This window comes from Lethenteron reissneri, chromosome 69 (genome assembly GCF_015708825.2).
Source record: "Lethenteron reissneri isolate LAM-NWPU_2019-01 chromosome 69, ASM1570882v1, whole genome shotgun sequence".
NCBI classification, from domain to species: Eukaryota; Metazoa; Chordata; class Hyperoartia; order Petromyzontiformes; family Petromyzontidae; genus Lethenteron; species Lethenteron reissneri.
In genome coordinates this window covers 9,040,577-9,111,572 of record NC_083847.1, presented here as the reverse complement: position 1 = coordinate 9,111,572, position 70,996 = coordinate 9,040,577, and the positions used below count along the sequence as shown (strand labels likewise).

Here is a 70,996-nt window from a genome sequence, read left to right as displayed (position 1 = left end):
GAGAACATCCACTGCCAGCGCGACAGGCTGAGGGGGGGGCTGAGTCGGTCCACACCTATGCGTCCCCGACGCACACGCACAAGGGGATTGTTGCGGCAACCTGGACAGTGCGTCCGCGTTAGCGTGACGCACACCCTTCCGATGGTGAATTTGGAAGGAGAATTCTTGCAACGTGTCCAGCCATCTCGCCAATTGTCCGGATGGCTGGTCCATCTTAAGAGCGTACTGCAAGGCCGCATGGTCCGTGCGGACAATAAACGACCGACCGTACAGATACGGTCGAAATTGTCGGAGAAAAAACACAATAGCCAAAAGTTCCCTGCGAGTGACGCAGTAACGGGTTTCCGCGGGAGACAAAACCCGACTCCCATACGCCACCACACGCTCAACACCACCTTTTGACTGGGACAACACCGCCCCAATACCAGTGTCACTCGCATCAGTATCCAGAATGAAGGGATGTTCAAAATCCGGATAATCCAACGTCGGCGCAGTAGCCAGTAAATCGCGCAGGCTCCGAAACGCCGCCTCCTCCGGCGGTCCCCACACAAATTTATGCCCCTTCCCAGTAAGGAGATGCAAAGGCCTGGCGATAGTAGCGAAATTCGGAACAAACCTCCGATAATATGAGGCGAACCCCAAAAACCGACGCACATCACCCACCGTGGCCGGGGTTGCCCAATCCCGGACACACGCAGTTTTCTCTGGATCCGTGGCCACCCCGTCCGCACTAACAATATGTCCCAAGTATCGAACGGAGCGTTGCAGTAGATGACATTTCTTAGGCTTGAATTTCAAATTAGCAGAACGCATTCTGGCAAATACAGCCTCCAACCGCAATAAATGCTCATCAAATGTGCGGCTGAAGACAATAATATCATCTAAATAAATGAGACATGTCTCCCACTGCAACCCCGTCAATACCAACTCCATCAATCTCTGAAAAGTGGCAGGGGCTGCATTCAACCCCATCGGCAGACAGTTAAATTGGAACAACCCCTGCGGCGTACGGAAAGCTGTCTTTTCCCGCGAGGGCTCGTCAAGGGGGAGCTGCCAGAAGCCCGAAGAGAGATCTAGCGTTGAAAAAAACTTAGCCCCTGACAAGGCGTCGAGAGAATCGTCCATACGCGGCAGGGGATACGCATCTGCCACCGACACTTTATTCAACTTCCGAAAATCCACACAAAATCGTAATTTACCATCCTTTTTTTTAACCAACACAACAGGCGCGCCCCACGGGCTATTAGACGGAGATATAATATCCGCTTTCAACATGTCTTCCACTGCCCCTCGAATATGCTCACGCTCAGCCGGACTCATCCGACGCGAGTTCAAGCGGATAGGAGCAGCGTCCCCCGTGTAGATATGATGAGAGAGCAGCGAGGTGCGTCCCAAGTCCAAATCGTCCGAGCTAAACACATCGGAATAGCTCGATAATAATTTATGAATCGTACAACGCTGCTCGGCGGAAAGGGCCGAATTTTCCCCACATAATTCGGCGATCCAACGATCATCCACCCCTCCATCGTGTGAAACACCACCCACCAGCCCCCCGTCCGGCAGGTCACTCTGAGCCGTAAACGCCGTAGTGGCGTGTGCCACAACGGTACCAGCCGGCACACACACACTTTCAGTACTCGCATTTAACACCTGCAAAAACGGGCGCTGATCCGGACGGACAATCGTTTGCGCCCCCACCAGTGCCAATCCGCCCGTAACAGCGGCGGACGGCGACAGCAAAATCCCAAAAGCACCCTGCCGACCCGGAACCGGCTTCCGGTATCGTAGGGGAATGAGCATCTGCGAGCCAGGTGGAATATCAACCGAAACTTCTGATAACGCCTGCACCTGGGCGACCGGAGCCGGTCGCCCCCAGGTGGACTGTAAGAACGCCAATTTGCGGCCCCCTGGTAGTTCAATGCAATTTTCATTGATTCTAATTAGAATGGGCATCTTAGCCAAAAAATCCGTACCCAACAGGCAAGGAACCGCCAGGGACCTCGAAATTAACACAACGCCCGAGGCCGAGACACCCCCGATTGAAATGTTAGCGTCCACCTGTCCCACGATGCCCATACTACCCCCGTTCGCAGCGATGCAGGAAGCGTAAGCCGGCCTCACGGCCCCCGGTGGGATGTTCAAAAGATGGAATATCACATCCGAAATAATGGTCGCGGACGCCCCGGAATCCACCAAAATACGTACGTCCACCCCTTGGATCGACCCCGGTACAGTGGACGAACCGGTAGCGGCCGCGACAACCCGCCGAGCCAGCTTACGCCACTGCGTTATCGAGCGACAAGGCGCAGATACTGGCCTCCCGTATTTTACAACATCCGCGTCGCATAACAACGGCGATGAGTGAGGTGTCAGGCCTTGCCGGGTGTCTGGTGCGCACCGACTTGCCTGTGCCGGAGGGTCTTTCTTTGGGGCGTCCGCTGTCGAGGCCTCCTGCTGGGGCGGCCCCGGAACCCGGGCCCAGCAGTCCCTGGCATAGTGGCCCCGACAGCCGCAGCGGAAGCAGTCGACGTCGGGGCGGCGCGCAGCGGGCACCCCGTCCCGACGCGGCCGCGCCGGCGGCGGAGCCCGCGGCCCTGGCCCGCTTCGAGCCGGCCACGGAGTGGAGGCGGCCGACAACTCCTTTGGGCCGGTCGCATCCGGCACGTACACGGCCTTTGTAGGGTCCCACCCTACGGCCCCCCCATCGACGACAGGACCGCCCGTCCACGCCGTGACTTGTTTCCAGCGGCGGAGATTGAACTGGGCGTCCAAACACTTGGCCGCGGCCCGGGACGTGAGTTTTTCGTGACCGCACGCCGGCATAGGAATGCCCAGATCCCGGGATAACTCCAACATCTTCCCCAAGATGAGAGGTTCCAGCAGGTCAGGCTCCGTCTCCGGGTAAGCGGCCATAGCGAGTTCCAACACGGCGCCCCTGTACGCTACAGGCGACTCCTCCGGTGCGCGTTGCCGCTGCACGAAGCGGCGATGGGCGTCATCCGGTGGCTCGTACGCGTCCGCCATTTCATCGAACACCCCACGCAGAGTTTTCTTCTTCGCAGCTTTTATAGAGCGAAAAAAACGAACGGACTCATCATCAAGAAGAGTCGGAAGCACCTCCAGTGCCTCAGCGTCCGTCCACCTTGCCGTACGTACCGCCGCCAAAAATCTACAGGCGAACGCACTCCAATCGCCCCCGATGGAGAACTCTTTGACGGTTGTAAGGTGACGACTGCGGCCCCTTGGCCTGCTTCCGTCCGTCGCTGACTCTTCCGGCGGTAAGTTCAGCAAGGCGTCGCAATGCGGTGTCGCCAAGATGGCGGACGATCCTCGCGGCGGCCCCAAAATGGCGGCTTCCCGCCTTCCGTGGTGCGCCACGCCCAAGATGGCGTCTTCACGCCGCGTGGCCGATGGCGGCGCCATCGATGACAATCTGGGCTCCTGCCGATCACCACCATCCCCCTCCAACGCCGCCCTTGGCGTGACAAGGTCACACAACTCAGTGATGACGGTTTTAAGAGTCGCCAGCTGCTCCGCCATTCGGGTCCATCTTAAATCTTCGTCCTTCAACGCAGACGGGGCGGACGCAGCGGCAACCTCCTCGACACCCGGGCCCTCACGGATCTCTCCCTCCGCCGAAGTGAAGCCGACCTCAGGAGGAAGATCGTCGTCATCCGATGATGAAGCCGACGCCGGAGATGGGATATTCTTTTTCCTCAGTTGTTTCGCCATGCCGTTTCACTTCTGACTCCAGTGTAATAAAAGGACTCGGACACTTCCTTCTGTCTTCGTGTCTTTTATTGGGTTCTCGTCTTCACCCACACGGCACTCTGTTATAACTCTGTATTTGTAGCCCCCGGCTATTCACTGCTATTATAGCTTCTTCTTCCCTCTGACTCTCTGCTTCATCTACTGTAACCTCCTCCCTGCAGACTCGCTGCTACCTCTATGCAGACTCCCGCTGCTACCCCTATGTGCAGACCCTCTGGCTGCCACTGTATGCAGACCCGCTGCCCACTCTCTCTGTGCAGCCCCGCTGCTGACTGCAGCCTCCTCGCTGCCTCGGGTCGGTCACCGCTGGCCAACGGTGCCGATCCTCGCTCCCCCCGTGTTCGTGGCGATCTCGCCACACTCCGCTTCGCCCTTCGTGGCCTCTCTCTGTCCCTGGTTCCCCGTCACTCCCTATCCTCTTCCGGTTCCCCTCCTTCTATAGCTCAACCCCTCTCCCCCCACGTGACCTAACTCCTCCCCTCATGACGGCACCTCCGGAGGGCCGTTTACGCCCGCATTACAATAGTCTCGTTGCAGCGTCAATAGGGTTTTCTGCACCCCCAGGTGTAAAAGTGTGTCACAGTGCAAAGATCTAATCAACTCATACCGCAATGACGCAGGCACAACGAGATGCCAGTGTTCCTGTATCCCTTCCCTCCACATCAGTAACCCATCTCGGAGAGCAGTTTCCGAAATACCACCCGCACCGACTTCCTTACCCGCCTTCTCCGTTCGTTTTCGTAACGACACCAAAGAATCGTCCAACATTTGCTCCCGAATCCACACAGACCTTGGAAGACGCAAAATCCCGTCAGCCGGTCCCCCATCAACCGGTCCCGGTGTAAGCGGAGTTTCGAGAACATCCACTGCCAGCGCGACAGGCTGAGGGGGGGGCTGAGTCGGTCCACACCTATGCGTCCCCGATGCACACGCACAAGGGGATTGTTGCGGCAACCTGGACAGTGCGTCCGCGTTAGCGTGACGCACACCCTTCCGATGGTGAATTTGGAAGGAGAATTCTTGCAACGTGTCCAGCCATCTCGCCAATTGTCCGGATGGCTGGTCCATCTTAAGAGCATACTGCAAGGCCGCATGGTCCGTGCGGACAATAAACGACCGACCGTACAGATACGGTCGAAATTGTCGGAGAAAAAACACAATAGCCAAAAGTTCCCTGCGAGTGACGCAGTAACGGGTTTCCGCGGGAGACAAAACCCGACTCCCATACGCCACCACACGCTCAACACCACCTTTTGACTGGGACAACACCGCCCCAATACCAGTGTCACTCGCATCAGTATCCAGAATGAAGGGATGTTCAAAATCCGGATAATCCAACGTCGGCGCAGTAGCCAGTAAATCGCGCAGGCTCCGAAACGCCGCCTCCTCCGGCGGTCCCCACACAAATTTATGCCCCTTCCCAGTAAGGAGATGCAAAGGCCTGGCGATAGTAGCGAAATTCGGAACAAACCTCCGATAATATGAGGCGAACCCCAAAAACCGACGCACATCACCCACCGTGGCCGGGGTTGCCCAATCCCGGACACACGCAGTTTTCTCTGGATCCGTGGCCACCCCGTCCGCACTAACAATATGTCCCAAGTATCGAACGGAGCGTTGCAGTAGATGACATTTCTTAGGCTTGAATTTCAAATTAGCAGAACGCATTCTGGCAAATACAGCCTCCAACCGCAATAAATGCTCATCAAATGTGCGGCTGAAGACAATAATATCATCTAAATAAATGAGACATGTCTCCCACTGCAACCCCGTCAATACCAACTCCATCAATCTCTGAAAAGTGGCAGGGGCTGCATTCAACCCCATCGGCAGACAGTTAAATTGGAACAACCCCTGCGGCGTACGGAAAGCTGTCTTTTCCCGCGAGGGCTCAGTCAAGGGGGAGCTGCCAGAAGCCCGAAGAGAGATCTAGCGTTGAAAAAAACTTAGCCCCTGACAAGGCGTCGAGAGAATCGTCCATACGCGGCAGGGGATACGCATCTGCCACCGACACTTTATTCAACTTCCGAAAATCCACACAAAATCGTAATTTACCATCCTTTTTTTTAACCAACACAACAGGCGCGCCCCACGGGCTATTAGACGGAGATATAATATCCGCTTTCAACATGTCTTCCACTGCCCCTCGAATATGCTCACGCTCAGCCGGACTCATCCGACGCGAGTTCAAGCGGATAGGGGCAGCGTCCCCCGTGTCGATATGATGAGAGAGCAGCGAGGTGCGTCCCAAGTCCAAATCGTCCGAGCTAAACACATCGGAATAGCTCGATAATAATTTATGAATCGCACAACGCTGCTCGGCGGAAAGGGCCGAATTTTCCCCACATAATTCGGCGATCCAACGATCATCCACCCCTCCATCGTGTGAAACACCACCCACCAGCCCCCCGTCCGGCAGGTCACTCTGAGCCGTAAACGCCGTAGTGGCGTGTGCCACAACGGTACCAGCCGGCACACACACACTTTCAGTACTCGCATTTAACACCTGCAAAAACGGGCGCTGATCCGGACGGACAATCGTTTGCGCCCCCACCAGTGCCAATTCGCCCGTAACAGCGGCGGACGGCGACAGCAAAATCCCAAAAGCACCCTGCCGACCCGGAACCGGCTTCCGGTATCGTAGGGGAATGAGCATCTGCGAGCCAGGTGGAATATCAACCGAAACTTCTGATAACGCCTGCACCTGGGCGACCGGAGCCGGTCGCCCCCAGGTGGACTGTAAGAACGCCAATTTGCGGCCACCTGGTAGTTCAATGCAATTTTCATTGATTCTAATTAGAATGGGCATCTTAGCCAAAAAATCCGTACCCAACAGGCAAGGAACCGCCAGGGACCTCGAAATTAACACAACGCCCGAGGCCGAGACACCCCCGATTGAAATGTTAGCGTCCACCTGTCCCACGATGCCCATACTACCCCCGTTCGCAGCGATGCAGGAAGCGTAAGCCGGCCTCACGGCCCCCGGTGGGATGTTCAAAAGATGGAATATCACATCCGAAATAATGGTCGCGGACGCCCCGGAATCCACCAAAATACGTACGTCCACCCCTTGGATCGACCCCGGTACAGTGGACGAACCGGTAGCGGCCGCGACAACCCGCCGAGCCAGCTTACGCCACTGCGTTATCGAGCGACAAGGCGCAGATACTGGCCTCCCGTATTTTACAACATCCGCGTCGCATAACAACGGCGATGAGTGAGGTGTCAGGCCTTGCCGGGTGTCTGGTGCGCACCGACTTGCCTGTGCCGGAGGGTCTTTCTTTGGGGCGTCCGCTGTCGAGGCCTCCTGCTGGGGCGGCCCCGGAACCCGGGCCCAGCAGTCCCTGGCATAGTGGCCCCGACGGCCGCAGCGGAAAGCAGTCGACGTCGGGGCGGCGCGCAGCGGGCACCCCGTCCCGACGCGGCCGCGCCGGCGGCGGAGCCCGCGGCCCTGGCCCGCTTCGAGCCGGCCACGGAGTGGAGGCGGCCGACAACTCCTTTGGGCCGGTCGCATCCGGCACGTACACGGCCTTTGTAGGGTCCCACCCTACGGCCCCCCCATCGACGACAGGACCGCCCGTCCACGCCGTGACTTGTTTCCAGCGGCGGAGATTGAACTGGGCGTCCAAACACTTGGCCGCGGCCCGGGACGTGAGTTTTTCGTGACCGCACGCCGGCATAGGAATGCCCAGATCCCGGGATAACTCCAACATCTTCCCCAAGATTAGAGGTTCCAGCAGGTCAGGCTCCGTCTCCGGGTAAGCGGCCATAGCGAGTTCCAACACGGCGCCCCTGTACGCTACAGGCGACTCCTCCGGTGCGCGTTGCCGCTGCACGAAGCGGCGATGGGCGTCATCCGGTGGCTCGTACGCGTCCGCCATTTCATCGAACACCCCACGCAGAGTTTTCTTCTTCGCAGCTTTTATAGAGCGAAAAAAACGAACGGACTCATCATCAAGAAGAGTCGGAAGCACCTCCAGTGCCTCAGCGTCCGTCCACCTTGCCGTACGTACCGCCGCCAAAAATCTACAGGCGAACGCACTCCAATCGCCCCCGATGGAGAACTCTTTGACGGTTGTAAGGTGACGACTGCGGCCCCTTGGCCTGCTTCCGTCCGTCGCTGACTCTTCCGGCGGTAAGTTCAGCAAGGCGTCGCAACGCGGGGTCGCCAAGATGGCGGACGATCCTCGCGGCGGCCCCAAAATGGCGGCTTCCCGCCTTCCGTGGTGCGCCACGCCCAAGATGGCGTCTTCACGCCACGTGGCCGATGGCGGCGCCATCGATGACAATCCGGGCTCCTGCCGATCACCACCATCCCCCTCCAACGCCGCCCTTGGCGTGACAAGGTCACACAACTCAGTGATGACGGTTTTAAGAGTCGCCAGCTGCTCCGCCATTCGGGTCCATCTTAAATCTTCGTCCTTCAACGCAGACGGGGCGGACGCAGCGGCAACCTCCTCGACACCCGGGCCCTCACGGATCTCTCCCTCCGCCGAAGTGAAGCCGACCTCAGGAGGAAGATCGTCGTCGTCCGATGATGAAGCCGACGCCGGAGATGGGATATTCTTTTTCCTCAGTTGTTTCGCCATGCCGTTTCACTTCTGACTCCAGTGTAATAAAAGGACTCGGACACTTCCTTCTGTCTTCGTGTCTTTTATTGGGTTCTCGTCTTCACCCACACGGCACTCTGTTATAACTCTGTATTTGTAGCCCCCGGCTATTCACTGCTATTATAGCTTCTTCTTCCCTCTGACTCTCTGCTTCATCTACTGTAACCTCCTCCCTGCAGACTCGCTGCTACCTCTATGCAGACTCCCGCTGCTACCCTTATGTGCAGACCCTCTGGCTGCCACTGTATGCAGACCCGCTGCCCACTCTCTCTGTGCAGCCCCGCTGCTGACTGCAGCCTCCTCGCTGCCTCGGGTCGGTCACCGCTGGCCAATGGTGCCGATCCTCGCTCCCCCCGTGTTCGTGGCGATCTCGCCACACTCTGCTTCGCCCTTCGTGGCCTCTCTCTGTCCCTGGTTCCCCGTCACTCCCTATCCTCTTCCGGTTCCCCTCCTTCTATAGCTCAACCCCTCTCCCCCCACGTGACCTAACTCCTCCCCTCATGACGGCACCTCCGGAGGGCCGTTTACGCCCGCATTACACATGTGTAGAAGACTTTGCAAAGAAAGTGCTAGAAGGCACACGTTAAGGTAATTGGGAACAGGTGGCCGCCAATTCACTGTACTCATTAAATAAAGAATACACGTGTTGTAGTCGAGTGTGGGGCCAATGTCCGATAGGAGCCGGGCTGAGCAAGTATATGAGGAGGAGCGTGGCCCGCCTACGGGGCACTTGTTCAGGGAATAATCGACGGCCAAGGTGGACGACATTGGGGACGACTGTTCGAGAACAACTTAATTTAACCGTCGGGACTGACTTCGAGAAACAACTGAATGGAAACCATTGGGACTGACTGTTCATGAAACAATTTGGTGGAAACCATCGGGGCTGAATATAGTCATAGTAAGTACGAGTGTGGCAATTGTTACACTCGGCACTAAATACGTTTCAATAGAAATAAAGTTTTTACTTTTTAAAAAAAGTGGATGTCTGCAACGAGCTTCTTTCAACTGGTGGCAGTGGTGGGATTCAGTCTAGAGTATCCCGAAAGAAGACCCATTGATTGGTTTCTGACGGCGATCGTCGAGGAGAGAAAGGGGAAAGAGTAGATGCTGTGCAACTTGAGCAGCCGCCGATCCCCGCAGTCGTAGGAGCCGGGGTCGACAAGCCAGAACAACAGCAAATTCACGTGGAGTGCCTAGTCGACAGCGTCGGCCTGGAGATGGAGCTGTGTGATACCCTGCCATCCATGCCGTGTCAGTGTGTGACTTCAGTTCGCTTCGGGGTGTTTGTTGTGCATCCAACGCGTCGATTTTTATGTATTTTATTTGGTTTTCTCCTTACGCCGGGCGGATTACGATCATCTCCACTACCCTGGGGCCGGGTGGCTGTCGTGTACGACATGCTGATGTGCGTTTCATGGTGCTGTGCCTCAGGAGGTTGGGTTCTCCTTCTCGTCACAGATCTTCGGCGCCTGCCACACTGGGTGTCACCGGTTGTGCTAACCGGATGTGGACTTGAAGGGGGAGTGGAGCGCCTGGCCATCACTCCTGCTCTACCAGTTGTTCTCTGAAGTTGGACTTGAGCCAGGCGGATGGACCAGCAACACGGACACGCTCTAAGACACCGCATTCCTGATTTATGTGCGTCTGCCGTTCTTGCGTGTCGGTTACCGTTGTTGTGCATTGCCTTCTATTCCTTAATTCTTTCTTGCTTGTTGCACGGAGGACGGGCCGGTGTTCCGTACCGAATCCTAGTCCCTTCCCTTTCGTTGATTCTATTCGTCATTAGTTTTGTTTCCATCGTGTTTGTTGTGGCCTGTCGCTCGCATTATTCCATCCTGATTCAGCCGGGACGGCTGGTCCTTAACATCAGAGGGGGGGGGTCATGTAATGCGAGCGCAAGCGGGGTTCGCTGCTGGCCTTTGGGCCAATCATACGGCCCGGGGTATTGGGGGGTGGAGCCAATATGGGGGCGTATATGAAGGTCCCCGCTCACCTCGGGTCCAATCGGAAGCGAGGTGAGTGGGGGCGGAACCTAGGGGCGGAGCTAGCAGGGCGCAATGGGGAGGCGAGATCTGGAAGGTTTGGAAGGGCGTGGTGTGAGGGAGGAGACAGGGTCATGTGGTGAAGGGGATATAGTTGGGAGCCCGGAAGGGCTCCGGGTCAGTCGTTGGAATGAAGAAGCGGGACCACATTGGGTGGCTGAAGGGAATTCGCGCCATCAGCCACATGGCCGCAGGGCTTCAGCACACCGTCGGCCAGCGGTGTGCAGAGCGGGGGAGCTGGAGAGACTGACGGAGGAGCGCGTGCGGGGCGCGTCGCGAGGAGCAGCTGGTCCGGTGTTGGGACCAGCGGGGTGCGGGTGTTAACCCGAATAAAAACTGACGGAGACCAAGCAGTGCGTGGCGAAGTCCTTTATTACACTTAGAAGACAGAAATAATTGCTCAACTCTCATCTACATGCACCGCACTCGCTATCTTCAATATCGGTGGTGTTCACCTCAAATTGGTACTTCATTTCACCTATCTCGGTTCTGCCCTCTCCCCTACGTGCTCCCTTGACGATAAAATTGACACTCACGCCAACAGAGCCTCCACTTCCTTTGGATGCCTCCAGGCCAGGGTCTTCAAAAACTGTAAGCTCAAGATCCACACCAAGGAGGCAGTTTGCAACTTCGTTTTTGTCTCCACCCTGCTTTATGGCTCAGACAACTTGGACCTCATATAGGCGGCAAATTAACATCCTAGAAGCCTTCCACATCAGATGCCTCCAGCGCATCCTAGGGATAATCTGGAAGGACAAAGTTCTACCTCCTGAGATCCTCACCAACACCAAGTCGTCCTGCATTGAGGTGAGCATGGCCACATGACACCTCCACTGGCTTGGCTATGTGATCCGCATGCCTGATCAGCTGCTCCCCCGTCGAGTTCTCTAACGCCAACTCAGCGCAGTCAAACGCTCCACTAGAGGAGAGAAAAAATGCTTCGAGGACCACAGCAAGGACCTGCTGAAGCGCTGTAACATCAATCCCTCCAGCCTGGAACCCCTGGCACTAAGCAGGTCCACCTGGTGGTCCACCTGTGCCAGAGGGGTTCAGCACATGGAAGATGCTATCTCACAGTGAAGATGCGAGAGGTGCACCCAGAGACACCCCCAGACACCAACGCACAACTGGAATAACGCCATCCGAGACCCAACACACGTGTCCGATCTGCAGAAAAGTGTTCTGCTGTCGCGTTGGTATCCACAGCCACATGAAGTGGCACATACGCCAAAAGTGCTAGCCCACCCACAAGAGGAGCATTCGTGATCTTTTTCCATGGACAGCCAAGAGAAAGAGAGGTCTAGTAACTATAGTAGCATCTACCGACTATAGTAGTAACTGCACATTTCAAAGGAGGGGGGGGGGAGGGGAAGAGGACATCAGTGGGGGCAACAGGCGAGGCGCAAAGCACCAGAAAGCCTTCCAAACGAGCTAAAACGTGTTTTCTTAGCCCGTGCTGCAAAAGTAATTTTGCAGTCTGGCTCGTCTCCCCATACACGCTGTTCAGGATTATCCTCAGCCTGTGCTCTTGCAACAGTAACGGTGCAGTCTCCGGCTTGTCTTGATGCAAGCTGCTCTGCAGTTTACTCAGCCTGTGCTGCCAAACTGCCTTCATCGTTTGGTTGCTATTGAGAGGCGCAGCTCCTCCGTTTGTTTTGCACGCCACAATGCTGCCACAGTTTGTTTGTTTGGGAGGTTTTGTTTTTTCTTGGCATTTTTTCTTGTAAACAAAATGGCCACCAAGACTTTAGAAGGAATATTCAAATCACCCCAATAAATAGAGAACTTTTTCACACGTCATCATGTCAGTTATTATGCAGGATTGAGTAAGTCCAGGAGAAATTGTCTTGACAGGTTGCCCGTCCTACAGTGCGAGGGAGTTCAGGAGAAACGCTATTCAGACTCTTAGGTTTTTTCGGTAAAGTCACGTAGGTAAAAATAAATAATAAAAATAATAGAAATAATAATAGAAATAAAATAATAAATCACGACGTTTCAGAGGCAACACAAGTCTCCATCATCAGGTGGGACCGTCACAGCTAAATTTACTGTATCAAGTGAGGCAAAATTCCAAGAAACAAGTTCTTAAATACAAGTTAGGGGGGAGGGGCTTAGCAGAATGTGGTAGCCAATGAATGGAACGTGTTGCGAGGGGGTGGGCAGGGCTAAAAGAGAACAAAAGGTGCACTTGGGGTTGTAACCGGTGTTGGCTGACAATCCAAATACAAAAAAGGCAGTACTGTTAAACGCTGGGGATGTCAACACTCGGTAAAGTAGAATAGTACCTGTCAAATAAGATGTTCCAAATGTGTAGTTAAATCTTTACATGGTTAATAACATCTTTCCAATGATTATTCGGTTTGTACCCATCACGGTTGAAGTTATGTCCGTGTTTGTATATCTGGATGGCTTCGTATACAAACCTTTGATGGTAGCCAGAAGGTTTGCAGAGTTTCTTGGTCTCGGAAAAGACAATAGCATGAGCCCACAGCTTTGCAGCAATGATCGGCAACAGCTGAAGACTCAATTTTGCCGTGTTTCAGATGTGACTTGTGCTCGCGGACACGATCGGAGACGTGACGTTTCGTTTCCCCAATGTAACAATCACCACAGCTGCAACTCAGCTTATAGACTCCAGGGTATTGCAAGTAAGGAATGACATATTTTACAGATGGGATTAGATCACGGATTTTATGTACTGTACCAGACTTGGATCTTATGTTTGTTTAGAATTTGAGATCTTTTTGGTCACGCCTGCTATGTATGGCAACGTGATAGTTTTGATCAGAGTTTCAAGTGTCTGTTTCTGTATGGTGGGAGAAACAGCTTGGCGGATGGTTCGGTCAGAGTATCCGTTCATCCTGAGGGCCCCATGTACATGTCTTAATTCACTGGCCAGGTGGTGTTGGTCAGGAATGCCATGAGCTCTGTGGTATATTTATTCATCCTAGGGACGTGAGCTCTGAAGCTCTGTCCATTGGATGCATGTCAAAGTTACACCAACAATAACAACTATGGGCGTGCATAGTATCTTAAAGGTGTAATGCGGGCGTAAATGACCTTCTGGATGTGACGTCACGAGGGGGAGGAGTTACGTCACGTGGGGGTAAGGGTTCAGGTCTTAAAGGGGAGAAACCGTAAGAGGAGGAGGTGATCGGAGACTGGGCTGGAGTGGGGCCACGCAGGGCGAGAGCTGGGGGTGGCGAGATCGCCACATACACAGAGTACGGTCGGCACCGTCGGCCAGCGGTGACCGATCTCGGAGGAACAGGGAGCAGCCGAGGGGGCTGTAACGAGAGCAGCCGGAGCGGCTACCCGAGAGGACCAGCAGCGGGGCTGCCTACGAGAGCGAGAGGGAGCAGCCGGAGAGGCTGCAGTGGGAGCAGCCGGAGAGGCTCCCCGAAGAGTCCAGCAGCGGGGCTGCTGGAGAAAGGAGAGAGAAGCTACAGCAGCGACAACAGCGTCGGCCGCAGAGCGGAGAGTCTATGCGAGAGAGCCGTGTGGGGAAAGAGGAGGCGAACCCGAATAAAGGACACCAAGCCAGATACCGTAGTCGAGTCCTTTATTACACTGGTGTCAGAAGTGTAACGGCATGTCAAAGCAACTAAGAAAAAATAATATTCCGACGCCATCATCTGCTTCATCATCCGACGACGACGGCCTCCCTCCAGCGATGGACCCAGCTGCGTTGGTGGAGGAGACCCGGGCTGGAGCGAGTGCGGGTCCGGGGGTTCAAGATGTCGCCGCGTCGGCGGGCCCGTCAGCATCAACGGACGCGGATTTCCGATGGGCGCAGATGGCAGAGCAGCTTGAGACGCTCAAGAATATATTGGCGCAGTTGTGTACCCTCGTCACGCCGAGGACGGCATTTGGGAGAGCCGAGGGTGGTCCACAGGCCGCCGCCTTGCCTTCGCCGTCGACGCCATCAGCCACGCGGCACGAAGACGACATCTTGGGCGTGGCGGGGGAGGAACGGCGGGAGGCCGCCATCTTGCGCTCTCCGCGACGGGAAGCCGCCATCTTGACCACGCCACGATGCGACGCCATTTTGAATCTGCCACCGGAGGATTCATCGCTGGAAGACGGCGCGCCAAGGAGTCGCAGTCGTCATCTTACTACGGTTAAAGAATTCTCCATCGGGGGCAATTGGAGCGCCTTCGCCTGCAGATTTTTGGCGGCAGTACGCTCTGCAAGGTGGACTGACGCTGAAGCTTTGGAAGTGCTGCCGACTCTTCTGGATGACGAGTCCGTCAGATTCTTTCGTTCTATAACGGCCGAAAAGAAAAAAACATTATTTGACGAAATGGCGGATGCTTGCGAGCCGCCCAATGATGCTCATCGCCGATTTGCTCAACGACAGCGAGCGCCCGAGGAGTCGCCGGTGGCGTTTAGGGGTGCGGTGTTGGAGTTGGCTATGGCCGCATATCCGGAGACGAAGCCTGACATGCTCGAGCCTCTCATCTTGGGTAAGATGCTCGAGCTGTCCCGGGATCTGGGGATCCCCATGCCGGTGTGTGGCCACGAGAAGCTGACGTCCCGGGCGGCAGCCAAGTGTCTGGACGCCCAGTTTAACCTGCTCCGGTGGAAGCAAGTCGCGGCGTGGATGGGGGGACCCATCATCGAGGGAGGTGCCATGGGTTGGGACCCCAAGAAGGCGGTATACGTGCCGGATGAGGGGAGCCCGCAGGAGCTGACAGCCGCCTCGGGTCCATGGTCGGGCCGCGGTAGGCCGGTCCCGCGTGCTGCACCGCCGGCACGGGGCCGTCGGGACGCGGGGCCTGCGCTGCGGCGCAACGACGTTGACTGCTTCCGCTGCGGACGTAGGGGCCATTACGCCAGGGACTGCTGGGCCCGTATCCCGGGTCCGCCCCAGCAGGAGGCCTCGTCAACGGACGCGCCAGAGAAGGAACCTCCAAGACAGGCAAGTCGGTGCGCACCAGACACCCGGCAAGGCTTTACACCTCACCCATCACCATTGTCGTGCGATCCGGGTGTTGTTACCAACGAGAGGCCATCGACGGGGCCATGTCGCTCGGTGACGCAGTGGCGTAAATTGGCACGGAGGGTCGTTGCGGCCGCTACTGGTTCGTCCACTGTACCGGGGTCTATACAAGGGGTGGACGTGCGTATTTTGGTTGATTCCGGTGCGTCTGGGACCATTATATCGGATGTCATTTTCCATCTCTTGGGCATCCCACCGGGGGCCGTGCGTCCGGTTTACGGGTCGTGCGTCGCTGCGAACGGGGGTAGCATGGGCATTGTGGGCCAGGTGGATGCTAAAATATCTATCGGGGAAGTGTCGGCCTCGGGAATAGTGTTAATTTCAAGATCTCTGGCAGTTCCTTGTTTATTGGGAACTGATTTTCTGGCTAAGATGCCCATTTTGATCAAAATTAATGAGAATTGTATTGAATTGCCAGGTGGCCGTAAAATCTCGTTTCTGCCGTCGCCCTGGGGGCGACCTGCTCCTGCCGCCTAGGTGCAGGCGTTATCCGAAGTATCTGTTGACATTCCACCTGGCTCACAGATGCTTATCCCCTTGCGATATCGGAAGCCGCCGCCTGATCGGCAAGGTGCGGTTGGGGTCTTGTTATCGCCATCCGCCACCATAACGGCCGGATTGGCGCTGGTTGGGGCGCAGACCATCGTCCGGCCGGACCAACAACCGTTTTTTCAGGTGCTCAATGCGAGTGCCGAGCACGTATGTGTTCCGGCTGGTACGGTTGTGGCACATGCCACTACGGCATTTACGGCACAGGATTGCCTGCACAGCCAGGGCGTGGTTGCTGGAGTTTCGGAGCCGGGAGCTTCGGATAATCGCTGGATTGCCGACTTATGTAGGGAAAATTCTTCCCTGTCCGAGGAACAACGTTGTGCGATTCGTAAATTGTTACTGACTTATTCGGATGTGTTTTGCTCCGACGATTTGGATTTGGGACGCACCTCATTGCTTTACCATCATATTGACACAGGGGACGCTGCCCCTATTCGGTTGAACTCGCACCAGATGAGTCCGGCCGAACGAGAACATGTTCGGGGGGCAGTGGATGACATGTTGGCTGCGGACATAATATCTCATTCTAACAGCCCATGGGGCGCGCCTGTTGTTTTGGTCAAGAAAAAGGACGGCAAAATGCGATTTTGTGTTGATTTCCGGAAATTGAATAAAATATCGGTGGCGGATGCGTATCCCCTGCCGCGTATGGACGACTCCCTCGATGCCTTGTCGGGGGCCAAGTTCTTTTCGATGCTAGATCTCTCTTCGGGATTCTGGCAGCTTCCCCTTGACGAGCCCTCGCGGGAGAAAACTGCATTCCGTACGCCGCAGGGGTTGTTTCAATTTAATTGTCTCCCGATGGGGCTGAACGCGGCCCCTGCCACATTTCAAAGGTTGATGGAGCTGGTGTTGACGGGGTTGCAGTGGGAGACATGTCTCATATATTTAGACAACATTATCGTCATCAGCCGCACATTTGATGAACATTTACGGCGGTTGGAGTCGGTGTTCACGAGGATGCGTTCCGCGAATTTGAAATTTAAACCTAAGAAATGTCACCTACTGCAACGGTCCGTCCGTTATTTGGGGCATATCGTGAGTGCGGATGGGGTTGCCACGGATCCGGAGAAAACAGCGTGCGTCCGGGATTGGCCAACCCCGGCCACTGTGGGGGATGTACGTCGCTTTTTGGGATTTGCCTCATATTATCGGAGATTTGTTCCCAATTTTGCGACGATCGCGAGGCCCTTGCACCTCCTTACGGGTAAAGGACGAAAATTTGGTTGGGGACCGCCGGAAGAGGCGGCTTTTCAGGGCCTGCGCGATCTATTGGCAACGGCGCCGACGTTGGATTATCCGGATTTCGATCACCCCTTCATTCTTGATACGGACACGAGTGACACAGGCATTGGCGCGGTGTTGTCTCAGTCTAAAGGGGGTGTGGAGCGCGTGGTGGCATACGGTAGCCAGGTTTTGTCTCCCGCGGAAACCCGCTACTGCGTCACTCGCAGGGAACTTTTGGCTGTTGATTTTTTCTACGCCAATTTCGACCGTACCTGTACGGTCGTTCGTTTATTGTACGCTCGGATCATGCGGCCTTGCAGTATGCTCTTAAAATGGACCAGCCATCCGGCCAGTTGGCGCGTTGGTTGGACACGCTGCAAGAATTTTCCTTCCAAATTCACCATCGGAAGGGGGTGCGCCACGCCAATGCGGACGCACTTTCAAGATTACCGCAGCGCTCCCCTTGTGCGTGCGTGTCGGGGACGCATAGGTGTGCGCCGATTCAATCTCCCCCTCAGCCGATTGCGCTGGCTGTCGAGATGCCGGATGCTCCGATGGAGCCGGGTCCGACTGATGGGGTTTTGAATCTGCCACGGTCTGTGTGGATTCGGGAGCAAATGTTGGATGAGTCGTTGTTGTCCTTACGGAAGCGGTCTGCGGGGGAGAAGGGGAGTCCGAGTACGGGTGGGGTGCCGGAAACCGCTCTCCGGAATGGTCTGCTCATGTGGCGGGAAGGCGTCCAGGAACGCTGGCGTCTGGTAGTGCCGGCGTCCTTGCGATACGAATTGATCCGAACTCTCCATTGTGACACGCTCTTACATCTGGGTGTTCAAAAGACCTTATTGACGTTGCAACGTCATTATTTTTGGCATGGCATGGCGACAGATGTCGTCGGGCATGTGTGTGCGTGTCCAGATTGTGCCCGGCGAAAGCCACCCAAACATCCTTATGTGCCGCCGATACAGTCTATTCAGGTGTCTCGAGTTAATGAATTAGTGGCACTGGACATTTTGGGACCCTTCCCACCATCTGCGAGGGGTAATAAATATTTGCTGGTTGGGGTGGAATACCTTTCCCGTTGGCCGATGGCCTGGCCTTTGCCCGACCAATCGGCCGCGGCTATTACCGACGCCTTTCTATTTGGGTACGTTATGGACAAGGGTGCGCCGGAGAGACTCCTCACGGACCAGGGCCGAAATTTTTCTTCTAAATTGTTGGCGGAAGTGTGCGCAGCTCTTGGGACTAAGAAAATACGGACATCTCCATACCATCCGCAAAAGGATGGTATGGTCGAACGGCTAAATCGGACCTTGTCCGCCATGTTGTGCCACACGGTGAGTGAACAACAATCAGATTGCGATTTGCACATCCCTGGGGTGCTTTCGGCGTACCGGATGACGGCGCATGCGGCTACAGGATATTCGCCGTTTTTCCTGATGTACGGTCGGGAAAACGTGCCGCCGATGGATGTGCAGTTGGGAACCGGTGTGAGGGGACCTGGTAAGCCACTTCCAGATTACATTCGAGACACCGTTCGCCGGGTCACGGAGGCGTGAGAGGGGGCCCGCGTGGCTACGGCCAAAGCTCAGGCCCGGAACAAGCGGTATGCTCGATGCTCCAAGGGGGAGTGCCCCTGGAAGGTTGGGGACCTGGCCTGGCTCCATTGTCCGCAGGTGCGGCCAGGTACTTCACCTAAGTTGCATAAGCCATGGCAAGGGCCCGTCCGCCTCATCGAGGTTCCCAACCCGCAGTCGGCACGTGTTCGGATTGGATCTCGTCGCTGGTTCATTCACACATCGCGCTTGAAACCATATGTTGCTCCTCTACCTGATGCGTCATCTCCTGATGTTGCCTTGCCGGGGTCTGTTGCTGCCGACTCACCCTTGCCTGTGTCCGTTGATCTTGCAAGAGCGCCTGTCGTGCCTGTTACAGACAGACCGGCCGTGACACCGCAGGTGACGAGGGGCTCTGCTCGGGGGGTGCCTGCCAGGACTGCAGGAACTCCGAGCCCCGCAGCCCTTCCGACCCCGCTGCAAGCACAATCGCGGGACACCTCCGAGGCTGAGCCTTCGGGGACACGCGACCGGGACGCTGGTGGGCCTCCAACAGCGACAGGAGGATTGCGGTCTGTCGCTCTTAAAACCCCATCACGTTCCCGCTCTGCGGGAGGGCCGCCGACCGTCCGGGACGGGCCGGCGACCCGCACACGTTCTAAATCTCTCACGTTTCGTTAATTGTTCATGTTGTGTTATTGTTCTTGCTGTTATATTTATTGCATGCTTTGTGTCCTTTGATGTGTCTGGGTCGGTTTCGCTCATTACTTGTTCATGTGGTGTTGTTGTTCTTACTGTTATAATTATTGCATGCTTCGTGTCCTTTGGTGTGTCTGGGTCAGTTACGCTCGCATTACTTGTCAGAGGTTTTGTTCAGCCGAGGACGGCTGGGTTTTCTCTACGGGGGAGGGTGGTGTAATGCGGGCGTAAATGACCTTCCGGATGTGACGTTACGAGGGGGAGGAGTTACGTCACGTGGGGGTAAGGGTTCAGGTCTTAAAGGGGAGAAACCGGAAGAGGAGGGGGTGATCGGAGACTGGGCTGGAGTGGGGCCACGCAGGGCGAGAGCTGGGGGTGGCGAGATTGCCACATACACAGTACGGTCGGCACCGTCGGCCAGCGGTGACCGACCCCGGAGGAACAGGGAGCAGCTGAGGGGGCTGTAACGAGAGCAGCCGGAGCGGCTGCCCAAGAGGACCAGCAGCGGGGCTGCCTACGAGAGCGAGAGGGAGCAGCCGGAGAGGCTGCCCGAAGAGTCCAGCAGCGGGGCTGCTGGAGAAAGGAGAGAGAGGCTACAACAGCAACAGCGTCGGCCGCAGAGCGGAGAGTCTATGCGAGAGAGCCGTGTGGGGAAAGAGGCGAACCCGAATAAAGGACACCAAGCCAGATACCGTAGTCGAGTCCTTTATTCCAAAGGTACATTAATTGCACTATAGAAAGTATATCTGGGTGGGGAGGGGCTGGTCACCCTGTGGTGCCCTTATAAAGCTGAACGTTTAACCTACTCACGCCGACTTGTGCTCGCCCTCAGTCGGCCATATTTGTGGAATACACCACGCCACCGTTGACCCTGGCCATTGACCGAGCAACCCAACGTTCCTACCAGCTCCCTCTGCAGGAAATTGTTAATGTCTAATTTACAACGTCAAGGTGCTGCAAAGGCTTTGTTACATGTAGGCGTGTAGGTACAACTTCTTTGTTTCATTATTAACATTATACATGTTTTGAACGATTGAGAACCACATGGGTGCAAGGCTGCAGAAAGGGTTAACCAATGGTTAGGTAAATTTTATTAGGTTTCTTTATTGGAATGGGGTTAACTCGTAATTAGCAAATTTACCAATGAGTAATGTGGCCAAATATTTCTCTTGCATCAAGTGACTGTCGAAAAAAGTTATTGTCTGGCTGGTTATTTTTACCAAACGAGGGCCTGATGGAGCACAGCTCTCCGTAACCGTATGTCCTGGAGAACAGTCCGAATGCAACTGGACCATGTACAGGGGCGCTGCTGTCTGAACCACGTGAGGATACCACGTGGGGGTGGGGGGGGCAGTGGGGGAGATGGACATTTTAAATGGAGGGGATGATGGGGGAGGGGACATATAGCAAACCGAATGTGGGAGACCGAGGGGGGAGCAGGTAGAGTGGAAGGGGTTGGGCAAAGAAGGCCCCAAAGATCAAAACATGTGGCTGATGGGCGTATTATACTATCCTTACACCATTCCGCGTCGTGCTCCTACTTTACCACTGAGGAGCTAGACCCTCCTTTTGGGTCCATGTTTCCGAGCTCCACTAATCCTCCAATCTCGTATCGGGATCTGTATAAGAGGGGATTACCTGGCCTCAAACCTCTCCTTTTCTGCTTGGAACTCAAATGTTCAATGTGCAGTTGTTTTCCCTCGCACTCTGTTTATAGGTGGCGTTGTGTCGTCACTTTGGAAGGGTTTAGCCAGAGATTTTTTGCACGGTTGTTGCACATTATCCGTCTTTGTAATGTACCAAAAATGCCCAATTACTGCCCCGGTTGTAAACTTCTGGGGCCATTTTTCATGGCAGATTAAAGAGGCATAGGAAAGGATTTGTCAGCTTAAATTGTTCAACTGCTCCAATGCACATAACAAAGAATGACTGCGAGTTAGGACAATTGGGAATGTTTAAAAAACATTTGCCTATATTTAGGTACATCCCACTAGTCCTGCAACGCATAAACTGGAGACCACCTAATCGTTTCCATACTCGCCCTCATTAACTGGGCGATGGTGGTTACACAGTGCCCACAACACCAAACAAAGACCCCACAAGACCAGAAAAGTAATGCACCAGAGTTTTATTATCATAGGTTAAGCAAAGCAACAGAAGATCAGAAGCTCGTTTCCAATCCCTTTGAAGGAGTCGTGCGACGCCTCTTCGAAACAAACATAGCCACCGTGGCACTTGCTGCGACAGCCATCACCAGCGCAGCCACTCCCAGACCAAGGACGGGAGCAGCACCTGTAAAACAACAATTGAGAGAAAGGGCTGGTGGGCAACTGTGGAGCCGTTAAGCTTGGGTTTCCACATGCCGGAGGTTGTGGGAGCATTTGACCTATTCAAGTATTTGGTCAAGGTGCGAAAGGCGTGCTGTTCAAATATGTCACTCACCAAGGTTTGCCATTTAACACTGGTGGATGGGTTTAATTTAGCATGTCACACATATATTATTAAAAACGATCACAAATCTCATTAGGTCTGTTAAACAGTTTGCCATCTTAAAACAGATTTGCATCGACGACCAAAGGACACTTGAGGAGCATAGCAATACATTTTCGGCATACCTTTAGGGCACTGCTTTAATATCCGTGTTTTGTACCTTTTCAACTAGTTATTGGGGGAAGGGGGTTGTAGTTGGATGTCATAGGCCCTTTCATAAGGGAAGAAGATGGAGTTCGAAAAACAAATTGCTTGCTCCCCAAATTGCAGAAAGTTCCGTATAGAGATCAAGTATTACAGACGGCCAATCCAAGGTCAACCTGAGAGCGTCATTGCCTCATGGAGGTCCTGGTTTGGCCTTAATTGAATCAAATGGTATGCTAACAGGTTTTACTCTTTCAGGCAATAAAACAGGTGTTAATATAGTCATACCAAATTGATACCCTTTACAAAGGAATCAAGTCTGCATTAACCACACGTACTTTTGGTGAACATGCTCCTTTAATTATGTATCGTCTTTGAAACGGATTGGTCTACACTAGACAACCTTGTTTATTGCCGAGTCCGATTCAAACCAGAAAAAGCCAAAAACAGTACAAAGACAATCCATGCATCAGAGCATTTATATCCCTGGGCGAGCAGATACATTCACGGAACCTTTTTGCCAGTATCAAAGTATGAGAAGTAGCTTTAAACCCCGAGACTGGAAAAAAGTGCCATGAAATAATCTGGTAGTTTTACCTTTGGTTGCAGATGTAGAAACCCGTGGCTGCTGCTGTTTTGCAGGGCTGCTTGGCTCGGCACCATCTGAGAAGGGCTTGGCAATCACGATGGGGCCCAGCATCACATCTTCCACTGCATACGACGATCCTGAGTGAGAGGACCACATTTGTAATTCGGCGAATGCTCAGGCTTAAGCCCATACACACCTGATGATTGCTTGTGTTGCAATCCAAACGTCATGAGAATGTGGGTTTTTTTCCTTCTTCTACACGACTTTACCGAAAACAACAAGAATATGAATCCCTACAGTCACAAAAGCTTTAAATCGAAATTATTTCTATTTAGTTTCCTTGGCACATTACTTATTTCAATCGCGATGCCTCCATTCCTGATTGCCACATACCTAACACCATTATTTAGGCAAGGCTTACCATAGTGAATGTCGCAGTTTGGCTTGAAACTTTCCAAGAACGTAACTCCCTTGATATGCAAGGGTTTTCTGTACAAGACTAAATGGCTGAATACGACGGTTGTACTCACCAGTCACTGCTGCCACACCCCTGCGCCTTCTTCCACTGGGGCACGTGGACTCGCAGCAGCTGCACACCGAGTCCGAGCCATCAGCAGAGACCCACCTGCATTGCACACAAACGTCGTCTGTAGTTACACAGGCAATGCTCACTCGTATCCGTTCACATTTGAGAAGTGCCGATTGAGCACCCGTTCAGGGCAAGCAACGTACAGTGGTGTACCATTTGGCTAGCACCACGGTCAACCAGACCGATAGCGACAATACCACTCGATGGGAGCAGTGGCCAGGAATACAATTCTGGGCGGAGTTGTGTTTAACTGTATGACGGCACCGGACCTGTAGAGTCAGAGCCTTATAGGAAAGTACTGAAAGTATTTGTAGTATTAAGGGAAAGTCTGACCAGGACGACTTCCAATGTTGTTACATACCAGCCCTGGTGATCAGCTTGAAAAAAATAAATCTACGAAGGCGAGGCTCGGTTGATGCTCCCAATATTAGCCACGAGTGAGATTTGAACTCTGGCTACGAGGCTGAGATTTTTCAAAAGGAGCTCAAACGAATGACAGACGTCGTTTGCAGGTTGCTACACTTGTTGCTAAACTCAAGACAAGTGCAGGCTATGGCCAATAATCACCTGAATACATCTAAACAAGAGAAGACCTGTGGGACTGCACAGGAAATGTCGTAATACCAGTTGCAGCGAGAAACCAAAGTCAGGTCTCAGGGATATTAGTTAAGCACACAGGCATGCAATAATGTAGCCCACATGCAAGGCATGGATTGAGCTATTGGATGGAAGACACCGAAAAACAAATTGCTGGGCAATGCAAGGAAGTAGACCAACCTGTATGCAGCCGAGGGGCTGTAGGTGCAAGCTTTATTGACAGTCGTAGGAGATGTAGCAACATCTGCAACCTTTAGCTGGCAGAAGACGAAAACCTGGACCGAGAAGAGGAAGATGGGGTTCTTACTCAACCACACTGCCTACCAAGTGGCTAAAGATGGTTTCTGGCGAGGCCTGCATGACAGTAGATCACCTGATCGCCATTGTTGGTCAACGTCGCAAGGAAGCGGAAGGAATCCATGAAGAAGCGAAGGACGTTGTCACTTTGCCGGAGCAGGAAGCCAGAAGTAAGGTGAGCATCATACGAGACTTTGCCATCCACCAGACACCTGCACAGACACCGTAGATGTACGACACGTGACTTTACATAGGGCAGGCCAGCAAAAAGCCAGCGCTAGGAGATGTAGCACTCCTCTTCCACTGTATAATACAGCACAGAGGGTGCGCCAAGCCCACCTCTTAAGGGGCAAGGTGCTCCCCTCCCACTCGCAAACCAAATCAGTCACCAATGACGCACATTGACCACATCTCTCAGTAATGTACCGACAGACACCAAGTGATAAAAATCATTAACCATACACCTGGTCAGGCTTAACCATCGAGCAAGATTCAGCGGCATTCCAAGGTCAGGCTCTGTTATATACTCAAGCAGTGGAATGCCACCTTTAAGACAAGGAGCATAAACATTCATTAGGTGGCATTAAGAGAGAAATCTCACCCAGAGTTAGAAATTATCTGGTAGCTGAGGGGAGAGTTCCTGTCCGGAACCGGGGTTGCAAAGCAGCTGACCACGAAGATCCGGAGTGGAACGTGGTTCAGTGTCTGCACGCTCGCCTCGACATGCAGAGTCTGGCCCAGCTGGTATACGGTGGAAGGTCGCGCCACACTCCAGTCGTCTTCATAAAAAAACACAATTAGGACAACTTCAAAACACAATCGCCAAGGCCGAGTGCAGACTAACAGCGCAGCCAGGAAAGTGCTTGCTCACGCCACTGCTTGTGGAAGAAACCAAGATAAATCATGCGACCTCCGTTGCCAGTACCAAAATGAGAATAGGTTTCCCTTTTTTCTGGCAACAGGTGCTAAGATGTTAAAACAGCAAACTGAAACGTTTTACAAATGAATCATGTCTGCATTTACCACAAAATTTGTGGTCAGAATGCAAATAAAAAACTGATAATATATGCATCATCGTTGAAACTCATTTGGTGGATACCAGAGACAGCTTTCTTTCTGGTAGAGTCTTTTGTCGCGACAGAAAGCCGTCTGGTGTGGACCAATCAGTTTCAAAGACAACGCATATATCAGTTGTTTTGTTTGCATTCTGACCACAATTAGTGGTTAATGTAGACACGATTCCTCGTAAAAAAAAGTTGCAGTTTGGCGTTTTAACATCTAAACAGCACAGTTTTGGTGCCAGAAAAAAAGGGGTTAACCTATTCGTGAACCTCAGATAAAGTTTAGGGACCTCGGGCATATATCTGGCCTATTCTTCAATACCAAGCACACATCTTGAAGGGTTTAAAGTCTAAATTGCCATCCTGGTAGTAGCCATGTGCATAATAGGCAATCAACGTCCTCACATCACCACTGACCGGTCATGAGCCTCAGCGTGAAGCTCAGCTGCTGTTGCATAACCTTGGCGCTGCTGAAGGGGATCCATGTGGGTTTGATGGCATTGCTGGACACGTTCCCCTTCCTGCAGTCAGGAAGAGATCAGGCACACATTCTCTACAAAGAGCAGAGGTGGGTGATGCTCAACTGCACCAATTTGTGACCAGATTATTATTGCAATGTCGTTAACATCTTACAACGAATAGACAAGCGAAGAGATACAGAACCATATTTTCAGAGTATATTTAACATCGCAACTTGCAAGACTTTTATCCGACGAGGACCAAATAAGAGTAAGTAGACGACTTGGGGGAATGGAGTATAATCAAGGGGACCGTGGTTCACGCAGTATGCAATGCATGCACCACTTCAGGCGTGGACACTTGCAAGGCTGGATGTTTGAGGCAGGCCACGACAGGCGTTTGATGTGAACCCATCAGTAAAGTTGCCACTAAAAACCCCCACGACAGACAAGCACAGGGAGACTTTCCATCGGTGGATTAACTCGCTGACATTGGCTTTATTACAATTCAGGCCTCGCAAAGCTAAATCACACGCAACGGCACGTAATTTTTAAAGACAGGGGTAGAATTGTAAACAGTTTAGCTGGACTTCAAAATTAAGGAAATGTCAACAAGAGACTGCTGGTGAACTCGCCTGGGATAGCGGCAAACGACCGGCACGGCGACGTAGTTTGTGCGGATAATGCCCGTGTTGGACGTGGGGCGGTAGTAGAGGTAGTTCTCGTAAGACAGCAGCTCTGCACTCATCTAATAAGGGAAGAAGACGTGGGGTTTATATTACTTATTGCAATACTAGCGGCATAAATATAATAAATAAAAAAGCTCAAACACCTTGGTGAAAGACCCAATGCAGCTGTTCCTTGGTTTAAATAATTTACCTCGCTCATGTCACCCATAAAAAACACCCACACAAACAATGGCAAATGCAGATTCCCAATGTATTATGGAAGAATAAAAGCACTCTAATGTACGACTGGTCAACCGGAACGGACCTTTACACAATAATGCAATGATCGATCTACAAATACCAAGGGGATTTCAAAGAGATACACCCCGCTGTTATTGAAGAAGTCAGGCTTGACTCGAATGCGGAATTGTAATTCTTCTGCACCTACACTCGGCAAAAACATAAAGCAGTTGGATTGCGCAGATTATGTTACAGCAGCCAGTTACCTGGAGGCTGCTGCCACAGCTTTCCAGTGCGTAGAGGAACGTCACCGTCCCAGCAAGGGCGTCGCTCCCAGTGACGGGGCAGGCTGGCACTCCCAGGGACAGGTCACTCGCCTGGGCCAGGTGACCCGTGCCGAACAGGTCCCTGCTCACGGTCAGCGTGAGCGTCGCCTCGTCACACACCACACTCACCGTGGCGGAGGTGGCCACTGCATGGGACGAAACGCGAGAGTTACCCAAACAGTGACACAGGTGGTCAGTGAAGCCGTAGAAAGTCTCAGAGGCTCGAGTCAATCATCCACACGGAGCTGCTAATACAAGAGTTCGAATTCCCCAGTAGCACCTCAATAAATGTATACACGCGTCACGACAGGTTAAGAATACGTTTTGGCAATCCACTACTGGATAAAGTCTCGCACATTGCGGTCGTCAGTTTGACCATACAGATCAGTACGGGCTGAATTAGGGCAAAGTCCCAAGTCTAGACACTTGTCGCAAATGTTAAAATTACCAGGACGCAAATTCGTGTTCAGGTATATAGAACAGTGAATTAACCACCACGCCACACTACCAAACCCATCGTTAGTACGTGTATATTATGGTGTTCACATTAGTAAACACGGCAGTTACATTACATGACAAATATACACGTTTGTAAAATAATATTTCGACCAAACGCCACTCACCAGAGGCAAGACATAACAACCCCAATACCGAAAACAAAGCCTTCGTGATCTCCATCGCAAGGACAACAAAAAAAAACCGAGACTTAGCACGGCACCAGCAGAGCCAACGCAGCTACTGTCCCGACTCGGGGCTTTTATCTGCGCGCGGCCTCATTCAGTTTCAGTAATGAGCCAATTAACTCCTCCTGCGGACGTGCCGCGTGATTGCGGTGCAGCTCCTATCCATGCACGTGCGCCGAGATCGAGCAAACCTCTACTGATGAGACAATGAGTGAGTGGATCTGCTCTGATAAAATCTCGCTGATTAGACAATGCGTGGGTGAATCTGATCCAATCTGGATCGGGATCGCTGAGGGCTCTCCATATAAAAGGGGTCCATGGCCTACGGGAAGCGACGCAGCCGATGATTTGTTTTACGATGGCGGCTCTGCGAGTTCTTCTGCTCCTGACCAGGTGAGGAGGCGGAGGGGCGTGCTGAGTGGTGTTCAGGGATGTGCCTCAACAGCTCTGGATAATGAAGTCTTGTGTACGTTTGTAAGAGAGGGCGTTTCCATATCGCTTTGGGTAACTGACCTGCATGGAGAAATGCATTGAGATAAAAATGTGGAGGTGCGGTCCCGAAATGTCTCGCTTGCCCCATTGTGGGTTGAAGGGGTTCCAAAGGTGGCTTTGCGTGGCGCTGTTCACACCAACGCCTTCGTGCACCGTGCTGGCCTTGAATATGTGCTCCCTAAAATCGCTACTGGCCACTTCATTTTTGTGGGGTGGGCGGGGCGGTGTTTGCCTCTTCTCCTCCTGCCTTCTCTCGTCTTGGCGGTCACGTGTCTCGTGCTCCCCGCAGCTTCCTCTGCCTGGGCTCCGTCCACGCGAGGCTTCGACAGTCGCTGGGACCGCGGACGCTGGGGGAGCCGAGTGGTAGGGGGCGCTGCTGCTGCTGTCGCCACATGACAACCACATCGCGCATTCTCTCACTACTGCTATCGTGTGCATGGACACCGCCATGCACAAGACTATAATGGCGGCGTCTCTCTGTGAACTGGAAAAGCGTTACCGGCGACACGAGTTGCCAACAACAGCGCTGCCTGGACGAGGTGGAGGGGGGGGTGAATTTGTTGTGCGCTTGCCGCCGGAGCGGTCACGTGACGCGACGTGATGGCTGCGGCTGGGCATAGGCCGGCACGTGGATAATTAATAATCCTCCAGCGCATGGAAAAGGGGGCGTTCGGGGACCTTAACTCTCCCTTGCACGTTCCTTTTTACGATAATAACGCTTTCGAAAAATATGGCTGGTGACTGATTGGCACGGCCCTTGCAACTTTACTTAAAATAGTGAATTGTATAACATTTGACTGCGCACGACCATACGTAACACTCACGTGGCAAAATCATCATGGCCTTGTTCCTTTCCATTGTAGTAACAACGAACTGTGCACTCGCGTTGATAATTTGCATAGCAGGCTCTTCCTTGGCAGCTTTCCACTACAATTTCAAGAGTAATGCAGGGGTCTACTACCAAAATATCACGTTTCAACCAGCGGCTTCGAAGCTGCAGGTTGACGATCCCTGGTGTGAGATTCATACTATCGAGTCGTACACGTGCCTTTTGACTTTGCGCCAAATAAGAGCAACACACAACACCTTGCACACTTGTGTGCACAGAAAAGTGAAGGGACTGATGTGCGCCCACCCAGCAACCGTCGCGGGCTGTTTTTTAATTGCTCCGTAAGGTGTAGTTGATGTTGACGTTTCAACTTCTGAACTGCCTCCCCCAGGTCTGCTGAAGCAATGCATCTCCTCCACCCTGGGTTTTTCTGTGGGATGGAGCAGCTCTTCTCGCAGTGACTACCGTGTCTTTGTACGGAGTGAGTCCACGAGCTTTCACTTAAATCGTGATGACGTAATTGACCATCTTGATCCATTGTATGATTGACTCTATGATGCTTCTCAAGGATACTATCAAATTGATTCGGGGCTGAGATTCTCTGGCCAGTTGTTTGGTCCCAACTGCTTCAATTTCTCTTATTTGGTGTCGATTTTAGGTTTTTTGATTAATGCTGTGTTGTGGAATGTAATTCGCATGAACGATGGAACATTTAACCTGGGATTCAAAGCATGCTAATGTATTGGCGTCGGGGTTCATTTCAACTAGTCTAATACATCAGACTATGACGAGAATCAGAACGTATTCTTCCATAAGATAATTGCATGTTTACTAGACGAGTGAATCCCTTCGTCTTGGTTCTTTCGGTAAAGTCACGTAGAAGGAAAATAACAAAATAATAAAAATAAAACATAATAAAATAATTCTCACTGGTTCGGCCACAACGCAAGCAGCCGTTTTCATGTGGAGAACAGGTCTGTCAAGTAGACAGAGTGAATGGCACGCCCCAGGCTTGGAGCGACTATTTATGCTGGGATGGAGGGGCGAAGAGCGCCTTGACAAAATAATTTCCATATCAAGAGGAATTTGGCATATTTATGGGAAATGCATACATGCGATTGGTACTACTTGTGAAATGCGTAGGAGGATTGGCGAGGGGTTTAAAGTCAGTATGCCCATGCATTATGCAGGATTAGCAGGATCAAAGGGAGGGAGTAAGATTAGAATTAATAAAGGAAGGAATGTTAATAATATGGCGCCGCAGCAACTAATATGCTTTTAGACTGTGAATCCCTTATTAATCGATACACCTCCCCCTTGCTTGCCTGCACAATGGGCTCTCCCTTTCATTGGACCATTTCATGCAAGGTGGTACCTTCTGTTATAAACTGAACCTGGTGACTCCTGTCAGACTCTGGTTCTCTACTCGCATCGTCTGCATTTCCCACCGGAGTCCTCCGTTGACGACTTGGGAGATCTTGTCGCTGAATCTGACACGCAGCCTTATTTACTAGCAACTATTAGACGAGGTCGTTGTGCCGGTTTGGGAGTACCGTAACTCCAACGGTGTATTGAGGATCCTGTGTCCTAGAAACGTTCCGGGTACTGTGGAGATTTCCTATTCGCGTTCACACTGACACCATACTTTGTTGTTCTCTTTGCAGTCACGCTGCACACATGAACTTGTGGTGCGCAATCCAGATGCATGTTTTTCTAACTTTGTTCTTGATGTCTCCAGCGGTGCGGAATGAGGCCGTGGATGTGGAGTCTGTGCAGGGGGAGTGCGGCTTCTCCATCGCGAGGGACGGTGCTGCGCTCCACTTCACCGCTGCTGGTGATGCCTGCCACGTGCGCGTGGAGGTGAACACGAGGAGACCGTTGACTTGCGTCGATGCTAGTTCCCGCTGGGACTGCTGTGGTAGTAGTAAAATTGATGTTTCGCAATCCATAACCGATCGGCCATCACGTGCCCACCGATGTTGTCTGGCCAGAATCGAATTTGATTGTCTTTTCTGGTATTTTCCCCTCTACGTTTGCTTAGCTCGTGCCTTTATTTTTAAAGTTCAAAGTTTTTTTTTAGCTCATGCCGTCCACTCTGGAATTTGTTTTCAGATGGTTTGCATTGATTTTTCAATTTATTCCTACAATATGTTATTTCGATCATCTCTAGGTAGTAGCGCCTTTGTTTCTAGTTCATACAGCAGCTCCTTCTCTTGACTGGTATCCCTGGACAATCGATGCAATGCTCATTCCATATATCTTATCAAGGTCTTGCCATCTTTGTCTTTTCAGATTTACCTTGGTTTGCACTTTCCATTTGTGATCTTATTCATTGTAGTTTGCCATGTCGCTACATTACTCTTTAAGCCAATACTAAGTATCCTTTCTTGCCCATGGCTTTGCCTCATTGCATTGCTTTTTTGTCTTTAGTCTCCGCTTCGTCAGTCTTATCTCCAGCATAATTGTTCTCCTCCTGTGCTTAACGGTAAAGGATTTGCCATCTAGACGTCCATGTCACCAAGTGGCCACCTTGATAAAGGCATTGTGTGAGTTTTAACTCTTACATCACACAAATTACACGACAAAACAAGCTTTCAGTTTGTGTATTTCACGCCTGCTAATGGATGCAGCATTCGCGATACTATTCAATGCAAAGAAGGGACTCGGAGCAGTTTGATGCTTGGTATAGAATCAACGGCACTATATTGCTACAGACCAACGTAGATGTAAGAGAATATTGCACACGGGGCTTACTTGGACATGTATGATCTACAACAGCAAAATGTAAGTGGCAGACCTAACCAACATACGAGCTTTGTGCCAGAAATATGTGCACTACTTGAGGTTGCTTGCAGAAGACATAAGTCTTGTGAAGGGTGGTAATTTGTGAGTGCTATGTTTGTGGGAAGAGTAATGGCGGTTTTGTGGCAAGCTGAATATGGAAACTGTATTACAAACGGAGCAGCGCAGCATCCGTTTGTACAATAACAAGGGTTAACCTGGGAAGGTGATTTTGGACCCAGGAATGCACCCCCCCCCCCCCCACGTGTGGTCTACCTGCCTTAATTTGGGTGCTAGGTGGTGGCGGGTTTCCCATTTGACAGTTTTACTTGTCATTAGCCTGGCCTCGCCCAACAATGTCGAATGCACTAAATCTACTGATTTGTTTAAGCCTTCATGGATCACTGGCCCCGAGTCCGATGTTGAGGGCTGCTTGCTGATTTCATCAGGATGGCAGGAGGAAGATCCAGGTGGAGCTGCAGGAGATGCGGCAGGGGCTGAATGGACTCGTCTGGGCTTTCACCATCGACTGCCCTGAAAACCTAAGATCGGCGAGAGCTGGCGGTGAGTACCTTGACTTGACTCTGCTAATCGGACCCACAGACTGCACTACCTCTGACTTGGTGCTCTAGAATGGGTCTGCTGGGTCAACAGCTGCCTTTTTTGTTTCGACCTAGATCATCTCTCCTGGTGCTTTTGCAATAATGCGCTTGCATTTCCTGCAAATGCGTTTCATGCCCTTGGCTTTTATTGGACAAACTTGCAGCTTGAATCCTTTTCCGATGCACTTTCCCCCAATGGCTGATTGCAATAGTTGCACCATATTAACGCATTTTCCTAAAACACTGCTGGTTGGTGCTGCCCTGGGTCTTTAGGATTCATTTGACCATGCTTCACCACGCTGCTCCTTGTTGGCCGAGGTTGAGTGGCACTAACCTTCAATGCAACAAATTGTTCTGCACTGCCAGAGCCTTTAACAGCCAGTGAGCAACGTGTTTGCCCATCTTTGCTGTACACTCAACCCTGCTCCGCTTCTGAGATTGCGTGCATTGCCCGGGTGATTTTGTCATGTGCCAAGTAACACGCCTTAACATACATGACACGTGGCTCAAACGATGCCGTTTTATTTTAAGTACGTATGGGGTTTTGTACGATGACCTGTTGTGCTCCTGCTGCTGTTAGAGATCGCCACGTGCTCTGGTCAGAGCAGGAACTTCCCATGCAACTCTGTGCAGAGTGTCCCGAGCGCGGACATCTGTGCACAGAGTGGCTGCTGCTACGACCCCACTCTACGCCGCTGCTTCTACAGTGAAGCTGGTACGTAGCTGACTCAAAACAGAGGTTCCATAATTCACTACCTAAACTAGGCTCTTGCTTTGAGGTTCTATGTTGGCACAGTAGCATCCTGCTGTGCTGGTTCCCTGAACTTGTTCTGTCACCGAACTCTCCATTACCCTCCTGCCATGCGCCACCCAGTGTGCACCACAGATGGGCGCTTTGTGGTGCCCGTGTCTCGGAACCTAACGTCTCCGCCGCTGGACCTGAGCACCGTGCACCTGACTGCCGGTAGCGGTGCGCAGTGCAGCCCCGTGCTGGTGTCTGCAGACCTTGCAGTCTTTGACGTACCCATGGCAGCGTGTGGTGCCACTGTGCAGGTACTGGGCTCCTGGACTCTGCTTTGCCCTGCCCACATCCTGATGGTTGTTGTTTGACCTTGTTGAAGTGCTGCATCAGGACCCTTCCTGATGCACAACTCCTTGATGTGCAGAGAACAATCATGCACGAGTTGCTAATGAACAACAGGGTCACTTTATGATTGAGCTTCAAATGAATCGAGTGCCAAAGCAGAATTTAGGGGGATTCTAATATATAATTTGTAGCAAATTGTGAGCAATTTGGACTCCTGGCCAGTACCGCTTGATCACTCAATAGCATTATCGTTTTGTGTGAACTACTGTTTGGTGTGTCCAGTGGAGTGGGCAGGAGCTCGTGTACGAGTTAATGTTGGTCTCCGAGCGGGAGCTCTGCGTCGATGGAAGCGTCGCCATTACCAAGTCGTCCACATACAAGTAAGCACTGCAAGTGCTGTGCTCGTGAAGGTCAAGCATGAGTCTTGCAGAGGAGACCAACCCCCATCAATGGCCACTGTCCCTGCGACATTAAATATTTGCAGCATATCCCTGCAGAACCGTGAGCAATCTGTGCTTCCATATTCAACGGTTTACTTATTAAATTGGGACATTCGACACACAAGGGCGACTTTTCCTCGTCACAGGATCTTTAACATCTTGAAGTAGTAGGAATATGGTTTATGGCTAATTTAAACACGGTTTCAACCAAAGTGGTCACTTCACTGGTACGTCTGCAAAGCACCCTGTCTGCTGTGTGGCTCCTGCAATCTCTTGCTGCCGTGAGGGCGTTGTGCATGACCTTTTGATGGGTGGTGTTTGTTTACCAGGATGGTTCTTCAATGCCGCTTCCTTGGAAGTGGAGACCTGCAGCTTGGAGTGCAGGTGAGCACTCTCCCACCGCCACCTCCAGCCACGGCCACGGGGCCCCTCTCCCTGCTGCTCCAGGTCTTCACTGGTGAGTGCTGCTCTCTCCGACACCCTGTGCAGCTCTGAGGTGGACAAATGCCACCTTGAACACGGGTTGTGATGTCGCTCTACCCAGGGAAGACTTGGGTCTATATTAGCTCTGACTCGAAGCCAGCTGAAGTCATTATTTTAGCCATTGCTCGGCTAGGAGCTCGACCCTGGTTTAATTTCCACTGATTGCAGGTTGCATGCGATTTTTGAACACATCTGCAGCATTAATCGGCATGGCTGCTAGACTTGAACTGCAAACCCCTGCAACAAACGGATAACGTGCTAGGCTGTGCTGCCAGTGTTGTGAACCTGCCAACAGAGTTCATGATTAGCCATAAGGGAACTAGAACGACTTGCACATTCTCCATGGTACGACGTGTAACTTCAAATGCTAATTTCTGCTGAGGTTTTGAATCTAGCAGCTATTGGCTTGAAATCATGTTGGTGTGGGGCCGATATTGAACGGGATGACAATGCCCCGATCAATCAAAACGGTCTCCTTGAGGGCATTGTTTACAGGAAAATTGGACTGGCTTTCTTAGCCTCATTTTTCAGATCACAATTGCTTGAACGAATGGTTGTCAATAGCTTCATTGGTTACCAATTGACTAGAGCTTGGCCAACTGTTAGCAACCGATTCCCACCCCTCCGTGTGAAACCGTGCCCCTTACAGCATCTAGACATTTAGAGATGCCGTTGTATGTAGGTGAGGGTCACAGAATTTTATTCTAAAAATACAAATAAAATATAAACCACGATGTTTATGCCAGGAACATGTTGAGATGTGCACTAGTTCAATTCAAAAGTAATGCGCACGTTTTAGGGCTTTGCCTTGTCCAATGTGCTCTAAACAGGTCCTTTACACCACTAATCCACATGCCTTGTGAACCATGTCTGCACGCTGCCAGACAACTCGTACACCACGCCGTACCAGCCCTGGCAGTACCCGCTGGTAACGCTTCTGGGAACGCCGCTCTACGTGCAGGCGTCACTGCTGCACCGCTCTGACCCCACGCTGGTGCTCTTCCTGAAGGACTGCTGGGCCACGCCCACGACAGATGCCACCGACCCCACGCAGTGGAAGCTTGTGGTGGATGGGTGAGGCTGGGTGGGGGTAGTGTTCTCTGCCACAGTAGGGCCTGCAGAGGCAACCTGGTTTTGAGGCATTGGTTGTCTCTTTTTCTTCCCCCACGTAAGCAGAGTTGTGCTAATTACGTCCCCTTGCAATGACAACGGTTCGTGTAATGGTGACTATCAAGTACTGGCGTCTAAGCAAGATTGCAGTGCCATCCCCAAATGTCGATGGCCACTGCTCCTTGGGTTCTGGATGTTAACACGGCCACCCTCTGCCTCCCAGAGCTAGTGGTTTGTACAAGGCCCGACTACATGCAGTGATGGTTGCATTGCACAGATGCACTACACATTGGCATTTGGGCTGCCTTGCTCGTCGTGAACGTGTCTTGACTAAAGCTGACCTTCATCCTTGCGTGCAGATTTAAATAAAGATGCGTGCATTCAATCTGCTTTGAATTGAGGGTAAACGGCACTTTTTCCTGTGCAGCTGCCCCGTGCAGTCTCCTTGTTGCAGTGTGTTCTTCCCTGGTGTTGCTGACCTGCCACTGCCTTCTCACTACAAGCGTCTGGCACTCCAGGCCTTCGCCTTCATGAACTCTGACCGCAGCACCACCCGTGACCTCGTGAGTGCCCGATTCTTTCCACCCATTAAAAACCAGGTTACCATGGAGGGATGACGTGTACAACTGGAGGGCAAAAGGACTACCTAAAAACATGGGAACCTTTACCTACCGGAGCGATGCATTCTGTCTGCCACAGGTTTACCTGCACTGTTCTATCGTGGTGTGCGACAGCTCCAGCCCCAACTTCCTCACCGAGTGCAATCGGCAGTGTGGACAGACGAGGCGCTACAGTGAGCAGCACCACCGCGACCTATTGACTATTGTGCTTGCTTACCCAAAGCCTCGCAAAGTAACGATTTGTCAAGAGGACGAAGGGGTTTTAATGTTACTATGTTATCGTTTATATTTAGAGTGCATTTGCTGTGACCTTTGCGGACTGGTTTCACGACCCGTGGCATGCCATAATTACCTACTCGTTTGATTTTCTGGGGAACTTGACCTGCAGCATATGATGTCCTTTCGTATGGGCCAGTTGTCATCAACCGATTTCTGTTCTTGTTCCAGAGCGCAGCGGCATCTCTGACGCTTCCAGCGTGGTAGGAAAGCACGTGGTGTCGCTGCAGGGCCCCGTGCTCTTTGAAGAAGCTCCTGTTAACGACGCTGCTCTGCTGTTGCTGGAGACTCCCTCTTCGTCGTGGGCCTCGGCTGGGACTCTGTCCATTCTCCTCGTTATTGCCACAGCCGTCATTGCGCTCCTGTCTGCTGCCATTGCTGTCAGGAGGCGCAGGAGCCGGGCTGTGGCGCTCGACGGAAGTAACTATTGATTACTTGTGATTGCTGGAACTTGCATGTCTTGCTGACCATTGTCAAAAATAAAATTCTTAAATTCGCTACTGCTGTTCTGACCTTTCACGAGGATTGTATGTGTGCATATTATGTAGGCAGTGTTAGTGCTGCATTTGGCCACGTTTCTTCCCCAAGGCAAGTCCCTCGCGAGCAGCAACGTGTACCAAGGTTTGGGCCTTTGGCTTAAAACAAGAGCACCTTGCCATGCTTAAAGAATCAATCCAGGTTTCTTTTATTTTTGACCTAATGAATCCTTTTACCCAAACACGCAAATGTGGACATTATGTTCCAGAGACGATTTTGTCTGTCACACGGACAAACTATTTCAAAGGAACATCAAGAATGTGGGGCAAGGGAGGAGAAACGGAATACTGCCAACTTTAACTAGCTTTAAGTAAAGGTTGGGTTGACCTTGGTTGTAGCATTACAAAGCATCTGTCTGCATTGCCAAAAGTGCTCTACCCCTGGAAAAGACAACCACAACGCTAATGGAGGCTTGACTAGACATTCTTTGTGGCCTTGTGCACAAGTGGCTTGTTACTTCAGATCCCTGCGTTCTGAAGCAGTGACGCATCCGTCTATCTGCATTGGGGTGAATGCTGGATAAACTCTGCCTGGGTTCGTCAACGTTTAACTCCTTAGGCATGACCACCCCCCCCCAGTTTAATCACATTTTCCTATTACATCGAATAAGGAATAACAATTTAAATTTTAATAAAACATTGTATTTAAAGAAGTAAATTTATACAAATTATATTACATGGCTCACTCAGTCACTGTAGACTGGTTGACAGTCTACAAAAGATTAATTTTTCTTGCTTTTCACTGTCGCAAACTGGTCAATCACGTAATCAAAATCTTTTTTTCCAATGTTTCACTTTCAACGCTAAGAAGAGCAAGATCGCTGAGACGATCTTGTCCCATTGAAGCACGCAAATACGACAAGTTTCAATTTGCTGAACGACCACTCACAGCTTGCAATTGAAACTGCTATTGTTAATAAAATTTGCAGTGAATTCGGAAATATGTCGTCACTATAAAACTAAAGATCCAAAAGAGTTTCTGGTAGAACTTAATTCCGGTTACTGAGCAGCATTTTGCAATCTCCAATCTCTGAAAAGTTCGTGCGCCATTGTCGGTGTCATAGAAATTTCAATCTACAATATCGGCGAATTGCATTGACATCTGTAGGATAGAAGAGTTTTGACGTCCAGCAGAAATCCATATTTTGTGTTCAGGTCTATCAGTCGTAAAAACCGTGTGACATCTGAAGTCGATAAAGTACGCTCTTCATAACGCGCACAATTTCTTCTGCTGAAAGTCCTGCATCTCTTGCCAGTTCTCCTGGCATCTTCTGTCCACATCGATCCCCCAGGCTGTGCATCTTGTTTTGGCATTTTCTACAGCAACTTGGCTCAAATCACGAAGCTTGACAAATTCATGCTCCAAAGATTCAAGATCAGTTGCTGCTTCCTTGAAGCTCATAGTAGGATCCTGTTGTATCTATGCCCCGTTTTCCAAAAATTCCTGTAAGCGCTTCTGAACACGATACATTTTTCCAAGAATGACATTCTAGAAATGTAATAACTATGAAGTTAAAATTTAATGCGCATGCCTGTAACTGTTCTGCATCGCTTCTGGTTTCAGGCGTCATAGTTACGTCCTCCGAAAATTTGTCGAGCAGCCCTACGAGTTCATCCAGTCCTTCATAGATAGCTTTAACAGCTTCTGATCGTGCACTCCAGCATGTTTCAGACTCCCGTTTTACTGTGATGGGCACAGCTTTGTTTTAACTCTTCCCAACGAATTGTTGAACGAGAGAAAAACAAATATATACTTTCAACTGTTCCAAAAAATGTGACGAAATGTGGATCCTGTTTAGCTGAGTGTACTCCTGCTAAGTTTAAGCTGTGGTTGTCACAGTTGACAAACAATGCTCTGTGATTTGTCACATTCGTTGTTAAGGCCGGATATATGCCCAGTCATCACAGCAGCATTGTCATAACATTGTGCCTGACAGTCGGCTAGAGGTATGTTGTCAGATTTCAGTCTTTCGACGATGACTCTCGGTTTGCTGCATCTTTTGCATGTATATCGATATAACCTAAAAAAAAATATTTGATAGTTTTTTAGTTTTAAAATCCACATCCACAAATCTTATGACCTGAGAAAGCTGTTCCCGATGTACTAGATCAGGAGTTGAGTCAAGTAAGATACTGTAGTACTTGTTTTTCCTGATATCATTCAACAATTGGTTAATTGTTTTTTACCCTTCTATCTGGCAACAAAACTGACACCTTTTTACAAGGAGTCATGTTTGCATAGACCGCAATACCTGCAGTCATAATACAAACAAAAGAACTAGCTAAATAAATAAATAAACATCGACGTTTCGGGCGCAACACAAGCGTCCGTCATCAGGTGGGACAACCACAGAAAAAAACAGTTGCTAAAGTAGGCAAAATAACTGCTAGTAACAGGGGGTTATATAGATGAGGGAGGGAGGGAGGGGGGTGTAGCCAAGGATAAAGAGGGTAGGGGGGGGAAGCAAAAATGACATTGACGGCAGATAACCTGAGGAGCAGGGAGCGGTAAATGACCTGCGCTGCAAGCTCGACATGCAACGGCAAATTTCCGAATGATGGGAATGAGCAGGGCTGGGTGTAAGAGACTGTAGATGCGGACATTAAGGCAAACCATGAAGCAGTTAAGGTTTTACCTGGTTAATAACATCCTTCCAATGATTGCTCAATTTGTATCCATCTTCTCGGATGAAGTTACGTCTATGTTTATATATCTGGATGACGTCATGTGTGTGTGTAGACCCACGTGGTAGTGACGCTCCCGGCATAGTGACGTCACACGTGTGAGTGTGTACACAGTAGTAATAATACAATCATTACATCACCCTCCCCCATGTAAAAAAACAGCCATCCTGGCTGTGACAATACAGAAAAAACAGTCTCCAACAACAACATCAATAAATAACCGGCGACGATAATAATTACCGCGAGAACATATGTACACACACCGAGAGGGGGGAAGGGTAAAACGTATGGAACGAGGGGAACCAACAATAAACACATGTTCACCGAGAATAACTGGTCAACCCACTTTTCCCTCAGCACAGCCCATCCATGTGAAAATGTATGCACGGACCGACATGTTAATGTGACTGTTCGACAACGGTGTAAGCAATCAACAAGGCGTCAGAGTCATGCACAGCGGCCAGTCTTTCGAAGGAGTTCGCGTGGCCGAGCCCTCAGGGGAGGCAAGCACGCTCTCCCTGGAGGTCCCGGGGGAACTTGAAAAAGGCCCAAAGAGGGCACGGCCCCTCCCCAGGAGTTGGGCAACAGGATGAGCAGGAGTGATGTACGGGCGCTCCAATGAACTAAAATACATAGATTTCGACGCGTTGGATGCGCAACCAACACCGGTAATCAAACCAAATTCAGACAACCACCCCATGGATGGCAGGGTCTCACACCGCTCTGCACCGTTCCACCCCACAGGTGGCAATAGGGCGAAGACCGAAAGTCTAACACCCACCTACACACACTGCTTAACATTCGGAGGTCTCCCTACGTCCCAGGTCGAGAAGTCGCACTTTAGGGTCGACCCATGTGCTGGCTGAAGGAAGTCACGCTTCAAGGTCGAGCCAGTAAACTGCACCCAAAGGTACAACGTTGGATGTTGTACAACATCCCGGGTCAAGGAAGTCATGCTTCCAGGCTGACCCATGTACTGGGCAAAAAAGTCTCACTTCAGGGATGCCCCAGTATCTACATTTTTTGTGAAAATATGTGAAATCGACATGGCACAAAAAAAAATGCCTGCTCTTGCCCAGAAATAGTTCACACGTGCAACCCAAACATCTCCGAGGCCACCCGTGTACGTACAAAATGGCGGCCACATGCGCAACCCGCGTCCCCACAGCTTCCCGCACACGCCCAAAATGGCGGCCCGGCGCATGAACATCGCTGTGGTTATCTGCACGTGCACAAAATGGCGGCCCAACGCACGAACATCTGCGCGGTTTCCCACGCACGTAAAAAAAAATGGCGGCCCAACGCGCAACCATCGCCGCAGCTCCCGCGCGCGCACAAAATGGCGGCCATATGCTCAAACCGCATCTCCAAGGCTACCCGTGCTCGTACAAAGTGGCGGCCGCACCCCCGAACCGCATTTCCGTGGTTTCCCGCGCTTGCGTCCTAGCAGCATTCACTGAGGACCACCACAGACATTACGTGTCACCCGTTAGCACCCCGCGACTTTCCGACGTGGCGTCTCCATCCTAAAACCGTGCACGTCGGCCATATCGGGGGAAAATTCCATGTTACCACCCCACCGCCTTTCCGACGCGTCACAACCAGTTTCACGCGTCAGCCGTATCGGGGGGGAATTTTAAAGCGTGTCTCTCACCAGGCTCGCATTTCAGCGTTCGGCTGTACAAAATCGAGACAGAGAGCACACATCGATCACTCTCTCGGAGACTCGCATTGCATCATGCGGCTGTACACAATCGAGCTGGGAGGACACATCGGTCACTCTCTCCAAGACTCGCATTGCAGCAATCGGCTGTACACAATCGAGCGGAGAGAGCGATGCCATCTGGTGGCAATCCACAGCCCAACGCACTCCTGAACCACACAGAACCCAAGGGGCACCCTCGAACCCATCAGCGAGTTCGAACCACACCGGTCATGTCATTCAAAAATCCTACACAACTGCAACCATGGGATTTCCACGGGGCTTTGGCACCCAACTCAAGAAACACACAACATTCAGTCATCCCACACACAATCGCAATTTCACAAAATCACAACACATACAAGCAATACCCCAGACAATCCGTACATAGTAAATAATCACAAGCAAGTACCCAACAGTCCATACACTCTCGAGCAAGGATCGATACAGTCTATACATTGATAACAATCACGAACAAAGCTCCATACAGTTTGTACCTTGGCAACAATGACGATCAAAGTTTCTGACAGTCACACATTGACAACGATCACAATCAAAGTTTCTGACAGTCACACATGAACAATCACGAGCAAAGCTCCATACAGTATACCCAATAACAATCGCGACTCCGCAACAACATAAACGATGTAACAACGCGAGTCATTAACACGGCAACCCACAGGACGTCAACGGAGCTCGGGACACCCGACAACGAATAAATCATTAACTGCCCCATCAAGATAACGATTCCGATGCCGTAACCGCACACACAAAAAAATCCACAGCAACACACGAGCACAGACGCCGCGTTCATTCTACACTCACACAGCCAGAAAAACACGTACCACAGCCCAGCAAGCAAAATACAACAACACGCAAACGCAACCCGGCATGCGTAAGATGGGTGACGTGTGTTTTTAGGGCTGGGTGCATTGTGTCACGACTCGCCTTAGAGGCTGTGAGCATGGCAGGGTGGAACTTGAAGAATCTTGGATGGTGAGCACGGCATCCTCTTGCGACAGGATGCCACCGAGACGGCCGAAGATCTCCCTCCGCAGGTGTTGAAAATGGCGGGAACGGCGTTCCGACCCACCGCCAAGATGGCGGCCGCGCGCGCATGGTGTGCGCACGAATTTCCAGCGCGAATTTCCCGCCCAGGCACCCGCAGCAGCGGCGGCGTCTTCTCCCCTCTAGCTCCGGCGCTCTCTCTCTCTCGATGGCAACGAAGCAGCGACGTGATGTGCGTCCTGCTTCCCCACCTGCAGCACCCTCTCCCTCCTTCACCGGGGCTGCAGACCCCGGAGCCACCCGGAAGATGATTTTCCCGCCGTCCCCGTCGTGTGAAAGCGTCCAGGTAAGTTGTAGTAATCGTGCGCATATTATACTGACTAGGATAACACCTAACGTTAGCCACTTCTAACACCAAATGCAGTGGGTTCAGTTTAGGCGCACATACTTCTTGGGAGGCAACACCCATTTATGAGAACAGTAAGTATTATAACACTGTACATTACACATAGGGTGGTGACCACCAACCTACTCTAGCGTGACCCAGCCAGGTGGGCTACTGGCAGGTCCGCTGACTGGAGGCTTGACTCTTCTTGGCGTCTTCACGATGCATCTTCATTCTTGGCATGGGCATCCTCGAACCTCGTGAGGAGGCTGCTTATATGGGCCACTGCTTGCCCAGGCCCCACCCCGGCTATGCCTCCCTTCGAGAACCCTCTCGAAGCCCCCCCCCCCTGCTGTCCACGTGCCCCCCGAGGTGCCCCCTGGGCCACGGCCACCCACTGGGATCCAGTCACGTGTTCAGCCGGGATCACAGAGCGTGCCACGACCTTACACCACCCCCGTGGTCTCCCGAGTCCAGAACCGGCCCTGACGTCATTCCCGCCGACAGCCGGGATGACGTCATGTGTGTGTGTAGACCCACGTGGTAGTGACTCTCCCGGCGTAGTGACGTCACACGTGTGCGTGTGTACACAGTAGTGATGCTACAATCACGACATATGTCATGCGATCAGAAGAAAAGTGAGTGTATTCACTAGAGAACCACTCTAAAAAGCTGCATCAGTCCAGCGATCGTCAAATGCGATTGAAGCAAGAGCATAATACGTATATCACCCTATTCAGTCTTCGAGATTGCAGTGGTATGATCCAGTAAATACAGTAACTGTTTACAGTCGGATATTTGTTTTGTCTGCTTGCATGTGTATTGGTCAAATTCCGAGTATTTTTTTTAAACACAAAAAAAATACACACACCAAACAATATGCCATACAAAAATTTCCCAACATTTTTTCGATTTTAAATAACTACGTGATTATCGGGCACACCCTTCCCCATTAAGACACCGGATAATCTATTGTAGTTGGGAGTCTGGGCTGGAAACGGTTTATGACCTCTTGCATGCAAACGGGAGGGTGATGTCTTTAAAAAGTTTGTGGATGCTATAATATCCCCACCTCTCAATTTCAGAGACTTTCAGATTAGAGATGCCATTAATAAATCCCTCGTTCAGAAGCATGGGGCTTTAGTTTATCCAATCATTGACTGGTTTTAAGCACCAAAGGGTTAAATAGACATTTCGAGACTAATTAACTCAAGGGAGAAGGGGTTTCTGTCATTAGCTTTGGGTCCAAGAAACTGTGGGACAGGTTTGTGCCCTATGAGATTATGCAGCAGAGATATGGACAGATCTGGCGAGCCCCAAGAGTTGGTCCAAGAGCTCTCTCACTTAAGACAGTTTAAATTCACACACGAGCATACCTGACGAATGAGGAAAAAAATAATTCATGGAGGTCTCACCAGGCTGCCCAAGGTGCCCTGGTCACGGTACAAACATATCCCCAGGCCTTCTGGCTCTGCCTAGATTTTGCAAAACTCCATGAGATGATAAGCTTTTTGTTAATGATCTATGTGGCACAAACATCTCCTCGTCCGTAGGAGACCCTTTGGGGGTATAAACGTGGCACGGTAACGAGACCTCAACATTCCCTGCTCCAGACTTTCACATCATAGCACGAAAGACTACATTTGTCAACTGGAAGGATCACGCGCCCCACTTATGAAAATAACGCCTTGCACATGCAGTCTCTCCAGTGTTACCGCTTGTTCAAAGTGGAGAGACCAAGTACTATGAAAGCACTTGCAAATGGCAACATCACCCCTCGCACTTTCCTGTTTTTTCGCCAGCCAGCCTAGGCCTCCCAGCATACTGGAGCTGGCTTTTCACAATTGCTGGGTACTTTGAATTGAATCCAGGCCCGTTTTTCCTCTGTGGCGGCTGTGGCGAGAACGTCAATGCAAAGTCAGTCCAATGCAACGGTTGTAAAGCTAGGTACCACAAACGCTGCACTACTTTAGCCCGCACCCCCAGTTCAACAACTCCACCTTGCACAACCACACAAGTGTAGTGACACAGCATCCCAGGGTCTTCAGATGGCTGGTCGTGGGTCTTGGGTCTTGAGTTACAACTGGGCCCCGATCGTCCAGGGAGCTCTCCTTTTATGCCTGGTCCAACGAGGGGTGGGGCCGTGTGCGCCACCAGACATCCCACAGAGCACACACAGCCCCCCCCCGTTGGCGGCGCCCAGGGGATTAAGCGCCTGGGAACTCAACGCCTGGCGCCCAGAGGCTTAAGCGTCTGGACCCCCTGGGAACCCAGCGCCTGGCGCCCAGAGGCTTACGCGTCTGGACTCGCCTGGGATCCCAGAGCCCCCAGCAGCCCCTCCCTTCTTATGTCACTACACAAGCACCACCACAAAACTCTGGTCTGGGACCAACTTGCCCAAGCATGGGAATTGGTGTATTCATGCTATTTGAACGTATATACTTTGTATAGTGTAATTTATGTACCTTCAAGATACTATGCACTCCCATAGCTTGTATTGTTGGTTGTTGTAACTTTGGACATGCATCAAATGGACAGAGCTTCTGAGCTCACATCCCGAGGATGACTAAACACGTTCCTTCGTCACATGGTGCCGAGCCCACCCGAAGCACTCTATGAAATGCAAATCGAGGGCGTGGCTATGCAAGACAGATCACCAATCCTTGGTGGGCAGTGTGGAACTGTTGTTCCTCTCTTGCCAAACAGGGACAGTGGACTCGATGGGACAGTGTGGAGAGGAGGAAGATCAGCTGGAAGGATCTGTGGGCCATGGAAGCGAGGCGGTTGAGCTTTTCCATCAGAGCAACATATGACGTCCTTCTAACACCTGTTAATCTTCACCAATGGTATGGTGAAGATCCGGACTGTGCCCTCTGTTCCATGCCAGCCAACCTCAGGCACATTCTCACAGGGTGTCAAACAAGCCTCAGCCAAGGACGCTACACTTGGCATCACAACCAAGTCCTTAAAAACCTTGCATCCGCCCTGGAGGACAAGCGAGCTGCCACCAACTCCCTACCACCCCAGCAGCATCACACCCCTTACAGACGACCTTTGTCCGCAAAGGGGCTAAACCACCGAAGAGCAGCTCTACACCATTAGAGCGAGACCAGCTGCGCTTGGCCCGCGACTGGAAAATGCTAGCTGACATTGGCCGGCAACTTGTGTTTCCTCCGGAGATCGCAACCATCACCCTAAGACCTGACATGGTGCTCTGGTCCCGTTCGCTCAATAAAGGTCTTCATCATTGAGCTCACAGTACTCTGGGAGGACTCAGTAGATGAGGCTTATGAGCGAAAACATCTGCGCTATGCCGATCTAGCTCCCGAAGCACGGCATCATGGCTGGAACACAGAAGTCCGACCAGTGGAGGTGGGCTGCAGAGGTTTTGTGGCAACATCTACAACCAGACTGCTTAGAGACCTGGGAATTAAGGGCCAGAGCCAGCGTTCGGCAATCAGAGCTGTATCGGAGGCGGCAGAAGGCAGCAGTCAGTGGCTCTGGATGAAGAGGAAAGACCCCAGCTGGGCCCCAAAATGAGAGGGCCAGGAGGTATGCAGTCAACAATGCTCGACTCAGGGAGGAGGACGCCCCTGCCATGCATAGTCCCATGGGATGTTGGCTATCAACAACAAGGCAACTCCTATGACTAATTGGGAATGGGACGCAAGTGTAGGATTGATCACCATGTCGCTGGCCGCCTTTGGGGAGGGCGTATAGTATGAAAACACCCTAGGAACCAAAGGTTCACTACTGATGATGCGCTCCAAATTTCACCAGGCTCACTGTTCATGAACTCTTGGAAGTGCTTGCACAAAGGATAGTACCATCTCATCCTGTGTTCTTGGAATCTACCGGTAAGATTTTGATTTAAGGCTGTGGGCACTCTGGAAACAAATTTCCACATGTAAAATTCCAACCAGCTTAAGTACAGTATTAAATGCTCCTATTCTTTGCACGGTTGTTGCACATTATCCGTCTTTGTAATGTACCAAAAATGCCCAATTACTGCCCCGGTTGTAAACTTCTGGGGCCATTTTTCATGGCAGATTAAAGAGGCATAGGAAAGGATTTGTCAGCTTAAATTGTTCAACTGCTCCAATGCACATAACAAAGAATGACTGCGAGTTAGGACAATTGGGAATGTTTAAAAAACATTTGCCTATATTTAGGTACATCCCACTAGTCCTGCAACGCATAAACTGGAGACCACCTAATCGTTTCCATACTCGCCCTCATTAACTGGGCGATGGTGGTTACACAGTGCCCACAACACCAAACAAAGACCCCACAAGACCAGAAAAGTAATGCACCAGAGTTTTATTATCATAGGTCAAGCAAAGCAACAGAAGATCAGAAGCTCGTTTCCAATCCCTTTGAAGGAGTCGTGCGACGCCTCTTCGAAACAAACATAGCCACCGTGGCACTTGCTGCGACAGCCATCACCAGCGCAGCCACTCCCAGACCAAGGACGGGAGCAGCACCTGTAAAACAACAATTGAGAGAAAGGGCTGGTGGGCAACTGTGGAGCCGTTAAGCTTGGGTTTCCACATGCCGGAGGTTGTGGGAGCATTTGACCTATTCAAGTATTTGGTCAAGGTGCGAAAGGCGTGCTGTTCAAATATGTCACTCACCAAGGTTTGCCATTTAACACTGGTGGATGGGTTTAATTTAGCATGTCACACATATATTATTATAAACGATCACAAATCTCATTAGGTCTGTTAAACAGTTTGCCATCTTAAAACAGATTTGCATCGACGACCAAAGGACACTTGAGGAGCATAGCAATACATTTTCGGCATACCTTTAGGGCACTGCTTTAATATCCGTGTTTTGTACCTTTTCAACTAGTTATTGGGGGAAGGGGGTTGTAGTTGGATGTCATAGGCCCTTTCATAAGGGAAGAAGATGGAGTTCGAAAAACAAATTGCTTGCTCCCCAAATTGCAGAAAGTTCCGTATAGAGATCAAGTATTACAGACGGCCAATCCAAGGTCAACCTGAGAGCGTCATTGCCTCATGGAGGTCCTGGTTTGGCCTTAATTGAATCAAATGGTATGCTAACAGGTTTTACTCTTTCAGGCAATAAAACAGGTGTTAATATAGTCATACCAAATTGATACCCTTTACAAAGGAATCAAGTCTGCATTAACCACACGTACTTTTGGTGAACATGCTCCTTTAATTATGTATCGTCTTTGAAACGGATTGGTCTACACTAGACAACCTTGTTTATTGCCGAGTCCGATTCAAACCAGAAAAAGCCAAAAACAGTACAAAGACAATCCATGCATCAGAGCATTTATATCCCTGGGCGAGCAGATACATCATGGTACCTTTTTGCCAGTATCGAAGTATGAGAAGTAGCTTTTAACCGAGACTGGAAAAAAATGTGCCATGAAAGAATCTGGTAGCTTTACCTTTGGATGCAGATGTAGAAACCCGTGGCTGCTGCTGTTTTGCAGGGCTGCTTGGCTCAGCACCATCTGAGAAGGGCTTGGCAATCACGATGGGGCCCAGCATCACATCTTCCACCGCATACGACGGTCCTGAGTGAGAGTGCCACATTTGCAATGTGTCAAATGCCCAGGCTTAAGCCCATACACACCTGATGATGATTCCTTGTGTTGCAATCGAAACGCCATGCGAATTCGTGTTATTTGTATTATTTCCCTTCTACGCGACTTTACTGAAAGAACCAAGAATATGAATCCCTGCAGTCACAAAAGTATTCCTGTTTAGTTTACTTGGCACATTACAGTACTTATTTCAATTGTGATGCCTCCCACTTTTGATTGCCACCTAATACCATTATTTAGGAAAGGCTTACATAGTGAATATCGCAGTTTGGCTTTGGACACTTTCAAAGAACTTTAGGTCCCTTGATAGTCAAGGGTCTCCCGTATAAGACTAAATGTCCGATTACGACGGATGTACTCACCAGTCACTGCTGCCACATCCCTGCGCCTTCTTCCACTGGGGCACGTGGACTCGCAGCAGCTGCACACCGAGTCCGAGCCATCAGCAGAGACCCACCTGCATTGCACAAACATATACGAAGGCGCAGCTCAGTTGATGCTCCTGAATTTAGCCACGAGTGAGATTTGAACTCTGGCTACCAGGCTCAGACGAATTACGGACGTCGTATGCAGGCTTCTACAGTTGTTGCTAAACTCAAGACAAGTGCAGGCTAGGACCAATAACCACCTGAATACATCTAAACAAGAGCAGACCCGTGGGACTGCACAGGATATGTAATACCAGTTGCAGCTAGAAACTGAAGTCAGGTCTCAGGGATATTAGTTAAGCACACAGGCATGCAATAATATGTAGCCCACATGCAAGGCATGGATTGAGCTATTGGATGGAAGACACTGAAAAACAAATTGCTGGGCAATGCAAGGAAGCAGACCAACCTGTATGCAGCCGAGGGGCTGTAGGTGCAAGCTTTATTGACAGCCGTAGGAGATGTAGCAACATCTGCAACCTTCAGCTGGCAGAAGACAAAAACCTGGACCCGAGAAGAGGAAGATGGTTTCTTACTCAACCACAATGACTACCACGTGGCTAAAAAAGTGGTTTCTGTCGAGGCCTGCATAACAGTAGATCACCTGATCGCCATTGTTGGTCAACGTCGTAAGGAAGCGGAAGGAATCTATGAAGAAGCGAAGGACGTTGTCACTTTGCCGGAGCAGGAAGCCAGAAGTAAGGTGAGCATCATACGAGACTTTGCCATCCACAAGACACCTGCACAGACATCGTAGACGTATGACACGTGGCTTTAAATAGGGCAGGCCAGCAGAAGTATAATACTGCACCGAGCCCACCTCTTAAGGGGCTCCTCCCACCCGCAAACCAAAGCAGTCACCAATAACGCACATTGACCACATCTCTCATCAGTAGTGTATCGACAGACCACGTGATAAAAAGCATCAACTATACACATCAGAGCAAGATTCAGCGGCATTTCAACGTCAGGATGTTATATACTCAAGCCGTGGAATGCCACCTTCACAAGGAGCATACACATTCATCAGGTGGGATAAGGAGAGGGAAATCTCACCCAGAGTTAGAAATTATTTGGTAGCTGAGGGGAGAGTTCCTGTCCGGAACCGGGGTTGCAAAGCAGCTGACCACGAAGATCCGGAGTGGAACGTGGTTCAGTGTCTGCACGCTCGCCTCGACATGCAGAGTCTGGCCCAGCTGGTATACGGTGGAAGGTCGCGCCACACTCCAGTCGTCTTCATAAAAAAGAAACCAATTAGACAACTTCAAAAAACACAATGGCCAAGGCCGAATACAGACTAAAAGCGCTTGCTCACGCCACTGCTTGTGGAAGAATCCCAGATAAATCATGGGACCTCTTTCGCCAGTACCAAAATATGAGAATTGGTTTATCTTTTTTCTGGCAACAGGTGTTAAGATGTTAAAACACCAAACCGAAACCTTTTGCAAGGAATATTGTGCATTAAGCACAATATTTGTGGTCGGAATGCAAAAAAACTCGAAAGAAAGCCGTCTGGTGTGGACCAGTTTCAAAGACAATACATGTTATCAGAGTCTTTGTTTGCATTCTGACCAAGGATTGTGGTTAATACAGACATGATTCCTTGTAAAAAAGGAATCAGTTTTGTGTTTTAACATCTTAACACCTGTTGCCAAACAGGGGAAAACCTAGTCTTAAAACTCGGATATAGTTTAGGGACCTCGGGCATATATCTGGCCTATTTTTCAATACCAAGAAAACATCTTGAAGGGTTTATAGTCTAAACTGCCATCCTGGTAGTAGCCATGTGCATAATAGGCAATCAACGTCCTCACATCACCACTGACCGGTCATGAGCCTCAGCGTGAAGCTCAGCTGCTGCTGCATAACCTTGGCGCTGCTGAAGGGAATCCATGTGGGTTTGATGGCATTGCTGGACACGTTCCCCTTCCTGCAGTGAGGAGATCAGGCACACATTCTCGACAAACGAGCAGAGGTGGGCGATGCTCAACAGCACTAATTGCAATGCTGTTAACATCATCTTACAACGAGTAGACAAGCGAAGATATACATAACCATATTTTCAGAGTATATTTAACATCGCAACGTGCAAGACTTATATCCGACGAGGACCAAATAAGATTAAGTATGAGACTTGGCGCAATGAATGCTATGCAATGGAGTATAATTAAGGGGACCGGGGTCCACAGTATGCACGGCATGCACCACTTCAGGCGTGGACACTTGCAAGGCAGGATGTTTGAGGCAGGCCACGCCATACAGGAGCTTGATGTGAACCCATCCGTAAAGTTGGCACCAAAAACCCCCACGACAGACAGCACAGGGAGACCTTTCATCGGTGGATTAACTCGCTGTTATTTTGGCTTTATTGCAATTCAGGCCTCGCAAAGCTAAAGCACACGAAACGGCACGTAGTTTGTAAAGACCGTGGTAGAATTGCAAGCAGTTTAGCTGGACTTCAAAATTAAGAAAATGTCAACAAGAGACTGCTGGTGAACTCGCCTGGGATAGCGGCAAACGACCGGCACGGCGACGTAGTTTGTGCGGATAATGCCCGTGTTGGACGTGGGGCGGTAGTAGAGGTAGTTCTCGTAAGACAGCAGCTCTGCACTCATCTAAGGAGAAGTGGAAGACGTGGGTTTTTTTTTTACCTATTGCAATACTAGTGGAAGTAAAAACAAAAAAGCTCAAACAACTTGGTGGAAGACCCAATGCAGCAGTTCCATGGTTTAAATAATTCACCTTGCTCCTATCCACCATAAAAACCACACCCACACAAACCATGGCAGATGCCAAATCTATTATCGAAGAATAAAAACGCTCCAATGTACTACTGGTCAACTAGAACGGACGTTAACATAATAATGCAATGACCGATCTACAAATACCAAAGAGACTTCAAAGCGATAAACCCCTCTGTAATTGAAGAAGTTTTGCTCGACTCGCATGCGGAATTGTAATTCTGCATCTAAACTCGGCCAAAAAAATAAAGCAATTGGATTGCGCAGATTATGTTACAGCAGCATTAGCAGCCAGTTACCTGGAGGCTGCTGCCACAGCTTTCCAGTGCGTAGAGGAACGTCACCGTCCCAGCAAGGGCGTCGCTCCCAGTGACGGGGCAGGCTGGCACTCCCAGGGACAGGTCACTCGCCTGGGCCAGGTGACCCGTGCCGAACAGGTCCCTGCTCACGGTCAGCGTGAGCGTCGCCTCGTCACACACCACACTCACCGTGGCGGAGGTGGCCACTGCAGATGGCGGTTCCGCACGGGACGAGACGCGAGAGTTACCCAAACAGTGACACAGGTGGTCAGTGAAGCCATGAAAAGTCTGAGACGCGAGTCACAATCATCCACACGGAGCTACTAATGCTAGGGTTCCAATTCCCCAGTAGCACCTCAATAAATTTATACACGCGTTACGACAGGTTAAGAATAAGTTTTGGCAATCCACTACTGGATCAAGTCTCGCACATTGCGGTCGTCAGTTTGACCATACAGATCAGAACGGGCCGAATTAAGGCAATACCCAGGTCTACACACTTGTCGCCGACGTTAACATTACCGGGACGCAAATTCGCGTTTAGGTATATAAAACGGTGAATTAACCACCACGCCACACTACCAAACCCATCGTAAGTGCGGGTATATTATGGCATTCACATCAGTCAACACGGTAGTTGCATTGAACAACAAAACAACAAGTTTATAAATGTATATTTCGACCAAACTGCACTCACCAGAGGCAAGACATAACAACCCCAAGACCGCAAACAAAGCCCTCGTGGTCTCCATCGCAAGGACACCAAAAACCGAGACTTAGCACGGCACGAGCAGAGCCAACGCAGCTACTGTCCCGACTCGGGGCTTTTATCTGCGCCCGGCCTCATTCAGTTTCAGTAATGAGCCAATTAACTCCTCCTGCGTACGTGCCGCGCGATTGCGGTGCAGCTCTAATCTATGCACGTGCGCCGAGATCAAACAAACCTCTACTGATGAGACAATGAGTGAGTGGATCTGCTTTGATAAAATCTCGCTGATGAGACAATGCGTGGGTGGATCTGATCCAATCTGGATCGTGATCGCTGAGGGCTCTCCATATAAAAGGGGTCCGTGGCCTAAAGAAGGCGACGCAGCCGATTAATTTTACGATGGCGACCCTGCGAGTTCTTCTGCTGCTCCTGACCAGGTGAGGAGGCGGAGGAGCCTGCTGAGTGGTGTTCAGGGATGTTACTCAACATCTTTGGATAATGACGTCATGTGTACATTTGTAAGAGCGAGCGTATCCATATCGCTCTGGATAACTGACCTGCATGGAGAAATGCATTGAGATAAAAATGTGGAAGTGCGGTCCTGAAATGTCTCGCTTACACCATTTGTGGGTGGTAAGGGTTCCAAAGGTGGCATTGCGTGGCGCTGTTCACACCAACTCCATCGTGCACCGTGTTGGCCTTGAACAGGTGCTCCCTAAAATCGCTACTGGTCACTTACATTTTTTGGGGGGGGGGGGGGGGGGGGCGGCGGCGGCGGCAGTGTTTGCCTCTTTCCCTGCGTCCTCTGGTCTTGGCGATCACGTGTCTCGTACTTCCCGCAGCTTCCTCTGCCTGGGCTCCGTCCTCGCGAGGCTTCGCCAGTCGCTGGGACCACGGACGCTGGGGGAGCCGAGTGGTAGGGGGCGCTGCTGCCGCCACAAAACCACATCGCGCATTCGCTCAATACCACCTCGTGTGTACAGACACCGCTGTGCGCAAGACTAGAAGGGCGGCTTCTAGGTGAACTGGGAAAAGTGTTACCGGCGACATGAGTTGCCCACAAGAGCGCTGCCTGGACGAGGTGGGGGTGTGCCTTTATTGTGCGCTGCAGCATTCACGTGACGTGTCGTGATGGCTGCTGGGCACGGGGCCGGCATGGGGATAATTAATAATCCTCCAGCGCATGGAAAAGGGGGCGTTCAGGGAGGGACATTAACTCCCTTGCACGTTTCTTTTTACAATAATAACCCTTTTGAAAAATATGGCTTTTGACGGATTGGTACGGCTCTTGAAACTTTAATTAAAATAGTGAGTTGTACAACCTTGGACTCCACACGACTATACGTAACACTCACGTGGCAAAATCATCATGGACTTGTTCCTTTCCATTGCAGTAACAACGAACTTGTACACTCGCGTTGATAATTTGCATTTATCAGGCTCTACCTTGGCAACTTTCCACTACAATTTCAAGAGTCTAATGCAGGGGTCTACAACCAAAATATCAAGAGCCATGTTTCAACCTGTGGCTTCGAAGCTGCAGGTTGACGATCCCTGGTATGAGGTTCATACTGTCGAGTCGTGCACGTGCCTTTATTTAGTTTGCGCCAAATTAGAACGCTGCAACACCTAACAGACTTGTGTGCACAGAAAAGGTAAGGGACTGATGTGCGCCCACCCAGCAACCGGCACGGGCTGTGTTTTTAATTGCTCCCTAAGGTGTAGTTGATGTTGACGTCTCAACTTCTGAACTGCCTCCCCCAGGTCTACTGAAGCAATGCCTCTCCTCCACTCTGGGTTTCTCTGTGGGATGGCGCAGCTCCTCTGACAGTGATTACCGTGTCTTTGTACGGAGTGAGTCCACCAGCTTTCACTTCAATCGTGATGACACAATTAATCATCTTGATCCGTTGCATGATTGAATATATCAAGCTTCTCAAGGATCCTAGCAACTTGATTCAGGGCTGAGATTCTCTGGCCACTTGTTTTGGTCCCAACTGCTTCGTTTTCGATGCGTTCTGGCCTATGCAGTTTTTCCTATTCGGTGTCGCTTTTTAGGTTTTTTTGGTTCACTCTCCATTGTGAAATGTAATTATTATGAACGATGGGAAATTTAAGAATCTTTGGTTCAAAGCATAATATTGTATTGGGTTCATTTCAACTAGTCTAATACAGCAGACGACAATCAACCCTTATTTTTCCATAGGATAAATGCGTGTGTTTTTGACAATTCGTTTTTTACCCTTTTATCTGGCAACAAAACTGACACTTTTTTACAAAGAGTCATGTTTGCATTGACACAATACCTGCAGTCGGAATGCAAACAAGAACATAACTCTGATAATGTATGCACTGTCCTTGAAATTGATTGGTCCACACCCGAGACTGCTTTCCTTAGAGCCAATTATCATATTTTGCTACTGGCAAACAAGGTTCCAATGGTACATGTGTTTACTAAACAGTTGAATACCTTATCAATGCCTACGCAATAGGCTCTTCCTTTCATTGAAACATTTCATGCAAGGTGGTACCTTCTGTTATAAGCTGAACCTGGTGACTCCTGTCAGACTCTGGTTCTCTACTTGCATCGTCTGCATTTCCCACCGGAATCCTCCGTTGTCGACTTGGACGCTCTTATCGCTAAATCTGCCACGCAGCTATTAGACGAGGTCGTTGTGCAGGTTTGGGAGTACCGTAACTCCAGCAGTATATTGAGTATCCTGTGTCCTGGAGACGTCCCTGGTACTGTGGAGACTTCCTATTCGTGTTGACGCTGACACCATACTTTGTTGTTCTCTTGCAGTCACGCTACCCACATGAACTTGTGGTGCGCAATCCCGATGCATGTTTTTCTAACTTTTGTTCTTTATGTCTCCAGCGGTGCGGAATGAGGCCGTGGATGTGGAGTCTGTGCAGGGGGAGTGCGGCTTCTCCATCGCGAGGGACGGTGCTGCGCTCCACTTCACCGCTGCTGGTGATGCCTGCCACGTGCGCGTGGAGGTGAACACGAGGAGACCGTTGTGAATTGCGTCGATGCTAGTACCCGCTGGGACTGCTGTGGTAGTAGCGAAATTGATGTTTCGCAATCCATAACCGATGTTGTCTGGCCAGAATCGAATGGATTTTGTCTACCCCGGTATTTTTCCCTCTACGTTTGCGTAGCTCGTACATTTATTTCTAAAGTTCCTTCCAAGATTTTTTTTTTAGCTCATGCCGTCCACTCTGGAATTAGTATTCAGATGGTTTTTATTGCTTTTTCTATTTATTCCTACAAATTATTTCGATCATCCCTCGGTGGTAGCGACTTTGTTTCTAGTTTATACAGCAGCTTTCTCGACTGGTATCCCTATACAATCAATGCAGTGCTCATTCCATCTGTCTTGTTATCAAGATCTTACATCCTTTTTTTATCGGTTTACCTTGGTTTGCGCTTCGCATTTGTGCTCTTGTTCACTGTAGTATGCCATGTTACTACATTACTCTTCCAGCCATTCCCAAGTCCCCTTTCTTGACTCGCATTACTTGTTTGTCTTTATTCTCAGTCTCCTCAGTCTTATCTCTAGCATAATCGTTCTCTTTCTGTGCTTAACTGTAACGGATTTGCCATCTAGACGTCCATATAAACCAAAGTTGTCACCTTTGATAGAAGCAATGTGTTAACGGTTTACATCACACAACACTGCAAAACAAGCTTTCGGTTTATGCATTTCACGCCTGCCAATGGATGCAGCTTTCGCAGTACTATTCAATGCAAAGATGGGAATCGGAGCAGTTTGCTTGGTGTAGAATAATCGGCACTATGTATTGCTACAGAAGGTCACTATCCAAGCTGGCTTGTAAGAGACCAACATAGATGTAAGAAAAATATTGTACAAGGCGTAATTGTACATGTATTATCTAGGACAACAAAATGTAACGTTGGCAGACCTAACCAACATACGAGCTTTGTGCCAGAAAGATGTGCACTACTTGAGGTTACTTGTATACGGCATGAAAGTGGAAACCAATAATAAAATGTAGTTGACACAATGGACTATCTGCCCAGGGATCGTGATGCCCGTGTAAAGGGTGAGCATTTGTGAGTACGGTTGTTTTGTGGGAAGAGGAATGGAGGTTTTGTGGCAAGGTCAATATGGGACAATGTATCACACGTAGAGCGCAGCGCAGCATCCATTGTACAATAACAAGGGGTAACCTGGGAAAGTGATTTCGGACCCAGGAATGCAACCCCCACGTGCGGTCTGCCTGTCTTAATTTGGGTGGCAGGTGGTGGCGGGTTTCCTATTGACAGTTTTACTTGTCATTAAAATGGCCTCACCCCAAAACATTTAGAATGCACAATCTGCTGATTTTTGTTTTGAGCCTTCCTGGAGCACTGGCCCCCGAGTCCGATTTTGAGGGCTGCTGATTTCACCAGGACGGCAGGAGGAAGATCCAGGTGGAGCTGCAGGAAATGCGGCAGGGGCTGAATGGGCTCGTCTGGGCTTTCACCATCGACTGCCCTGAGAACCTAAGATCGGCGAGGGCTGGAGGTGAGTTCCATTGACTTGACTGCTAATCGGACCCACAGACTGCACTACCTCTGACTTGGTGCTCTAGAATGGGTCTGCTGGGTCAACGGCTGCCTTTTTGTATCGACCCAATAATGCCTTTCATGCCCTTGGCTTTTACTGGACAAACTTGCTGCTTGAATCATTTTCCGATGCAATGTCCCCCAGTAGCTGATTGCAATAGTTGCACCGTATCAACGCGTTTTCCTAATGCACTGCTGGTTGGTGCTGCCCTGGGTCTTGAGGGTTAATTTGACCATGCTTCACCACGCCGCTCCTTGTTGGCAAAGGTTGAGTGGCACTGACCTGCAATGCAACACATTGTGCTGCACTGCCATAGCCTTTTACAGCTAGTGAGCACGGTGTTTGCCCATCTTTGCAGTATACTCAACCCTGCTCCGCTTTTGAGATTGGGTGTATTGCCTGGGTGATTGTCATGTGCCACGTAACATTCATTCACATACTTGACATGTGGCTCAAACGATGACTTTTTAAGTACGTGTGGGGTTTTGTACGATGACCGGTTGTGCTCCTGCTGTTTGTAGAGATCGCCACGTGCTCTGGTCAGAGCAGGAACTTCCCATGCAACTCTGTGCAAAGAGTCCCGAGCGCAGACGTCTGTGCACAGAGTGGCTGCTGCTACGACCCCACTCTACGCCGCTGCTTCTACAGTGAAGCTGGTACGTAGCTGACTCAAAACAGAGGTTCCAGAATTTACTACCTAAACTACGCTCTTGCTGTGAGGTTCTATGTTGGCACAGTAGCATCCTGCTGTACTAGTTTCTGGACTTGTTGCATCACCACGGGCTACATGGGGCATCTTCCGTGATTCACCGAACTCTCCATTACTCCCACCATGCTCCACCCAGTGTGCACCACAGATGGGCGCTTTGTGGTGCCCGTGTCTCGGAACCTAACGTCTCCACCGCTGGACCTGAGCACCGTGCACCTGACTGGCAGTAGCAGTGCGCAGTGCAGTCCCGTGCTGGTGTCTCAAGACCTTGCAGTCTTTGACGTACCCATGGCAGCGTGTGGTGCCACTGTACAGGTACTAGACTCCTGGACTCTGCTTTGCCCTGCCCCCATCCTGATGGTTGTTTGGCCTTGTTGAAGTGCTGCATCGGACCCTTCACTATGTACAACTACTTGAGTACAATCATGCACGAATTGATAAAGAACAGCGTGGTCAATGATTGCGTGTCAAATGAATCTAGTGTCAAGCAGAATTCTGGGTATCCTAAAACCTAATTGAGCAATTTGGACTCTTTGCCAGTACCAGTTATCAGTCTTCTGCTTGATCACTCAATGGAAGTATCGTTGTGTAAACTACTTTTTGTTGTGACCAGTGGAGTGGGCAGGAGCTCGTGTACGAGTTAATGTTGGTCTCCGAGCGGGAGCTCTGCGTCGATGGAAACGTCGCCATCACCAAGTCGTCCACGTACAAGTAAGCACTGCCACCACCTCTCTGCACGTGCTGTGCTCATGAGGGTCAAGCACGAGATTGCAGAGGAGACCCACCCCAATCGATGGCCACTGTCACTGAAACATGAAATATTTGCAGCATTTCCCTGCAGAACCATGACCAATTTGCTTCCATATTCAACGATTTATTTCAAATTGGGACCTTCAACGCACAAGGGCGTCTCGTCTTCATCACATGATCTTTTTAACATCGCCTGAAGTAGTAGGAATATGGTTTATGGCTCATGTAAATACGGTATTAACCAAAGTTGTCCCTTGACTGGTACGTCTGCAAAGCACCCTGTCTGCTGTGTGGCTCCTGCAATCTCTTGCTGCCGTGAGGGCGTTGTGCATGACCTTTTGTTGGGTGGTGTTTGTTTACCAGGATGGTTCTTCAATGCCGCTTCCTTGGAAGTGGAGACCTGCAGCTTGGAGTGCAGGTGAGCACTCTGCCACCGCCACCTCCAGCCACAGCCACTGGGCCCCTCTCCCTGCTGCTCCAGGTCTTCACTGGTGAGTAATACCCTCCCACACCCTGTGCAGCTCTGAGCGGACAAATGGCACTTTAGGGGAACGCGGGTTGTGATGTTGCTCTGCCCAGGGCAGACTTGAGTCTGTATTCTCTGTATTAGCTCTGACTCGAAGCCAACTGAAAGTCATACTTATTTTATCTATTGCCGAGATAGCAGCTCAACCCTGGTTTAATTTCCCGTGATGCAAGCTGCATTAAAAAACGCAACATTAATCGTCATAGTTACTTGTTTAAACTGCAAACCACTTCAACAAACGCATTGCATACTAAGCTGTGCTGCCAATATTGTGAACCTGCCAACAGTTCATAATTAGCTATAAGGAAACTAGAACGACTTGCATATTCTCCATGGTACGACGTGTAACTTCAAATGCTAATTTCTGCTGAGGTTTTGAATCTAGCAGCTATTAGCTGAAACTGTTGTTGGTGTGGGGCTGACATTGAACGGGATGACACTGCCCCTACCAAATGTGTCTTTTTGCACAACCCATCAATCAAAACGGTCTCCTTGAGGGCATTGTTTACAGGAAAATTGGACTGGCTTTCTTAGCCTCATTTGTCAGGTCACATTTGCTTGAACAAATTTATCAATAGCGTCATTGGTTACCAATTGGCTAAAAATGGGACTAGCGCTTTGCCAACTGTTACCACCCGATTCCCATCCCATGTGAAAACGTGCCCCTTACAACATCTACAGACATTTAGAGATGCCGTTGTATAACACCGTATGTAAGTGAGGGTCACAGCATTTTATTCTGAAAATACAAATGAAATATAAACCACGGTTTATGCCAGTAACATGTTGAGGTGCACTAGTTCAATTCAAAAGTAATGCGCACGTTTTGGGGGATTTGTGCTTTGCCTTATCCAATGTGCTCTAAACAGGTCCTTTACACCACTAATCCACATGCCTTGTGAACATGTCTGCACACTGCCAGACAACTCCTACACCACGCCGTACCAGCCCTGGCAGTACCCGCTGGTAACGCTTCTGGGAACGCCGCTCTACGTGCAGGCGTCACTGCTGCACCGCACTGACCCCACGCTGGTGCTCTTCCTGAAGGACTGCTGGGCCACGCCCACTGCCGAAGCCACCGACCCCACGCAGTGGAAGCTTGTGGTGGATGGGTGAGGCTGGGCGAGGTAGTGCTCGATAAAACCTCACTGCCACAGCACGGCCTGCAGAGGCAACCTGGTTTGAGGCATTTGTTGTTTATTTTTCTTCCCCCACATAAGCAGTTGTGTAGTAATAGGTTTTTACCCTTTTAACTGGTACAACAACTGACGCCTTTTTATACAAGGCATCATGTTTGCAATAACCACAACACAAGTGGTCAAAATGCAAAAAAATAAACCACTCTAATGGTATGCACTGTCCTTGAAGTTGATTGGTCCACACTCGAGACGGCTTTTCTTAAAGCCTAGTCTCCATTGGTGTTGGACCCAGATGACGCCAAAAGGCGTAAAACTCAAAGACGGCGCACTATCAAAGTATTGAGAGCTTGGTAAACATTTACACTGAGACCTCCTTTACCAGTGGCAAAATATAGTAATAGATTTTTACCCCTTCAACTGGTCATCGGAGTTGTTTGTTTGCAGATTTAAATAAAGATGCGTGCATTCAATCCGATGCATAACACTTGCTTTGAATGGAGGGTAAACGGCACTTTTCCTGTGCAGCTGCCCCGTGCAGTCTCCCTGTTGCAGTGTGTCCTTCCCTGGTGTTGCTGACCTGCCACTGCCTTCTCACTACAAGCGTCTGGCACTCCAGGCCTTCGCCTTCATGAACTCTGACCGCAGCACCACCCGTGACCTCGTGAGTGCCCGATTCTTTCCACCCATTAAAAACCAGGTTACCATGGAGGGATGACGTGTACAACTGGAGGGCAAAAGGACTACCTAAAAACATGGGAACCTTTACCTACCGGAGCGATGCATTCTGTCTGCCACAGGTTTACCTGCACTGCTCTATCGTGGTGTGCGACAGCTCCAGCCCCAACTTCCTCACCGAGTGCAATCGGCAGTGTGGACAGACCAGGCGCTACCGTGAGCACCACCGCGACCTATTGAATATCTTGTGCTTGTTTACCCATAAAAGCCTCAGAGTAACGATTTGTCAAGAGGACAAAGGGGTTTTCATGTTGGTGGTAGCGTTGCTATGTTATCGTTAATTTAGAGCGCATTAGCTGTGACTTTGCAAACTGGTTTTTGACAAGCCGTGGCATGCCTTAATGACCTACTCGTTTTACTTTTCTGGGACCTGAATCCTTTGGTGTCCTTTTGTATGGACCAGTGGTCCTCAACCGCTTTCTGTTCTTGTTCCAGAGCGCAACGCCATCTCTGACGCTTCCAGCGTGGTAGGAAAGCACGTGGTGTCGCTGCAGGGCCCCGTGCTCTTTGAAGAAGCTCCTGTTAACGACGCTGCTCTGCTGTTGCTGGAGGCTCCCTCTTCATCGTGGGCCTCGGCTGGGACTCTGTCCTTTCTCCTCGTCATTGCCACAGCCGTCATTGCTCTCCTGTCTGCTGCCATTGCCGTCAGGAGGCGCAGGAGCCGGGCTGTGGCGCTCGATGGGAGTGGCTATTGATGACTACTTATGATTGCTGGAACTTGCATGTCTTGCTGACCATTGTTGTCACAAATAAAATGCTGAAATTCTCTACTGCTGTTCTGACCATTTACGAGGATTGTATGTGTGCAATATGTCGGAAGCGTTTGGCCACGTTTCTTCCCCAAGGCGAGTCTCCTCAATAGCAGCAACTTGTACTAAGGTTTAGGCTATTGGCTTCAAACAAGCAACTTGCCATGCTTAAAGGATCTGAATCCAGATTTATTTTATTACTTGATGAATCTTTCCCCTAAAACATGCTAATGTGGACATTATGTTCCAGGAACATTTCCCATCACATAAACAATTTCAAAGGTACATCAATGTGGTGCAAGGAGGGAGAAACGGAATACTGCTAGCTTTAGGTAAAAGTTGGGTTGTGGCATTACAACGCATCTGTCCAGACTATCAAAGTGCTGTTCCCCTGGAAAAGACAACCACCCCACCCACGCTGTGGAGGCTTGACGAGACATTCTTTGTGGCTTGGCGCTTCAGACCCTTGGGTTCTGATGCAGTGACGCATCCGTCTCCAGCTGCATTAGGGTGATTGCTGGAGAAACTCTGCCTCAACGCGGTTCCTCAATAGTTAACTGCTTGGGCATGGCCACCACACATGCCGATAGCCACGAGTCTCCCGTCTACAACTGCCTGAACTCTGGGACCTGTGTTAAACCATCTGCCTGGAAAACTCTGCTGTTAGGAAGACCGTTTGCATCAAACACGGCCTGGAAATCCTTGACCCCCTCCCTGAGCATGGCCTCCTACCTTTATAAAAGTCAACCTGAATAGCGTTTCTCGGTAAAGTCCTCGCACTAAGAAGGATGGACAACCTGTAATTACCATTTCTCCTGGACTTGCTCAATCCTACATGATGACGCATGAAACGGTACTCCATTTTTTCGGAGTGATTTGAACGTTCCTTTTAAGTCGTACCTGTTAAAATTAGAAAACACACGAAACATCTACTTGACCTATAGCCTGAAATATCATGGTATAAAATTACTTTGTCCTGAACTGAACGTTTGTAATAGTACACTGTAAAAAATATCCGTAATTTTACATGTGAAAATACTTTATTTGCTCACGGAAAAATTACTGTAATGAAAATTTAAACGGAATATCCGTAAATTACGGAGTAGTTCTTTGTGGAATAGCTCGAAGAAAAGGCGGGAAAGCGATTGAGCAACTTCCTTTTCAACACGCAGCCATATTTCTATTCCTTGGTTTTTGCTGGTAAGACTCTCTGAAATCTAAAGGCATATAAAACACATACTTAAATGATCATCGACAGGACAGCTTTTTTATGTTTTTATTTATAAAAAATACAATTGGACAAAGGCCAGGACCTCAACAAAACGCTAGTACATAGCCTACAGTTTAATAAAGTGATTTTAACGGGTTGCAAAGTGTTCCTGGAGGGCTTAACTACCTATTTGAACTAATTAGTGTTAATTGGACCATTTGAATTTCTCTTCTCGGTTCAGGTGTTGGTCATTTTGGGAGACCTAGAACACATGCTAGACTGTGGCTGCCAGGCCCAGGGTTAAGAACCACTGCTGTGGAGGTGCAGCAGTGTATACTATGATGCTGGTTTGTTTAGACTTATTTTCTAAGCCATTAAAGATTAGCCATTGCACACACAATGTTCAGGTGCTCAATATGTGACTTTAGAAATGCCTCAGTCACTGCTTATACAAGACACTGCAGGCAGCATAGAAATGTGCATAATGCAGTTTCTTGTGGATTTCCAACTTGTGGTAGTAGATTTTAAACTTTTAATTCCTTTAATAGTCATGTTACAAGAGTTCACCATAACTTGAGAGCATAAGCATGTTCAAATACACGACGAAATAAATCTGTAGCTTTGAAATGTTACTGGGATTGTTGCAGTTAAGAATGTGGAACCTTTAAAGAGCTTGTAGGTCACATGAATTATCACCTGCAGGAGGGCCTAGAGGTTATTTGTCCATTCGAGGGATGTCGTAGGAAGTTTACATTGAAGTCATCATTTACTTCCCATATATCTAGATATCACAAGGGCTGGGGCGTAACAAATATTTATTCAGCTTACCTGAGTGATGCTGTAGAACAGCCTCATCTACATGAAGAACAGCCAAAGCTACATATAGAACATCCCGCAGAAACTGATAACCTAGCTGAGGTAGGAGAGGAAGAGACACACTGACAATTTAGCCCAGTTTTACTTAAGTTTACAGGCAAAACATCTTGTTCCAGTCTCAACGATCACACACATGGTTAGTGCAAGGCACTTCATATGCAAATGGTTTGCTTGTTGTACTTGATTTTGATGTGGGATACTTAAGACTGGGGCAGATAGCATGCATCATAGTAAAAAATTAAAGTGAGGTGTTTTTTGTTCTCCAAGAAAAGATGTCTAACATTGTACCTGATATTGGTGTGTATAAAGTAGAACACATTTGCCAGAGTAAAGTAATTTGTCAAAGCTCTTCTATGATTCATAACTACATGCCTCTAACATTTTATCACAGAGGGGAAAACTGCTTTTACTATTGAAGCACAAACTTGTAACGATGGAAAGAAAGCTGCTGAAGGTGGCACTGCCATCCCTCTGTGAAGACACAACTGAAAGCCTACTACAAAGGCTGCATGAGATTGGGGTAGAATGTAAAGACGATTTAACCCTGTCAAAAATAGAAGACCTGGAGAGAATTATGAGACCAATTCAAGGTCGAAAGCTGCTGCACGCATTCATAGCAGGTATGTTTTTTTAAAGTATTGCAATGATAAAAAGGTAGCCTATACTATGAATTCCAATTTACTTAAATTGATTGCTGTGTTTCTAATAAAATGGTGATGATTTCTTATATTGACACTATTAACTTCTTGGGTATATAAACATTTGTTTAATGTGATGTTGGTTGCATAAGTATGCAGTGTTTCCCGCAGAAATTTGCATAGGCAAGGCGGTCTGAAACGGAAAAGCCTTCTGGAATATATAATATTTGGTGTATGTAGATGCTTTATAAACATTATGAGGCAGAACTCATTATTTGAAAAATTAATGTTTATTTTGACTTTCTTTTTTGTTTGTTTTAACTTCAGGACCATCAGCTGCTGTTGAATCTCCCTGTAGAGTTGGATTATGCAGATCGCCTGAGATGGCAACATCAGGAACATGTGTTGGGGACAGATTTGAAATTCCGTGGCACATAATGCCACCTGCTCTGATCCAAACTTTAACTGATTAAAAAAGGCCAACTCCCATGCTTAGAAAATAAATAGTGAAAATAGTTGGGAATGAACTTCTATTTATTTGAGGCATCCAACATCTGAGCATTTTGAAACTCTGATTGGGATTCCAATTCAAACTAAATTGGCAGAGGAGCTTTCCAAAAAAGGACCAACGATCACAAAATTCATCTGACAAGTAAAAGCAGCCCCTCCAGATCATCTGAGCACTGAAAATGATGACAACAGCAACACTGAATCACAACAATCACTGGGCCTGCTGCTTCTTTTGGCTACCTACTTAGGTAACAACCCTACAGAACTGGTCGTTCTTAAAGAGGTTAATTTATATTTATTAATTAACTGATTAAATAATGCGTCAAGTTATAAAATACAATTACCTGTTCTAAATTGCAGAAATTATTTGTTTCAATTATGTAAATGAATTTAGTGTCCAGTCTTGGACTCTACTATATCGAAAACAGTCAAGGCAAATTGACTAACAACTAAAGGGAAATACCACTGATTTAATTTTGCTTTATGGCCTGATCAGCCAGAATATGATAGACCTCTACAATATGCATTTGAATCAGCTACAATAATGTCATATTTTTTGTATTTTTTTCGTAAAGGAAACTGAAACCGCCAGTTCCATAGTGAAGAGACACCTTCCATCCACCCCATGCATTGTTTCCCTTGGTAAGTCAATTTATAGGAGAACATTTACATCTTATTTCACAGATCCTGATTAGCACTAATCTTAGACTACCAATGATTTAGGTAAGTAAATAGAACTAGTGTTAAAGCCTGTGACAGCCCTCCTAAGTGTTTTGCTCCAATGCAAATTGTATTTAACTATGTATTTAACTACAACTGAACATTTACATTTTCACAATTTCACAAAATCAAGAGGAACATCTTTTCTTCTTCAGGAAATCTGTTTAGTTAAATTACTGTCATTTTATGACTTTTGCTTTGTAATTGTATTTTTCAGGCAAAACGGTGCTGACTGTAGGCCACATCATGGTTGCTGTAGATCAGATCATTGTGAATGACCACCTTCATTCTCCACTGACTGCCTTGAGCTTTTTCTTTGCTACTTATTACGTATTAAATAGTCAGTATCCACATACTGCAACCCTTGCACTGGAATTCATTCAAAGGTAAGATTTTAATCTACTCCACATACTTTAAAATAATGTATGGATTTTGCGGGGCTTGTGGTATGCTAGTGTAACCTTATTTATTATTTTTGGTGGGTGATTTCTGCATTGGCTGTCAAAAACAGGACTGGATTCTGCGATTCTGATAATTATTATGTGCTGTGAGGTCGATGCACCTATTTTGCCATTTTGTATATTTTAAGTTATAAGACGAAGAAAAAATACCATCATGCAGAACACTTCCTTTTTAAACGTTTTATCCAAATTATAATTAGTTTTTTAATTACTATATGTCTATTTAGGTTCAGAAATAAAGTAATAGCGAGTAACTTCAAACTTATTCCACATGCAATTAGATCTTAATATGAAGCTTTTGTGACTGCAGGAATCCATACTCTTTGGTTCTCTCGGTAAAGTCATGTAGGTAGAAAAAAATAAAACAAATATAACCCGTAAAAACAAAGTTTTTCACTATAAATCCTTTATATGCATGGCGGCTAGAGTCCTCTCGTCCTCTGGCTTGAGATGGCTGCCACCTATGGGTCAGATGATTGCATTGCACCATTAAGCAATTGGTAATTAAATATAATATTTTTGTCCTAAAAAGTGTAAAATTTTGGAAAACATTTTTCACGAACATTAATTGTCACGCACAACGAGTCTGTGTGGAAAATGTCAGCTCGATTGGATCACGGGAAGTGGGTTAAAAAACGACCGAAAGATTTGCACGGTCGTAAGCAAGCAAGCGAACTTAATATAAAGGATTTAAAAATACAAATAATAATACTTTTTTGTTTAATCTTTCTACCTACGTAACTTGACCGAAAGAACCAAAGAGTTTGTAATTATATGTTTTACAGGGCTAATTAAATACTTGATGTTTTATATTTTTGATAACATATGATATACTATGAAGTATTGAATGACTAGACAGATACTCATTTACATATGCAGTGGGTTCCAACATGCTTAAGTTGTTGATTGGTTCTTAGTTTATTTGGTTCAATACTGACCAGAAAATCAGCTTGTTTCTGTTTTTGCTTTTTTTGTTTCTCCTTCCTAACATTTATCCTTTTATATTTTAGATGCCTTATTGGAATTAATCCAGAACGATCAAAAAACGAGCAGAATCGTGGAAAGAATAGCCACAACACACACCACCGAATCCTGAGACTCCTTTCGGATCTGAGAGACTTTGAAACCCCATGGAAGCTCTAAAGTCTCTGAAAACACTTTTGAAGACATCTCAACAGCACTTAAGATTTTTTTTTCAGTTTACATTGTGTCTATCATACCGTAGGTGTATGTTTGTTTACAATATGGCTGCCATACCATGTCAGATTTTCATATTGTTAAAAATAAAATGAAACTGAAGATCTGACATGGTATGGCAGCCATGTTGTACACAAACAAACATACACATACTGTATTACAGACACAATGTAAACTGATAAAAGACAAATATATAAAAGTACTCTAAAAGTTTATTCTACCCAGTGTATTACAATCTCAATACTGATAAACTTTTAACCACTACCTCATTCCTTTGGAGTTGGGACTCCTTTCTTTCTATTTGAAAAGTGTTAAAAGCAAGTTGCTGAATGCAAAAACAGATACACGTAAACTATTCAAACTTTTGAAATTACTATATCAAGAATAAATATCAAGAACTAAACCAGTTTCTTCCAGTACTTGCTGAAGTGTTTGATTCTGGTGCTGGTTCTCCAGCTTGGAAGCTGTAAAAACTCTTGGAAGTTACTTGCTTTTTCTTCTTCTCATGTTTGTTCCAGATGATTGTACACATCCTTACTATACAAAGTTTATCTGTAAAAGGCTAATGCAGAAGCTTTTTTATTGTTTATTTTTTAAGATCGTTTAATAAAATAGGGTATAATACTTTCACAATTCCCTATTTTAAAATATGTTCAAATGCATGTACTATTTCATAAGCCAATGTATGTAGATTTACATATTAAAAAGAAAAGACAATAAAGTCTTTCACACTACAAGAGCAGTTTTTTCTTTGTTTAGTTTATTGCCAGGAAGAGGTAATGGTGGGGAGCAGCAGCCAAACTGCCCGTGTATATGGTGAAACATATTTCCATTTAAACTAAATCTAATTTGGGTTTTATTTGTTTATAATGGGCATTTTTTTATATGGAGTGTCTTTAAAAATATAGAAATTTACAGTAACACAATAAAAAAAATCGGTCAAATTACAGAAAATTTTACTGGCAACTTTCTGCCAGAAAAGTTACTGTTAATTTACAGATCTCTATTTTTTTACAGTCATGGGATATATTGTTATTTTACTGAATACAACTGTGTTTTTACGGAGAAATGACTGTAAAAAAAACACGAATGGTGTTATGTGAAAATACAGTAATTACTGTGGTAGCGGCTAAACACCTGGAGTGAGTGAAACCGATACTTTTTAGATCACCTTTTTTCTGGGTCCTTTCCATCAGGGATGAGCAGTGCGACGCTGTTCAGAAACGATGGAAGCTGCCAAGGATACATACTGGCCCACCCCGTATCTCAGCGACCTACAACTCCATCGCCGTCTATGTGCAGAGTATGGATAGATACTCCAGTCACATTCTTGACCTGCACCTTCAGCTATTTGCTGTCACCACAGCGCTTAAAAACACGAGGTGGGGGCTGGGTGGTTGGATCAAGAAGCCTGCACTAGGAGTAGATTAAAGTGAGGATGGGGGTGCACAGTCCATACGCCCACCATCTTCAGTCAAGCCGAACAGACTCAGGTGGCATGAGGAACTCACAACGACCTTCATCTGGCCAGAGCTATAGGGGACAATCGGAGATTTGATTTGCTGAATACCGCCGTTGCAGGTCCCCACCACTGATTTGTAGTCAGAGTTTTTTTCCCCTCACCAAAGCTTACCCATAAGGCAGTGGGGCAGTGGTTCGTAAGTTGTAGATGCCTCTGGGGACCATTGCAGATCCAATATCCCCTACTGGTTTGGCCTGGTGTCGTGGGACACCAGTTTCCATGGGCTGCCAACGGGGAGGCATAGTAGGAGTCTTGGTGATAAAAAGGCTCTGTACTGGCAAGAAAAACTTACGCACTCAGTTTCCTGTTTCACCATGATGGCTAGCCATCGGCAGCATTTGGCAGCACGGGTAGCAAAACACAGCAAGCAAGCGAGCATGCAAGCAGAGCAGCAGGCATGCAAGCAAGCAAGTGGGCATGCATCTACGCTCATCATACTTACTGCACTAGGCGCATCGCATCACCCTGGTGTTTGAGACAACCACCAACCCATAGGCAGTAGATATGACTGTAGAGTAAGTCGATACTGCTGTAGAATCAGTAGATACCACTATAGTCAGTAGATACTACTATAGTCAGTAGATACTACTATAGTCAGTAGATACTACTATAGAGTCAGGAGTTACTACTCTAGAGTCGGTAAATACTACTGAACCTATTGCATGTAGGTTGTGTTGGTATATATTCCTACAAAATTAAAATAAAATTGAGTGGGTGGGGGGGGGTCAACAATTTTTGGAAACCTGTTGGAAAAAAAGTTTTTACCCCCCACTTCAATAACTTTTTTATTCAGGCCTTCTGGAAGGCTCTTATAGTTTTGTTGACGGACAAATGTAAAGACAAACTGAACACTTTTCTATTAACTTAGTGTTTGTATGTAAATGAAATGTTTTTTGAGAGAAGACACGTTTTCAAATATATATATTTTCCCAAGGCAAAGAAGGGGTACTTCCTGTGAGTATAAAATAAAGATGTTTGAAACCAGCTCCTGGAAGATGACGCCTCGCTTGCTTTTTTTCAGGCGAGGTCGGGCTTCCATTTGGCGTCAGGCTGCAGCTCTCGCCCTGCTGCAGCCAGCCCAGCGTCGCACTCCTCGAGTGCACTGCGGTGCCAGCAGCACGTGACGAGGGTGGATTGAGGTGCCTGCCTCTTGACATTAAATTTCAGACTACCACGCGGCCGTGCCGCACTGCCAAAATACGTTCCTTCCCGAATGGGCAGGTAGGAACTTCGTTGGACAGCGCATTCGTGCACCACGGAAAGCTCGCGGTCACGTGACGCACTTCAACCAATCCGGGAGCGTACATGTGTAGTGCCATGGATGGGCTGCGCTTGCAGGCAACGACAGACATCCCACAAGCGGTTGGGGGTTGTGAGGGGTCCTACGATCCCTCGTAAACACTCCCAACGGCCGGGGAGGCTGCGGATGCACTGGCCTGCAACGGCACACATGCAGACCTCTGTGAGGGACTCTGGGGTCACCCGCGTCCCTCACGGATTTCCGCACCTCGGCTGAGAAACGTATATAAGGCGAACCTCTGGAGAGGACCAGTTGAAGCAAGAAGACCTGCTAGAATAGGACCCTGGACCCCTAGCTTTGCCGTCCTTTTAAGGGCCGAAGGTATGTGAGGCCAGTGGTGGACCCTGGGTCTCCCATAGGATATTATAGCCGGAGGACCTGGAGCGCAGCCAGGGTGGGCACGCTACATAGGAGGCGTATAATATACCGAGTGAAAGTACTCGAGATAAACTGTACGAGGAGTTGAAGATTAGTAGTTAGGGCGAGTGTGTATAATAAAGACTTGCCCCCTACAAAATGTTTCCGGAGAAACACTACACATGTTTGGGAGGGGCTATGCACGACAGACAAATAATCCCTGGTGGGCAGTGTGAAACTGTTGTTCCTACCTGTAAAACCCATCTCTACCATTCCTGTAGTCTTGTTAAAATTGCGGGAAAAGTAATACACTTTTGTTTGCTTATGTTTTTAAGCTAACTGGCCAGGAATGGGCAAAATGTAGGCCCACGTTTGACCCAAGCAAGTGGAGACCCAAGATTGAGTGTTTCTGACGTAACATTCAACGTAACAATAATACTTTTTGGATTTAAAGCTTTCGTGACTGCAGGGATTCATATTCTTCGTTCTTTCGGTAAAGTCACGTAGAAGGGAAACCATAAAATAAAAAAAGATATATATAAAAATATTGTTTTTTCCCTTCTACGTGACTTTACCGAAAGAACCAAGAATATGTAACAATAATATGTTTAGGAATCGCAGTTAAGAG

At 49.2% G+C, this 70,996-nt stretch overlaps 4 protein-coding genes and 1 long non-coding RNA gene across 5 annotated transcripts; 2 read left to right on the top strand and 3 right to left on the bottom strand.

Annotated features, from left to right (window-relative positions):
• Positions 1–21,620: 21,620 nt before the first annotated feature.
• Positions 21,621–27,596, bottom strand: LOC133360532 (zona pellucida sperm-binding protein 3-like). The gene is made up of 10 exons (XM_061579317.1): positions 27,542–27,596; positions 26,859–27,064; positions 26,316–26,432; positions 25,644–25,743; positions 24,767–24,944; positions 24,242–24,377; positions 24,049–24,143; positions 23,213–23,307; positions 22,691–22,819; positions 21,621–21,751 (listed from the first exon to the last, which is right to left on the bottom strand). Exons 1-10 carry the CDS (start codon positions 27,594–27,596, stop codon positions 21,621–21,623), a joined length of 1,242 nt encoding a protein of 413 aa, XP_061435301.1.
• A 1,683-nt stretch (positions 27,597–29,279) lies between these two features.
• On the top strand, positions 29,280–36,752 carry LOC133360515 (zona pellucida sperm-binding protein 4-like). Its single transcript, XM_061579296.1, has 11 exons — positions 29,280–29,403; positions 30,661–30,782; positions 32,153–32,267; positions 32,886–33,020; positions 33,180–33,358; positions 33,675–33,772; positions 34,162–34,289; positions 35,200–35,389; positions 35,853–35,988; positions 36,125–36,218; positions 36,493–36,752. The coding sequence occupies exons 3-11, from the start codon at positions 32,189–32,191 to the stop codon at positions 36,750–36,752; spliced, it is 1,299 nt and encodes a 432-aa protein (XP_061435280.1). The 5' UTR covers positions 29,280–29,403; positions 30,661–30,782; positions 32,153–32,188.
• Positions 36,753–48,080: 11,328 nt separating this feature from the next.
• On the bottom strand, positions 48,081–49,137 carry LOC133360601 (uncharacterized). Its single transcript, XR_009757282.1, has 3 exons — positions 49,056–49,137; positions 48,581–48,675; positions 48,081–48,188 (listed from the first exon to the last, which is right to left on the bottom strand). It is a non-coding gene; the product is annotated as an uncharacterized LOC133360601 (long non-coding RNA).
• Positions 49,138–49,178: 41 nt separating this feature from the next.
• LOC133360699 (zona pellucida sperm-binding protein 3-like) lies at positions 49,179–52,438 on the bottom strand. The gene is made up of 6 exons (XM_061579488.1): positions 52,412–52,438; positions 51,687–51,974; positions 51,145–51,261; positions 50,473–50,572; positions 49,703–49,880; positions 49,179–49,386 (listed from the first exon to the last, which is right to left on the bottom strand). The coding sequence occupies exons 1-6, from the start codon at positions 52,436–52,438 to the stop codon at positions 49,179–49,181; spliced, it is 918 nt and encodes a 305-aa protein (XP_061435472.1).
• A 208-nt stretch (positions 52,439–52,646) lies between these two features.
• On the top strand, positions 52,647–61,523 carry LOC133360487 (zona pellucida sperm-binding protein 4-like). The gene is given in 14 exon segments (XM_061579247.1): positions 52,647–52,753; positions 52,755–52,832; positions 53,238–53,311; positions 54,160–54,249; positions 55,274–55,395; positions 56,813–56,927; positions 57,491–57,625; positions 57,815–57,993; positions 58,292–58,389; positions 58,792–58,919; positions 59,877–60,066; positions 60,619–60,754; positions 60,891–60,984; positions 61,264–61,523. Coding segments are annotated over 14 exon segments (1,806 nt in total).
• Positions 61,524–70,996: the final 9,473 nt, after the last annotated feature.

Bases quoted from the DNA above. Each gene is read 5' to 3' on its own strand.
- LOC133360532 (XM_061579317.1), bottom strand. From the start codon at position 27,596: ATGGAGATCACGAAGGCTTTGTTTTCGGTATTGGGGTTGTTATGTCTT. The intron at 24,378-24,766 runs GTGAGATTTCTC...GTGTCTGTGCAG, and splicing joins CAGATAATTTCTAACTCTGG to GTGTCTGGTGGATGGCAAAG. The intron at 21,752-22,690 runs GTAAAACTACCA...GTTGTTTTACAG, and splicing joins TTCTACATCTGCAACCAAAG to GTGCTGCTCCCGTCCTTGGT.
- LOC133360699 (XM_061579488.1), bottom strand. From the start codon at position 52,438: ATGGAGACCACGAGGGCTTTGTTTGCG. The intron at 51,975-52,411 runs GTCTTGGGGTTG...CTCGCGTCTCAG, and splicing joins CCACGAGGGCTTTGTTTGCG to ACTTTTCATGGCTTCACTGA. The intron at 51,262-51,686 runs GTAACTGGCTGC...ACTTCTCCTTAG, and splicing joins GCTGTGGCAGCAGCCTCCAG to ATGAGTGCAGAGCTGCTGTC.
- LOC133360515 (XM_061579296.1), top strand. From the start codon at position 32,189: ATGCGGCAGGGGCTGAATGGACTCGTCTGGGCTTTCACCATCGACTGC. The intron at 33,359-33,674 runs GTACTGGGCTCC...TGGTGTGTCCAG, and splicing joins CGTGTGGTGCCACTGTGCAG to TGGAGTGGGCAGGAGCTCGT. The intron at 33,773-34,161 runs GTAAGCACTGCA...TTTGTTTACCAG, and splicing joins ACCAAGTCGTCCACATACAA to GATGGTTCTTCAATGCCGCT.